Source organism: Protomyctophum bolini (assembly GCF_963924005.1).
Source record: "Protomyctophum bolini genome assembly, chromosome: 8".
NCBI classification, from domain to species: domain Eukaryota; kingdom Metazoa; phylum Chordata; class Actinopteri; order Myctophiformes; family Myctophidae; genus Protomyctophum; species Protomyctophum bolini.
In genome coordinates, this window is record NC_137869.1 from 12,621,164 (window position 1) to 12,682,111 (window position 60,948).

Consider the following 60,948-nt stretch of genomic DNA (forward strand, 5'->3'; position numbering starts at 1 on the left):
CCCACCCGATTAAAAAACCGACTTCGGAATTTCGATAGTGCGTGTCGTTCGGCCGTAACCGTCGTCCGAAGTCAGTAGGAGGGGCCTATATCCCGAAAAACGCCATAAATCACGAACGGGATGTCCAATCCATCCCGAATTCGAATCGCGTGTCCGGGGTGGTTCGTTCGACCGAGTTCCGAAAGCAATTCCGTTTTCATCCACAGGGGGCGCCGCAAACGCGATAAATGTAACCGTCTGTCGGGAAAACATGAATTTCGGGGGTCGAATCCCCTCCGAATGACTTACACGCGACCTGAGACGTGACTCGAAACCGTAGCAGGCCGGCGAAATCAGCGGGAGGGGTATATATGTGAGCCGCCGCGGCAACCACACTCTGCAATTTTTTAAAATTGCGACCTTTCTAGTTTAACTGTGTTATGGGTCCATTTGGTTCCATTTGTACACTCTCAGATTAACACTCAGGATTTTACTGTGGCTTACATAGAGTTTCAAAGATGTTTTTTTTATACCAGAGGAGCAGGATTTGTGGCTCTGCCCTAACACCATCATGGAGCTGAGCTCTCTTTACAAACCGACCAGGTCTTGCACGTTATTTCCAAGCATTTTTTGTCTTTAAGTGGAGGGTGCTAAACTGAACTTATAACAGTACAGTAATAATAATAATAATAATAATAATATACGATTTATACAGCGCTTTTCTGGGTACCCAAAGTCGCTTTACAGAACAGAAGTACAGACATTTTTATTAGAAAACTAGTTAAAAGGTTAAAAACTAGAAATCAAAATAAAAAAGGACAAACAAGAAGGGTGTGTGGGCCAGGGGGGGTTATGTAGGGAAAGCCAGTTTGAAAAGGTGGGTTTTGACTTTTGAGTGTGCTTTTGAACATTTCGAAGGTGGGGGCAGTACAGTACAGTACAGTACCACTCACTTCAGACGGGTCTGATTTTTTATATATATAAATATTACTACTGTTTTGAGCCTTCAAGCTTATGTTTACATTGTATAGCTGAAAAAGCTAATTGCACAGCTGTATTGTTGTATACATATTTTTATTTGTTTACCGTTACTATTTTGTTAGAGGGCATAAGACAGACAGACTCTGAAGATTTTAAACGGTTTCCAAAGCACGCCCGTGAATTTGGCGCCCGCGGGCAAAGGCTGGGTTTCCCAAACCCAGCCAAAGCCCACTGGCTACAATCCTGTTTAGGGCCCCTTGGAGGCCAGACTCGGCACTGCTTATTTAGGCTACATTTAGTAGTATAGGGGAGTAAAAAATTAGAAAAGACGGGGCAGCAATAGAAAGAACAACACTTCTATGAGGAGGGTTAGGGGAGAGAACCGTTTAGTCTACTAGACACGTGTCTTTACAAGCGCTGTCACCTTGTTTATGAGGGTACAAAGAAATGTCACACGCTGCTTGTCTGTGCTGCTCTGATCACTCAATTACTTATAGCCGCTGAGCCAGTCACCCAAAACTGGACAGGACATCATGCCATACTTTTTATTTGTGTTTTTGAGGGGCGCTAGCCCCTCCACATAGTTTTGCAATGAAACACTCCTTGGCCTAAAAACGGCCATAGCCATCATCACAAATGTGATGAGGTCAGCACATTTTGGGCACATTTGGGCAAGTGGCTATGGCCGAATTTAGGCCAAGGAGTGTTTTTCGTGCAAAACTAATGCTTGGAATGCATTCAGAATCATGAAAATGCCCTAGTTTGACATGTCACATGCTACTTAAAGCATGATGAAAATACAAAAATGGCCATAACATTTTTTCACAATGTTTCCGGCAGAGCAGGCAGAAAAAACACAAATAAAAAGTATGGCATGACATCACAGGTTAAACTCTATTCCTTGAGGTTTTGGACCTGTGGCCCTCCGACTATTAAGTTAAAAAACACAAACGAAAACTAAAAGAAATGTTGCATTGGCCTTATTCCTTGTTCTTCTTTACAACTTTTAAACAAAAAAAACAACCTTGGATTTCAACTCATTGATATGCAACCTGTATGTTCATTGGTGGCAAAACAAATAATCGTTGAGAAGGTGACAAAGGTTCAAACTTAAGTTTGATAACAAACTTTAAAAAAATATTGTAGATAGATATGCTATTTTATATTCTTACCATTAAACCTAATTGAAGACATTCACTACCTCTGGTTAGCTACTGTACATCAGGATACCTGGTTTTGTAGTGTAGATTTTGTGATCTTGATGTCTTCTTTTATCTAGAGCTTGTAGATCTGCTGTGTTTTATACTAATAATTTCAGTTGTTTATAATAGAGTACCTATGACTGTATATATATAAGCCAGGGATATAATAATAATAATAATACAACTTTTTTAAACAAAGTTACAAAGTGCTTTTAACAGTCAGACATCAATAACAACAGAATACATCACAGGTGCAAAAGAAAAAACAGTAGAAAATGCAAAATAACAAACAGATAAAAATCAGGGAGATGCAATGGCTATTCTATAAAAATGAGTCTTTAGGAGGGTTTTAAAATATGTTAGAGACTGGGTTAGCCTCAGTTCCTCTGGTAGGCTATTCCAGAACCTTGGGGCCTTAACCACAAAAGCCTGATTCCCTTTAGTGACCATTTTAGCCTTATGATCACCTTCAGTAGACCCTGACCCGATGACCTTAAGGTACGTGGCGGCACATACAATTCTACCATGTTGCATAAGTATTAAGTAGCTAGGTGCTAGACCATATTAGATCCGTATACGACCGTACCCACCAATAACCATGCCATTTCAATAGAAATCTATTCTTACGGTTTTAAAGTGTCACCATGTTACTTTGATAATGATTTCTGTCTTCCATTAATTTTACAGGTTGCATATTGAGGAGGATTTTAAGGCACAACCTAAATACATGCAAATTAACTACATTTCAGTCAGACAACTCACGAATAGATATAACCAATATTTATTATAAAATGAGAATAGAAGTGTGCATATGATATTTGACTATATGCGTTCGGCTCTGCTGCATTTTCTTCCTGCTCGGCATGATTAAGCACCATCATAAATCATTAAGAGCAGGGAGATAGATATACAATAAAAACATCATGGGGAACATAAATAACAGAGCCCACCGTTGTTGCTGGGGTGGTGGTGGTGGTTGCGAACGCAGTGAGCACTTACTATGAGACCTAGTAGACCATGTCTGTCTGTCTGTGTGTGTGTGTGTGTGTGTGTGTGTCTGTCCCGCTATACGTCCAAATATGGAGTGTGTTGCATCAGCAATCACTCAGCTCCATATATGGGCACAAAAGGGGCCAGGTCCACATATACAGTAACAGCGGGACAGACACACAGACAGACATGATCTGCAGGGTCTCAGCTGCGTTCGCTTCCCGCGTCTTACTGGTATATCTGACTGAACTAACTCCACAAGCTACGTATCATTTACTTTTTGTTTTGTACAAGCAGGTGTTTGGAAGGAAAAGTTGGACAGATGCTAATCCATCTCTTCGTCTATCCTGGGGTAAAATTTGGAGAATGGATGAACTCTTGTAAATAAGTGTCTTAGAAGAAACTGGTTTGGTTGACGGTACTCAATATTATGAACCACATACTGTATAACTATAGCATCAGTAAACTCTGAACAATAACTAGAGTAGTAGTAGTAAAGTCCCAGATGGATGACAGATTCCGAGACAGAGTAGATTAAAATACTTTTTTATTGAAAACTACGGAACAACAGGTTATATAAACGCATTGCGCACATTAACCGGACAGGTGGGGCAGCAGGGTAAGCACCATAGATTTTGCATTTGTACATATTCAGAGTAGCTACGGAGGCAGGGGATTTCGGGCTCCTCACCATGGCGCATGAGACCTTAGACTCTCGTAGATTGAAAATGTCAGAATTGATAAATACATCTACGAGAGTCTAAATCTTAGGCTACTGTAGCCTAAGTTAGTTATTCTTCCGACCCGAATTTTACAAGTGTAGTACCAGTAAGACGCGCAAACGCGGGAAGCGAACGCAGCTGAGACCCTGCAGATCATGTCTGTCTGTCTGTGTGTCTGTCCCGCTGTTACTGTATATGTGGACCTGGCCCCTTTTGTGCCCATATATGGAGCTGAGTGGACCTGGCCCCTTTTGTGCCCATATATGGAGCTGAGTGATTGCTGATGCAACACACTCCATATTTGGATAGCGGGACAGACAGACACACAGACACACACACAGACAGACAGACATGATCTGCTAGGTCTCATAGTAAGTGCTCACTGCGTTCGCAAATAGGCTGTTACACGTGCCTGCATGCTGCACACACTATTCATTCACATAACGATGTCATTATGTTCTCCTACACGAACGGTCTCGGTCTTCGCAGCAGGTACTGTCATCATGAAAACTTGGAGTCGCCGACTCGACACCGGGCACTGCACTTATATCGTGATGTCAGAAGTGATGTCAGTGGTATCCCCTTTTATGCCCAAAGGAGTTCTTTGTCCCGGCATGCCCAAATATGGAGTCTATGCAGATGTCAGAAGTCAGTAGGACGAACCATAGGTATGCCCAAATATGGAGTCTGGTCCGGCAGAGGCCTTGTGATGTCAGGCCGGACCTTTTGTGGCGGTTCTGGACAACCGTGGGTTCGACCGACTCAACACAGGCACTGCACTTCCTGTGGGGGTGTGGAACGCGTGTGTCAAATGGATTACAGACGTACAGATGTACACACAGAGGTGCACTTTGTGCATTTATGTTAGATTTAGTTTACAGAACATCAGCCTACACTTTTGATCAAAAATGGCATGGCGGAAAAATATTATATGAAGTGAAATGATGCAACAATGTGAAGTGAAATGGGAGACAAAACATTTTTCATGCTGAGCACCCCCAAATAAATAAGTAAATAATTTACATGGGAATGTGGATAAGGACCCCAGCCCGAACTCAGGTACATGTCTGACAATTTAACCCTTAGAAGGGGGAATTACAGTAGGTACAGTGCCAGAGATCAGTGACATCTTAATTCAATTGTCTGTGCCAATTCTTTCATTATCCTAACAACAAACAAGCACCAATAAGGACCTTTAGGGGAACTTAATTTTGAGAACATAAGCCATAATTATGCCATAGTGCTCTAAACTGCCACCTCGATTCGAACCAGCATGGGCCTCCCACATGGGAAATCAAACATCAGATGTTTGATTCTAAAGGGAACCCAACCTCCCCCTAACCTGACGCTGCCAGATCCAAAAAGCTTGCTACACAAATTTGTTTCACAGCTTATTTGGATCTGGGATCGCGGAAGCAAATTCGATGACGGGGCTGTTCCTTTTTTTCAAGATAGATGGTAGATGATTGGATGGGAGCGTCTGTCTATCACCGTGTGGGCGTGCAAACACAACCAATCATATCGACGTGTCTATATACCGTCACATCCGCATCCCGCCTTTAGCTCACGCTGATTGGTTCGGTACGAAGCAGATCTGACTCAGGGCTCAACTCCGTCAGAGATCCCAGATGAGTGTTGTGTTGGGGAATATGTTTCCGCAATACCGCCCTCATCTGGCAGCGTCAGGTTAACCTCCCCCCACTGGGAAACACAATGCCAGGTGAGATGCCGATGCAATCACCTGGATTCTAACCTGGCCTGGGTCTCTTGCATGGGAAACCAAACATTTACTGCTCCTCCAAAGGGAAATAGCAAAACTGTTGAGACAATTGATGCTCCATTTCAGTTTGCAAATAATTTTCTAATAATGGGAATGAGTAGTGAATGATTCATAGGGCTCGATCTAGACAAACAAAACAACTATGCTGATACAGAGCCTAAACTTAACGTGACTCTGCCACTAAGCGATGGTGAATTCAATTTCATCCATCTCTTCCTCTTCGTCAGCAGCAGTCTCATCCAGGTGTTCCAATGCCCTCTGTGCCCGCTCCCTCTCGCTGGCCTGAATGTAGTTATCTTCGATGAAGCCATCATCATCTTCTTCCTCATTCATATGATCGCCAGAGTGGGGGTTCATTCCATGCCCCTCATGCATGGGAAATTCCACGTCCAAGCCTAGAATTAGCAGTAAAACATATACTGTATTCAACCAGTGCAATGTTCCAATGTTATTCGGAAAAGGGGGAGAGATTTGAGGGGATTTTTATCTCTCTTATTAAATTACCAACTGGATACAGCAAGGAACTCCTGTAAATCTTTTACTGTGACATAATTTCCCAAAGGTATAAAGCAGAAAGGCAAGGCTAATGTTATGATATTGATATTGATATTGAGAGCTGCCCACTGACAGTGAATAATGAACTGGCTTTGTGAAATCACATGATGTTTGTAAATTCACAACCAAATTAACTTTTAATTAAGGTAGTGTTATCACTCCACAACCAGAAAATCCACCTCCCAGAAAGCTATCCATTTTAAAGACACAGTTGGCTTTTCCATCTTTGTTTTTTTTTCTGGCTGTGGGAGGCAAATGTTCATAATGTAATGCAGACAGAGCCACCTTCCTTATTAAAGGTGAAATTAAGTGGCACTCTTATTTCCCTTTTAACTTGATGTGTTGAATTTTAGTTGGTTTTGTCTTTACCAAGCACATTCCATAATGTGATAACAAGCACTCAATAAATATGAAATATAAAAAAATAAATGCGTTAGAAAAGGGCCAAACCTGAGCGGTCACACTGGCTAACAGTGTCTTCTTCCCGCAGCCGCGTGTGTCTGTAGAGCGCTAGGTAGCGCCGCACCACCTGACATTTAGCCAAGAGTGCAATGAGAATAGAGATGGAGATGGCTGTAGCCAGAACCGCCACCAGGAACTCCCAGTTGTGAGAGTTGGGTTTGCCTACCTGGCCATCTATCGTGTCTGTATGAGAGGGGGTATGCAGAAAATCACGCCTTTCAATAATCAAGCAGTTTTGAATGATGATGTTCATTAACTTTGAGCCTAATTTATACTTTGTCATGTGACTGTGTTAGCGACATGATTGTACAACGAGCTTTAAACCCTCGTTTAAACCACATAGTTTGCTGCGTTAGGTAGACCAACTATATTATCTGTTTTTATTGTGGATTTCAGCAGCAAAGTAATTCTATTCTTAATTTCTTACCATTTTGGGTAGTTCCTGGGAAAGCTGTTGTAAGTGAAGTATTTGATGTTAGAGCCATCTGGATTTGTTCTTGTTTGGAGAGATTGAGAGAATTGTCTCTCTTAGAGGGTGACTTTTTGTGTGGCTTGCTTCTTTATTAAGGAAGTCTTGTCTTTAACTCTTTTGCCTGCATGTAAGACACAAAGTCAATACAGGTGTAGTCCTGCAGCCTGTTGTAGAGATACATGCTCTGACATAAGATGGTTCATTACTAAAACAGGATGGAAAAGGACCCTTCCGCTCAGTGGTTCAATAATGTAATGTAATGTTCAGATCAGGTTCCTGTTAAACTGTCCTGATCATGCCAAATGTGGATGGGGTTAAATATAAATGCTGCAGAGCTGGCCTCTCCCCAGGTGGGGGAGGTAGTTGCCTGAGAGATTGATGATGACCACACAGGGTCACCAGAACTCCACTAGGTGGCGAGGTTGAGTGATGTCTTCCCAGGCCAGTTCAATGACAGGTCAAGGGTGATGGTGGCATTATTGTTGTTTTGAGAACTAAATGGTGCCCCGGCCTAGAGAGAGAGAGAGAGAGAGAGAGAGAGAGAGAGAGAGAGAAATAAAGCAGCTACGTTTTGTGACAAAGTACTGCTATCTGCATCTTTCCATAATAATAATGAAATGCCAGAGTGTGCCAGTAAATGCATATTTCATAAATGAGAATGGGGGTACATCAAGGCAAGCTGTGGGGACATAACTGTGAAAATCTTGACAGACAGTGAAACAGCAGATGCTGTGGAGAACTTGGAGAAGTACCATCAACAACAGGAAAAGTGTGCCACAAACAGGATGTTCCTATTCAGTATGTAAGCCTCATTGACAATCAACAAAGGCAAAATGAGTGTGTGTGCGACTGTGCGTGGGCGGGTGCACGCGTGCAAATGTGTATGCATGTTTGTTAGTTCCAATTAGTTCATGGTCATCATTGTAGTTACCAATCATTGTAGTACCAATACTGCTTCAACTGCTTGACAGTTGTGGATCATATGGTTTGCAATTGTAACATCTAGTATCTTTTAACTTTGTCTCCAGGTAACTGTCAAACTGAATACAACACCATCATAAAATCATAATTGATATAGTGTTGAACCTCAATAAACTATGGGTACAATGAGTTTACATACATTGGCATAGACCCAATACGTGTGGAAGTTTATTGGTGAGTATGAGAACATTTTCTTACAGGAAAATGTGTGTATTGCTAATGGTGGTTCAAAGCATTGTTACAGGCAAAGCTCTAAAATGTTCCATGTAATGTTCCAAGTAATTAGCCTAATGGGACATAAAATGTTCAACTGCCTTAAGATCTGGTGACTGACGGTAATAATCTACGGTATCTATCTATTCAACCCTGTTTCTAGACTAGTTTTCTACTTCATAATCAGAGGTGGGGAAAAGTTCTGTGTCATTCACACTGATTATATTATCCCATGTGTCATGATTCTTAATGAAAGTGGGTAAAATAGTCCACATTGCATTGGTGTATGAATGTGTGTGTGAATGGGTGAATGTAATGTACAATCTATGTAAAGCGCCTTGGATAAAGGCGCTATATAAATGCACCATTTACCAGTGTTCCGTTCACCTCCACCATCATTTGATGAATTGAACAAGGTGGAACCTCTTGTAAACAAGTGTAATGCTTTATTGCAGGGATACTCAAATAGATTTACCTGTGGGCCACATTACAAAAATGGCAAGGGGCCAGGGGCCAGTAGATAAAATTACGACATTAATGATACTTGATAACTTCTCTCTTTCAATTGCTTTATTTTCGCAAAATGTATCAAAGTACAAAATGTAAATAAATAAATGTGTTACATTTTCTTGCATAAACACAAAGAGCTGTTTCCATAACTGCACAAATTATTGCACATAACATGAGTAGCTGTTATAATAACATAATAACATAACATGAGTAGCTCTTTGCCTGCCTGCCTGCCTGCCTGCCTGCCTGTCTGTCTGTCTGTCTGTCCATGAGTAGTTATTGTCTGTCAATGAGTAGCTGTCTTACTGTCTGCCTGTCTATGAGTAGCTGTCTGCCTGCCTGTCTATGAGTAGCTGTCTGTCTGTCTGCCTGCCTGCCTGTCCAATTGTCCATGAGTAGCTGTCTGTCTGCCTGTCCATGAGTAGCTGTATGTCTGCCTGTCTATGAGTAGCTGTCTGCCTGCCTGCCTAATTGTCCATGAGTAGCTGTCTGTCTGCCTGTCTATGAGTAGCTGTCTGCCTTCCTGCCTGTCCAATTGTCCATGAGTAGCTGTCTGTCTGTCTATGAGTAGCTGTCTGCCTGCCTGCCCAATTGTCTATGAGTAGCTGTCTGTCTGTCTATGAGTAGCTGTCTGCCTTCCTGCCTGTCCAATTGTCCATGAGTAGCTGTCTGTCTGTCTATGAGTAGCTGTCTGCCTTCCTGCCTGTCCAATTGTCCATGAGTAGCTGTCTGCCTGCCTGTCCAATTCTCCATGAGTAGCTGTCTGTCTGCCTGTCTATGAGTAGCTGTCTGACTGCCTGCCTGTCCAATTCTCCATGAGTAGCTGTCTGTCTGTCTGCCTGTCTGTGAGTAGCTGTCTGCCTGCCTGCCAGCCAGCAAGTTGGTTAACAGAAAATAAATTGTTATGGCTGAGTAAAATAAAATACAATAAACACAATTTGCCTGAAAATAGATTACCCAGCTATGACCTTTTTCATGAAAAAAAATGAGTAGTGATATGGCTGACTGAGTAAAATAAAACAATCTACCTGAAAATAGATAGCTATAAGTGAAGAGCAATTTCCGCAATTTCCGCAATTACCATTTCCGCAATTTCCGCAATTTCCATTTCCGCAATTTCCATTTCCGCAATTTCCGCAATTTCCATTTCCACCATTTCCGCAATTACCATTTCCGCAATTTCCGCAATTTCCATTTCCGCATTTCCGCAATTTCCGCAATTTCCAATTCCACCATTTCCGCAATTTCCGCAATTTCCATTTCCGCAATTTCCATTTCCATTTCCAACTATTAATGGCAGCTGGGTTTCATCATTCAAATAAAATAGAATTCTGTCCGTTTAGCTATAAAATTATGTCAGGGAATAGGGATACACAGTATATGTCTTTCATTTGCATTGCATCTCCCCCCCCCCCCCCAAGCTTTTATTTTCGTTTGAGTAATAGTACAACTCTAATAGTATTACTTATAATAATGTAATTAAAGATAACTTCATTCAGATTTATTTATTTTTATTTCATTTTCCAGATTTTTTTTTCTTCTTTTTTTTTAGATTTTTCATTGGTGGGCCAGTCATAATGGTCCCCTGATGTGGCCCGCGGGCCTGAGGTTGAGTATCACTGCTTTATTGGGTCGTCCACTCACAGTGAGTTGTGCTTGAAATGTACAGTAATTCTGTAAACTGTTAATGACTGTGTTTCCCAAATGACATTATACGTATAGTGAGTATGCGTGTGGTTCTTCACCCCCTTTCACTGTGAACATAGATATTCCGTGCATAGATGTGCCACACAATGGTAGGCCTGAGGCCTGACCGATCAATAAAAGAATGCTGAATTAACTAGCTTGTGGGTTAATAAATATAGCCTATACAAGGAGGTTAATTGTACCAATACAAGCTAGTTAATTCAGCATTATTTTATTGATCAGTCAGGCTGGTATGGTAGGCCTGAGGCCTACTATACCGTGGCACATCTATGCACGGAATATCTGTGTTCACAGTGAAAGGGGGTGTTGTTGAGAAGAACTGCATGCATACTCCCTACGCATAATGTCATTTGGGAAACCCAGCCATTAAATACTTCAATCAATCTGTTCTCTCCCCTCCAGGTAGGATTGCATCCAGCTCACTGATGTCCTATCAAAACCATTTGCTTTTAGCTTATTAACCAGTATGAAGTGGTTCACGGTGTCGATAGCCTTTTGGAGGTCCGGCATGATCATGCCGCAATATTTGCCAGCATCCACCTTGTGTTTGATGTGGTCCCTCAAATAGAGGAGGCATGTGTCAGTGGAGAGGGATGTTCTGAATCCAGATTGGAATTCGTACATTCGTTTTTTAGTGGCAAGATACTTTTCAACCTGTTCATAGACTATTTTTTTCCATCCCTTTCGGATGGAGCTAAGGATATCTAGAAGGACTGACACTCCTTAAAGTATGACTTGACACAAATGCAAATATTTCAGAGTTCTTTGTGGTGGGCAGAAAGGTAATCCTGGTGTATAATTTTGCATGCTTGCCCTTTCACAACAAGTAAGCTTACTCATACTCATAGTATTTGCATTATGGCCGAGATGATGCCACCCGACAAGTTTTTCCTGTATCTGTTCATGCATTATAACAACATGCACAATCTAGGTTTATCTGTGTGTTTCTCTCCCTCACTCTCCCCAGGCTGCCTGCCTCTTATTTGGGGCTCTGAGGTGATTTTTCAGGGAGTCAGTTCAGGCTGGCCAGCCATTAGACCTCTTCCCCTTCGTCTCCTTGTGCTATTTAGCACCCTGGTGTTGGCTGTAAACACACTGGTAAGACTGCCTTTATCTCTTCCTGTCCCGTCCTCACAGCCAAAACACAACAACAACTCATAGTGAGAGAACCCTGTGTGTGTGTGTGTGTGTGTGTGTGTGTGTGTGTAGTGAGAGAACCCTGTGTGTGTGTGTGTGTGTGTGTGTGTGTGTGTGTGTGTGTGTGTGTGTGTGTGTGTGTGTGTGTGTGTGTGTGTGTGTGTGTGTGTGTGTGTGCGTGCGTGCGTGCGACTGCGTGCGTATAGGTATGAGTTAAACATTTAAGTATGGTATCTTTTGGGTTGTCTTGATCCCATTCTTTGACCAGACATATTAACCACAAGCAATTCTCTGGCTAGAGATTAAACCGTGCCAGATGAGCCGTTTTGTTTTTGTTACTGTGAGTGCCATTTTACATCAAAGCAATTTCCTTATACCTCATTAAAACAATACTGATCCAGTTCTCTATTAATTTTGTTTATGTACTGTACATTACTTAAATTGATGAATAGAACAATAAAAGGATAGGATACAATATGATATAATTATTTCAGCAAGCAAATTCAAACTAGAAGGCAACGGTGGTATTCTGTAGGTGCACTAAAGTCTCTCTGTCTCTCTCTCTCTCGCTCTAGTTATACATAGGCCTACAAACCTGTCCTTCATCTGACCCAGGCCTCATGGACCCACAGAGTAGTGAAGAAACCACACTCCTTCCCTTCCCAAGTTATGTGTGTTTGTCATGCTATATGAGATTCATGGTGGGATGCGCTGTACTATTGTTAGTCAAGGCTATGGGAATGCTCAGATTCTGCACTAAGTTGATAACAGGAGGGAGTGATGTTATTAATGTGAGAGACGATTTACGAGCAGCAAGCTCAAAGAGGCCATATGGGGTTAAGGGGGAACGTTTAAATGACTCTTTTTTTCTCCTTCTTCTTCTTTTGCAAGATAAGCATTATTCTAAATATTCATTAACTTTCTCTTAAAATCTAACTGAAGTGAAGCCAAAACAACAACTTGAGTGTACTTGTGTAAAGTGCTTAAGTTTTTATTTGCTTTTCCGAAAGGGAACAATGGCGGTGTCAACATAGCAGCCAAAGAAGCAGAGTAAATGAAGAGCAAACAGCCAAGAACAACACGTAGTGCAGCATCATAAATGATAAAAGCTAGCTTGCTTACTTATTTACTTACTTATTCTTTTGACAAATGACTGGATGGCCTGAGAGTGAACAATGAATATCAGTTGTGGCTGTGGGGTTAATAAAAGTGAGTTGCCATTTAATGTGAGGTCACACTGGCACACTGTATTTTGTGTCAAAACAGCAGGCACCACATATCAACATGTGGGATGTTTGAGTTTCATTTTCGACTGCATAAACAGCATGCAACAGTTAACTGCTGCTCTGCCCTGTTAGAAATTGTTTGGAAAATGTCAGTCTCTTCAGCCATTAGAAGGCATAGGCAATGGCATGGCTAACACCCAACTGGTACTAGATACATGCATTTTACCAGTTAACATCTACATTAGCCTACTTAATTTATCATTACATCAGTGTGCAGTCTGTAGCAGCCACTGTATTGCCACCAATGCACAACCGATGGGTATGGAGGCACATGGTATTATGATTAACAGTGTATACAGTGCTCAGCTATTCATTATTTATATGTTCCACTCTTAGTTTAACTACTGTCACTGAAACCTCACATCCAGATGTACTTTATATACACGTACAGTATATCTAAAGTGAAAGACACGTGTATGAGGTACACTAATATCAGGCCTACAATTAGAGAGCCAACTTTATTTGATTCATATGAAGTCAAATTAGTAAATAGCCTACACACAACATACAGTAGGGCAATACAAATACTGATTGTAGGAATTTGTGCTGCCCCTTTTTCTGTCTTACCTGATCACCTGTTGCTGTAGATTCCTCAAACTCAGCAAGTTCCTACATTAGTTTTGCCTTATTTGTCTATAAATGGCACTAACATGTTGTGCAAAGGTTGAATGAGGTGTGCTCTTGCTCTGCACTCGCTTCCCAGAAGGACAAGTTAATGACTAACTTTGTAACTAAGGTGTGCTCCCTCCCGCCTACTTTCTTCTCTATCCAATGGCAGGCCAGATCTGATCCAAAGCAACGCTGTCACTCATAACTTGCCAAACAAGGGAGGGGTTGTGGTTGCTTGGCAATGCTATGGCTTGTAGTGTAGCCTGCAAGTAATGTTTAGACTCTACTATTTCTCCATTATGGAGAACGGGTTAAAATGACCCAGTGGGTAAGTTCCCTTTATCTACAAAACTGCGTTATCATGTGACCAAATCTTTACCTGGCTGTGAAGTTGGGAAGCACATGGAGAAAGTAGAAAACATTCTTTTACACATCGCTCAAAGTAAGATTTCTACAGTTTTTAAAAAGGTATTAATTTCGAAAAGGAAAAGTTTCTAAATAACAAACTGTATTTAATTGGTTTTATATTGTTTAACCACTAAGAAAATAAATAAGACTATTTGCAAAAGGGGAATGTATTACATTATTTTTGATAAGTGAATTCATTATTTGTTCATGTTTAAACTTTAAATTTTTAAATATGACATGGGTCAACTTACCCCTTCACTTACAGTATGCCCTATAACCTGCATGCATGCATTTGTGTGTGCGACCACGTGCACGTCATGTCCCTGCATCTGTGTGTTTACTTGTACAGTATGTACATACTGTAAGACAGAGACTTTTTGAGTCCCTGCCAATTGGGATTCCCTCTGGACATGGCTTTCTTTGTTAATCTAAATTGAGATAATCTACCAGACCACCTTGAAATGAGAAAGGAAAACAGACAAGATAGAGTGTGTGGAGATGAACTGTTGTGTGGTTAAGATGTCCAACCCTGAGGGAAACAGAAAAGTGTCCGCTGGCCCTGAAAGGAAAAGAATGGTGACCCTGAAAACAATAGCGCCACTTCCTGACTCCTCAGAGTGGTCTGCATCTTCATATCTCTCTCTCTCTCTCTCTCTCTCTCTCTCTCTCTCTCTGCTCTGCCATGTGTACCAGGATGTCCCAGCTGCATGTCTTGAGGCAGATGGACACGGATTAGGACAGCACTGGGACAGTAATGTGACAACTCAGCAGCACTTGAAGGATACAGGAGGTGCTTTACCTTCCCCCATGCATGCCACAGACTCTGCATTTTACCACAAGGGAAGCAATATGGAGTGGACAGTTGTGTTGTGTCCACACTGTCCAGTCAGTTTGGGCCACACTGGATCAGCAGCAAGTTTTAACCACTGTGTATGAAAATAACTGAGCAGATGAAATAGAATGATCATGACATGGGTGTTGTCTGCATTGTTCTCTTTGCTTTATTCTCTTAGATAGCTGTACATGTAATAAAGTATGCAATATTACATTTTACATTCTTTAAACCATTAAAATAATAATAATAATAATAGAATGCCACAAGTGGTGCCATGACAGATTGTATAGGATTGGACCTTGAAGGAGGGTTCCCTAATGCCAGGGGAGGTTTGCTGTTTGTTTAGCCAGGGGAAAGACGAGGGTTAGAGGTCAGGGTCTGCCTGCAGACCAGATGGGAAGATCTCCCTTTATTCTTTTAAGAGGGGGGGAAATAACAACACGTGCTGTGAGTAGTGTGTACTGTACCTAACAATGGACAGGAGGCTTTCTGAGGAAAAGCTGTGAAACAAACAAGGCTGCTACACTGCTACAGTGTCAGGCTCTCTGTTTGGCACCATGGGAATTGCTCTTCATTCCAGATACAATCCAAAAGCATATTTAAAATTGTTGTCTTCTTTTCTATGGCCTCTCACAAACTAAGCAACTATTAGAACATGTGCATTGGGTAATTAATTATGCACGAACCATGATATCCATGTACAAAAGTCTAAAAGCGCTGGTACAGTAGCAGTCCCTAGAGGCTGTGCTGCTCCTTACACCCAACCAGACCTATGCCATCAAACTTCACAGTTGTTTAATCACATGAGCTGAACATGTAATCTTTGTCTTTCATACGATCTTGCAATAGTTAGAAAATCAATCCCTTGCTTCTTCTTTCATGTCAAGTTCAAATGAAAAGACATCAATATTATTAACTAATTTAGCTCTGACTCAATTTCCATTGTGCTGGTCTTTATCGGGCTTCTTGTGCCTTGGCATTAAAGTCCAAACATCACAATTGGTAGGCCTACACATGATTTTTATAGTAACTAGACCTGTACGTGCCCGTTGGCCACCTGTCTACTTGAGAGAGCGATGCAACTTGCCTGTGTGTGAGAGTGCAAACGCCAAACTGACTGTGAAAGGTGACTTGCAGGTGTGGGGTTGCCATGGCAATCAATTGGCTGAGGCAGAGGCTGGAAATTGCACAGGTGAAGGGATTTAGGCTGATTAGGCCCCCTGGCAGAGCCTGACCAGAGCCTTTTGTGGTGGTTCTGGAGAACCGTGGGTCCGACCGACTCGAGTCCGTGGGGCAAACGGTTGTCGAGTTACGTGCATTACAACCATACACACACACACACGCACGCAGTGAGGCATTTATAGTAGGACTAGACCTATACGTGCCCGTCGGCCTCCGGCCTACTTGAGAACGATGCAACTTGGGAACCTAATAATACCTGTTGTCAACTTGTCACAGCACCCGTTTTAACTATCTGTGTCCCACATGGAGATCTCTGTATATGCCTGTGTGTGAAGAGGGCAAACTGACTGACTGTGACTGTGGTTAAATAGGCTAATCAATTGTCAGGTGTGGGGTTGCCATGGCAATCAATTGGCTGAGGCAGAGGCTGGAAATTGCACAGGTTAGGGGATTTAGGCTGATTAGGCCCACTGGCAGAGCCTGACCAGAGCCTTTTGTGGTAGTTCTGGAGATTTGGCGTCCTTCCTGATACTATCCCCCTGCCTAAATATAAATCTGACCTTGTCGCTTTTGTGACGCTTCTGGCAAGACGTCTTATTCTCATGCATTGGAAAAAAACATACCCCCCTTCACATTCCCGTTGGATATCTGACATACTGCATTTTTTTTAAATTGGAAAAAATTAAATATACATTGCGTGGCTCAATCTCCAAATTCAGTAAAACATGGCAGCCTTTTCTGTCTCATGTTGACCGCCTCACTTGTGCCCCCGATTGAACCTGTAAAGGAGCAACTTGGACACTCAGGCATGAAGGGAGCATGAGTTAAGTCCGTTGCTCTCCCCAGGTTGGCGGAGGGTGTGTAGAGCCCAGGATCACAGTAGATGATTGGCACAGGGGTGAAAAATGGGTTACAAAATCGTGGGATAAAAAATATATTAAAAAAAAAAAAAAAAAAAAAGAACCTGATTGAACCGGATTAACTGTCGCCTGACTTGCCAACCTGTCTTGTCTGGATGATGTTTGTGACCGAGATCTGCTTTGTATATTGACTAAATTGGAGTGCCTTTTCTGTCTCATGTTGACCGCCTTACACTTGTGCCCCCGATTGAACCTGTATAACTGGCGCCTGACTGGCCAACCTGTCTTGTCTGGATGATGTTTGTGACCATGATCTATGTATATTGACCATATTGGAGTTTTATTTTTATTTTTTATATATTGTTTTTATTGTTTTGTTGTGCTTTGAATGTTCTTTGGTTGTCTTGATTTGGAGTTTGTGTTTTGTCATTGTGTGTGTTTTAGTTTCTTTTTGTATTTGTCACTGTTTTTATTTCTGAATTTACTTCTATTTGTAAAAAACAAAAATGAATAAACAGAACATTAAAAAGAAAAAAGAAAAAAATAGACGATACGCTATTGGTATAACAGGTTCAAAGCAGGACGAGGTAGGGGAGGGTTCTTTACAAATAAATCCATTATTTGTTTAGTTCAAAAACGTTCAGGCTTTGTCTAGGTTGAAATCAAAACAACTTCCTCTATGAGTAAAAATGATATATTCAAGCAATATGGTAATCAGTCATTTCTATCCCTTTACTGTTTGGGTTGGACTTTATGACTGTGTGTGAACTAACTGGCTATAACAATAGACTGAGTGAATAACTCATTGAAGCAAAGTCGTCCCACTGAAATAACAGCGTGCCTTCCGTAGAGGTGGCTTGCTTTAGGACCAAGGCACTCAGAATGTGAATGGTTTTTATGTCACTTCCCTCTGCATGGTCAGGTTTCATCTCATGGTGACTGACTGAGACATAGAAAGTCATATTACTGCATTTTTTTATAGGTCCATCTGCATTTTTTCTTGCATTCGTATATTGTTTACACAACATTTTGAGTATAGGTTACATTTTTGAATGACAACTCGTGTCTGAAATATCACATGAATTTGGGTTAACCCATTTTGGACGGGAACCCATTTTGGTGTATTGAAAAATAGCAGATCTACAAGCGCATAGCGCGCCACTCGGTGGCGCGCTATGAGCTTGTAGGTCTGCTATTTTTGAAAAATCGAAGAGCGACTGACATAGAAGACATTTTTAGAATCTGATCTCAGGTCAGAATGAAAACTGTCAGGATGTAGAAGACATTTTTGAATCTGATCTCAGGTCAGAATGGGTTTGAAGTATTTATTTACAGTACATTTCAAGCACAACTCAATACCAAAAACTGTTAACTGTGAGTGGACGACCCAATAAGGCGCTACAGCTGACAGCTGACAGCTATCCCGTAACCCCGGAGGGTCGTTGGGGCACTACACTTGCACTACACTTGTTTACAAAAGGGTCCACCTTGTTCAATTCATCATAACATTTACTGTAGAGACATGACACTTCTATACACTTATATATATAGAAAAAAAACAGGAAATCATCATCATAAAGGGAAAAAGGGGTGGGTGGGGGATTCAGATTTTACGGGGGCCAGTTTCGAATTGCAGCCATCCGTAGGTGCCCTTTGAGAGTGGTTTTAAAGGAGTCAAAGGATTTATTGAGCGTTGTTACTGTATAGGGCGTTCCACATTTTGGTGCCTTGGTGGCATAGGAGCGAAACTTAGTTTGTGCCAAATCTGGGTGGCACATGGTTTATTGAGCTCCCTCTGGTGTTGTGGGTGTGGACCCATGCAGTTATTATTATGTATGTGTCCCTTTTATGCCCATATATGGAGTTCTTTGTCAGGCCTGCCCAAATATGGAGTCTATGCAGTGATGTCAGAAGTGATGTCAGCTGTGTCCCCGTTTATGCCCATATATGGAGTTCTTTGTCAGGCATACCCAAATATGGAGTCTTTTCTGTCGGTTCTGGACAACCGTGGTTCCTGTGGGGGTGTGGAACACGTGTGTCGAATTTGAAGTTGGTGGGGCGGTGGGGGTCTCAAATTACGTGGATTACAGACGTACGTACACTAGACTTGGTGCATTTATAGATAGATGATATGTCTGATGATGATGTATTGACCTACATTATGTCACAGGGGTCTAAGAAGTTTATATGGAATAACATTTTTGTCCGTAATAAAACTTTTGTCCAGAATAAAGTCAGGCAATTAGTCTGTTTGCCTCTGGCAACCACACTAATGCAGGTGAAATGTTTGTTCAGTGGAGCACATCTCTCCACTAGGACAGGTGGAGCTCCATTTGGACAAGACTGATGTCATCATGATGACATTGTTACTTGGACCAACATATAAGTGGTGGTGTGAGCAATGTCATTTCATTATGTTACAGAACAACACTTGAGTACTTGAGATTTACTGGCCTTCTCTTGTGTGTAAAATGTTGAGGTGGACTGTGAATCCGGACGGACCAAGAGGAATTTATGAAACAGTGACGGTCGGACACAAGGTGTACGCGATTGGAGGGTATATCGATGTCAATGTGAAAGTCAGTGACCATGTTGAAGTTCACGTCTACGACACAGTTTCTTTGCACTGGAGGAAGTTTCCTCCGATGACACCTGGAAGAGAACATCACCATGAGGTTCCCGCCATGCGCCTCGGCCACACAGTTGTACTGATTGAAGATTTTGTCTACCTCTGGGGAGGGTGTATCGAACCTATTAGTACACGTCTCTGCAACGACAACGTGCTCTATGCATTTGATGTCAACACCCACAGATGGTTCAAACCACAGGTTTCTGGGCCTGTTCCAAAGGGGAGGGGCAACCACACAGGCTGTGTCTTGGGGAAGGTAATGTTTATTCATGGCGGATGCAACAAGAGTGCAACCACTAATAGCACGTACAAGTTGGACACCAGCACAATGGTCTGGTCTTTAATTAACACCAGAGGAACTCCACCTCCTCATTCATATTGTCACTCTTCCACCATCATCGGGACAAAGATGTTTGTACTTGGGGGCATCAGTAGTTGGGATGCCCCCAAGTACACCATCAACAACACCATCAGAGTGTTTGACACAGAGACCAACCACTGGCTGAACACACCTTCTACACAGCCTCTTCCAGAAGAACGTTGTTGTCATTCAGCCGTTGCCTACAATGGAGAGCTTTACATATATGGTGGCTGGAAACTGGGCCAGTGGTTCGATGATCTGTGGAAATTCAATCCAGAGTCCTTGTCCTGGATGAAGATTGAGCCCAAGGGGAAAAGACCGTCTCTGACTGATATGTGCTGTTGCATGGTGGGAGATCGTATCATCCTCTTTGGAGATAACATGTATGTCTTACACTTCAGTCCTAGCCTCAAGACATTATGTAAGCTAGCAGTTATTCAGTACGGTCTGGAGCAGTCCGACCTCCCACACAACATCAGGTGGGAACTGACAGCCATGACTACCAACAGCAACAACTGGAACTTGAAACATTATTGTAGCCTACTGTAGTGTCCAAGCCCTATGCTTGAACACTGTGGTTGGCTGACGGCAAGGAGGATGTTGTGTCACCACGCCCTGTGGTGACATCATCAAATTAGTCTACAACACTACTACTAGACATCATATGGCTCTTACACCAGCCCCTTAATTGCTAATGGCAGAAGACAGTGCAATTATTAAAAATCTATTTACAAAGAGCCATGGAAAACAAAACACCAAACAAAATCAAAATACAAAAAATACATTTTAAATAGATCATTAAAATCATTTCATCAGTATCTTACTGCATGGCTTCATAAAAAAGTAATACTTTAGTTCGGGTCTTTTTGTGGTCCATTCGGTACAAAACAAATGACAAAATTCCTTTGTTGCCAGCCCTTGTATGGCCACAAGATACAAGTTGATGATGTAGCAGCCTAATGCAAAAGGTTCTGGCAGTTTGGCATCTCCACCAATCCCCATTCCTTCCTCTTTGGTTGTATTTGTGAGGAGTGTGCCCAATGCGGGCCTGTCCAAATTCTGGCTTCATGCCCTATGCACATGCAACCAAAAACAGGCCTCTCCCCTATGGAAAGGACATCTTCGGGGTGCCCCTTTCCCCCAGTCATAGACATTGCTCCGCTCCATGCCCACTGCCCACATAACACAAACAGGATGATGTAGTGATTGTTGTGTAGGAGAGATAACATTGTTCTGAATAAAAACTTTCTGTGGTGTGGATCCGTTTGTGTCGGCGTTGCGCCGCTAAACATACCACACATTGATGTTTGGTCAGTGTTGAAGATGTGGTTCTGCCGGGCGCGGTCCAATCCGGCCCAGATGATCTGTTGTGCTGCTGCTGCTGAATTCCCCCGGTAAGCGCCCCTATGGCTCCGACCGGGTGGCAATCGCCAATCGATCACCTCCAATGACAGCAGGAGCAGCTTTCAGAAGATCGCTGTGCTGATGTCCCCCGGTAAGAACCCCTATCGTTCTGTGCGGGTTGTAACGATCATCTGATCTTCAAACAGCAGAACACCCTTGCAGAAGATCACATTCGCTGCACACAGCTGCTGTCGTGTCCATCGTACAGTGTCCACACTCCACTCCAAGTTCTCCCACACAAACACCAACACATGCCACGTCGCCACGGCCTGTGCGTGTCCAACTGTCCAAACGAGCCCCGGTTAGATTTGCTTTCCAATAAAACGAAATCTTCAGTGTCTTATTGTAGTGTCCAAGCCCTATGCTTGAACACTGTGGTTGGCTGACGGCAAGGAGGATGTTCAGACGTGTGCCCAAATAAACTGAAAGTCCAAACTTTACCATTGAGGTCACAAACTGAGATATTTATTAGCTGATCTGTCACCTCAGCATACAATAAATACTACATAAATAAACTGTTCAGGATACATATACAGCTCAAAGAAACACAGTTGAAAAACATTGTGCCTCTGCCAATCAGCAACACCTGCTGCTTGATTGGGGCCCATTAAATACCCAAGCAACCTGGGTCTAGCCCACGCCCTGTGGTGACATCATCAAATGAGTCTACAACACTACTACTAGACATCATATGGCTCTTACACCTACTATAAAAACTAAAAAGGTCTATTTTCCCTTCATCTTCTCCTTTTTAGTGTAATAGTATTAGTTTACTATAATTTGATTAATACACGACAATCAACAGTATCAAAGCAAACGGCATAAACAATAAGTTTGCCTTTTCTACAAAAATAAAACTTACAAGTTAGTTACAAGGCTGCATTCTGTCGCGCGTGTCAAACTGTCATTCACTTGTAGCCTATTATTTATTTCTCAATCTCACCATGGAGTAACCTCTCGTCTCGGAGGACAGTCGAGACGGGCATTGTAGACCAATCACAGGCAGGCGGGGCGTTACCATGCCTCAGCCATGCCTATGCACGGACACAAGCGGAATTCACGCTGTGGAAACATGTCCTGGGGAGTTTATTCTATAGGTGTATATCAAATGTGAATGTTGAGCAAACAGACCATCAGACAGGAGCCGAGCCCCTCTACCCCCCCGCCGTACCACACAAGCTCTTTCCTGTATGTGCGTGGGGGCCCGTGGGGCGATTCCTTCCCCGCACTCCCTTTACTTCCTTTACACACACATATCAGCCTCCAGCAGCAGCACCTCTTCCTGAACATGGCTCCAAGTTCTCTGGCAGTAACAGACAAGTAAACAGAACTCATCCATCTCTCTCTGCGATCTCTATAACTCTCAGTTTTTCACTGGCCCGCTGTATCAATATAATTCCCAAGGTACTGCTCTGTCAAATACTGCTTCCGGGGCTTCTCTGTGATCAACTCTGCGCTCACACATGCTCAAAATCTCTGTTGCAGCAGTTCACGTTTTTTCCTTTCAGCGCGGCTCCCAGGGTGTTATTCAACTTCCTTAAACCCCTTGTAATATTCCAGAGACTCGTTGGCTGGACTAAGCACCACTCCCTTTCCTTGATATTCATATTGATATTCCAAAGGGAGAGATATTCTATTCCTGTAATCATGATTTTCTGCCTGAACATAATAATAACACAATGGGAAAGCCAGCTGTTCTGTCTGTGGCCTCAGAAGTGCCCAAATATCAATGTTTCTCTTGACTAATAATTTACTATCAAATAATTGCCACCTCTGTTAGACAAGATTCTGATAAAGTTCTAAAATTCAAACCCATTTGCGTTAGAAGACCTGGTTACCTTGGCTTACACAGACAGTACAGCCATGAGGAGTAGTATAGAAGAGGTCTGGAGGACAAGTTGATAGGAAAGTTTAATGATGATGAAGATACCTGGGTGTAAGTATAGTAGAAATGCTCATAATTATCATCTATTAAACTCCAACCCTCCCCAGGCCTCTTCTTTTCGTCATTAACAGAATCATGCTTGTGACCAAAATGATAAAGCTAACCTATGGGTAACATTTGTGTCATAGAATAGGACAAAGTAATACAAAGCAAAACCTTCACAAATGTGTTTTTCTAATCATACTGCATGCAATCCTGTATCATGCTGGGGAATCACAGCATTTAGAAACATGGAGTACCATTATGGTTTACACTTAATTCCTTACAAGGACTATCATAATATCATTAGTGGGTTTTGTAGGTGTGAGTGTGCAAGTGTGGCGAGGGGGTCACAATGTGCAGTAAAGTAGGCTACCTGTTTACTACAACTGAACCAGCAGACATCAACATCCATCACCGCTCTGGGGGAGTGTTGTGTCAACGTCCGGGTTCATCATGATGGGGGCCTGGCGGTGGACTCATGGACCCCCATCCTCTCCCCCGGTGCCCCACCTTTACCCTGGACAACAGCTGTGGGACGACCCGTCTTTCACTGTCACCCCGATTTAATACTTTGACGTACACTGTGTTGTGCACCGAAAATAATAATAATAATAATCTACAAGCTCACAATGCATTCGCAGACGCAACATGTTGTGTTCTTGTAGATCTGCTATTTTCAGATTGCGACACCATCGTATGACAGTGCATACTTTTCCAGTGAGGGACAGTCAGATGGACAGACTGTAGGGAGGTCGGGTCGGTTGCTCTGATGTCCACTGAGTTTTCACACACTCAATGCTGGATAATGATACATGCATACTGTAGCCTACATAAAGCAAAAACTAAAGAGAGGTTTTGTAAAAATCGAGTCGAAAGATAGTCTCTGGAAATTTGCATATAGAGTATACTATGGATTCCATTGTGCTGTAGCAGTCATTCAGGTATTTTTTTCAGCCCAGGATCTATGTGTAACATTAATTCAGAGAGACAATAGCTCATTAAAATATAATCGTGAAACTCCCCTGACACAGACATGGACCGGCACCCATTTTCTGTTTCAAATAACATAGAAATGTTGTATTATTGCCATATAAAACTTGATGAAATTCAATGCGATTTCTGCGTTATAATGTTGGCTGCTGTACAGTTTATTGTAAATTTATGACAGATTATTCACTGTTGACATATTGTTGAATCTATTCAAATATTTCAGCAAATAGCAATACAATAGCATGGAAACCAGCTGGGGACAGTAAATTACACTTCCATGAAAATATATATTTTGGGGAATACTTCCAAATGTAATGACTAGAGGTTTGCGCACATTCGGCGTGCTCACATCATGCACCTGTAACCCAGCAAGCCTTGCACTGCGTCGACGCGAGTTTCACGTGATCGGCCGTAGGCCAATCGGAAGAAGGAAACACAGGAGTTCCTGTTCCTGTGTGTTTTTAAAAGATCAAAGTCAAAGATCAAAGTCGTACGATATGTCACACACGTTACCGCAGTGAAATTTGTTCTCCACATTTGACCCATCTCTTGGAGCGGTGAGCCGCAGCCAAGGAGCGGTGAGCTGCAGCTATGCCGCGCTTGGGAATCATTTGATTAGTTGAGGCTGTTTTCTCAGAACGTATAGGCGCCATCCGCGGTGAGTGAACAGAGCGCGGACGTTCTGGGATCATTTCTGTTGTTATGCTGTGTCGAGGTTACAATATTAATTAATAATATTACAATAAAAACGCTTCTGAATGATTCTCTGAAGAGAAATAGAGCAGTTCATGGATCATGGATCTATATTGGGATCTCACTTGTGAATTTGTTTGCAGTTCAGAGACTTTAATAGTGCCCTCAATCGATCAGTTTCTATACTTGTATTAATCTAATTTATCTTGAGAAATTAATATGTTAATCGTCTTAATAAGATAAACTGCAATAAATACTGTAGGTCTGCAATACATCTGAGCCTATGAGCTCTTGGCCTGGGCCCCTGGGCCCTGTAGAAGCGAAAAAGGTTTGGTAATCGACAGAATCTGGTCTGGTGATGTTCTTCAGGGAGGACCTAAAGCGGTTTTTCATGTGGATCTCGAAAGTTAATTGATGGTCAGACCTTACAACAAAATCTATGACTACAGTTGAGAGGAGAAAATACTGATCAGAGAAGGGGATGTAGGTTATACGACCCATGGCACGGGGTACCAACTGAGATCCTGAATATGCTGTTGCTATTGTGTGTAAGTGTGCTGTAAATCTTGTTGAAAGCTTGTGCTTTTGGTTGCAAGTCAGTGTGCCCAGGGTCCCAATGTCTCACAATCCACCTATGCTGGTCAACAAAATTAAAACACCTTGAAGATCCTAACAGGAGCCCTCGTACAAGGTTTCTTCGACTGCATGCACCTCTTGGTACCACAGCACCTCAAAGGCCCTTAAAACAAGATAAACTGATCAGGCTACTACTGCATGGGCCTCTCCTCCCGAACGCACCTCACCCCTGCTCACTTTGACAGGCTGGAATGGCTTAGGGATGACGACAGAGTACAGCATCTTTCAATGGGTCTTGTAAGATTCGATATACCACCAAGATACCCATGTACCTGTCTAAATACTTCCTTAATGTCAACGAAGTCCACACCCACAACACCAGAGGGAGTTCAACAAACTATGTGCAACCCAGATTCGGCACAAACAAGGGACTAAATAAATTTCGCTCCTATGCCACAAAAATGTGGAATGCCCTACCAACAGTCATTAAGACATGTGAATCCCTTGACTCCTTCAAAACCGCTCTCAAAGGGCACCTACGGACGGCTGCAATTCGAAACGGCCCCCCCGTAATATCTGAATCGCCCACCCACCCCTTTGCCCCTCAATGTATGTTTTTTTCCCCCTTTATACCTCCTTTATGATGATTTCCTGTTTTTGGCTATATAGAAGTGTATATTTGTACAGTACTGTACGTCTCTAAATGTTATGATGAATTGAAAACGGTGGACCCTCTTGTAAACAAGTGTAATGCTTTATGGTGTCGTCCCGTTACACACCGGCATTCCAAAGCCCGCTATTCAGACACACCGCCATTCCGACGTGCTCATTACTAACTCCGTCCCTATCCCTAAGCGCACACGGAAGCCACGTAGTCGGAATGGCGGTGCGTCGGAATGCCACTCTGTTCCCGTGTCATCCACTCACAGTTAACAGTTTTTGTATTGAGTTGTGCTTGAAATGTACTGTAATTCTGTTTTATAAATAAATAAATACTTCAATCAATCAATCAATCAATCAATGCATAAGCAGTAATCCATAGGACCCTGTGTACTCTGTGTATCACTCAACGTGTTGTCAGTTTCACACTGCCATACACACATCCTGTTCACCCTGCCCGCCACTACTACAGCTAACACATCTGTTCACAACATTCCAATACCGTGTGTGTCAACTCATCCGTCCAAAGTGTTTCTCTCCTTAAGATTACTTTTATTGAAGTTCTGCTTTATGGGGTAGTATCAGTAGAAAGTGACAGGAAAGCTGGGGGAAGAAGAGGACGTCAAATGGCAAAGGCCAAGAGACAAAGCCAAACATCCTGCTGGATTCTGATCCCAGTATATAGGCTTCATCTTCATCTGACCCAGGAGGGAATTAGACCTTGGTTTATTCTCATTCATAAAGTTGTTACATCGTGTACTTTCAAAGTAGACCTACCTTCATTCTTCTCCATTCACAGCCTCTTTGCATAAGGAATAACAGTGCTGCTTAAGAGTCTGTTTCCTCTTTGCTTAGTTGTCATAGTGAAATGTAAGTATAGTACTAATATTGACTCAAGGGTACTACTGTTCTTAGAAGATTTCTTAGAAGAATACAATGTGAGAACTGTGTGCCCAAGTTAAATTATTTACTTCAGTCCCTCCCTATCAATATCCCTAGAAAGTACTTTGTACAGTTTGATAGAATTTGTACGAAGTTTTTATGGAATGGGAAACGGGCTCGGATGCGACTAGCCAGACTTCAGCTCCCGGTAGAAAAAGGAGGGCTGGGACTTCCCAATTTATTATTCTATCACTACGCCTTTGGTACAAGACACCTGGCTCATTGGGTTCTCCCCCCTGAGAGAGCACCGCCCTGGTATCAGATCGAACAATTGGCTCTTTCCCCTCTCCCTCCTCTTATCGGTTTATCCACAAAAAAGTCTCCCAAGGCTCAAGCGCACCCTGTCATGTCCCATTTACAAGAAACATGGAAAACTATTTGTCGAATTTTCAAAACAAACCCATACCTCAGCTCAGAATCAAGTATTTGGCGGAATCCTAAATTGCATATTAATAAAGCTCCATTTGTATGGAAGGGATGGGTGAATAAGGGAATTCTTACTTTGGGCCACTTATACAAAGAAGAGACTTTAAAATCATTTGATGACCTTCCCAGATCTACATTCTGGCAATACTTGCAATTAAGGCACTTACTATGTGGAATATTTGGTTCACCCAGAACTCCACCTCAGCATTCTGAGGTGTTGCATGGCATCACCATAGTGTTTGGTACAGGTCACGAGGCCTCATTTTATTATTCTAACATCTTCATTGAAAACGCCAGGGTACCTGGCGTGTCAAAAACTGTGTGGGAGAGGGATTTGAATATTGATATTGAAGAGGAGGAGTGGGATGAAATCTGCAGAAATACCAGAATCAAATTGATTCAATTTAAAATTCTCAACCGCTTCTATTGGACACGATTGCACAGACTGGGTCTTAAGGACACAGCTGAGTGCTGGAAGTGCAAAGATCCATCTTCAGTGGGCACCCTGGTTCACGCTTTGTGGGACTGTCCTGTAATTGAGAGTTAGTGGAAACAAATTCATAATTGTATCTTAGAAATGACAACGGTTGATTTTCCCTTCTGCCCTAGCCTTTACATACTGGGTGACCCAAAGCAGGTTGCTCACTGTGTAGGTTTCATCCTCACGGCTATCATGATTGGTAGACAGGTGCTGATGAGGGGTTGGAAAGCGCCAGGGAGTCCCTCGTTTCATGACTGGTTTGAGGAGTTAGGCAAGGTTGCAGCATACGAAGAAATGGCATATAGGAGGTCCGACAGACAAATATATACGGAAATGGGGAGGATACATAATGCATATTGCTGTCAATCCCATTGTGGTGTGAGCGCAACGTCTGGTTTTCTCTCTTTTTTTCCGTGATTGATATTACCCAGGTGTAATGGCATTTCTCTTTCCCTTTTTTATTATTAATTTGTTTTATTATTATTTTATTGTATTGTATTGTATTGTATTGTATTGTCTGTATTGTTTTATCTTTTCTGTAAAGATTTCGTTGTGTAATGTATTTATTATTTTCTTGTCTATTTTTTTTCCGTTTGTTGTCTTAATTGTTTGAAACTAAATTGAAAAAGCAATAAAATTTTGAATCATAAAAAAAGAATACAATGTGGGTCAAATTGGTTACATGTAAAACAAACAATCAGAAATAAATTTACAGATGTTGCCAAATAAAGATGGGTGAGACCAGTTTCCGTAGGTAATAAGGCACAATGATACTATTAAGGCAACTCCATGGGGGCACGGTCCGATGACCGCCTTATTCCACTGACCTGTGTGGGAAACATGCGGTGGAGATGATAAGTGCTTGGACTTGTCAGCCTGTCACCATGTAGTGTTGGAAAGCTCCTTGTTTTTGAAACACTCAGTTGACAGATAAGCTATATGAGAGCGTAAACATTGGATTAATAAGGGAAAATTTGCACAGTTTGTACGTGTTTATCTATATGGAAATCTGATGTGCTTTTCTCTGGCAAGGTTCAAAATAATACCAATGCAGTTAATTGTCATACTGTATACAGCATAATCTGTTTCTAGTAATCTCTCCCACACATTCACAGTTTTCACTGTAAAAACGGTATAAGCATGTAAAATTGCAAGCTGGCATTCACACACACACACACACACACACACACACACACACACACACACACACACACACACACACACACACACACACACACACACACACACACACACACACACACACACACACACACACACACACACACACACACACACACACACACACACACACACACACACACACGATGTGGTGTTTCCTTATCAGACAACACGGCGGAGGAAGTAGCGGTGGGTCGGGGGTGTGTGAGTGGGTTGGGGGTCTCTAGGGGGCTGAGTGAGAGGTGTGAGCGGCACCCTTACTCAGACTCCCAGGGACCGGGTCCAGAGGGATCAGTGCGTGTGGAGTCCTGCCAGCTCAACACACAATGAGCGGAAATGGGAATTTAATACAAACTTTCTCACAAAGTCTCAAACACCTCCCGCCTCCCTTTGCCTTCCCACTCCCAGACACAACCCGACTACCAGCTCTGCCACTAAAACCACAACTATAAGTGAGTGACACTAACCACTGTGTGTGTCTGGGAGTATGCCCTGTACAGCCTTCATTAGGAAGATAAATAGGTTATTAATTTATTTTAAATGCCATAAAACCCATAGAACGTTGCAATGTGAAGCCGTGAGCTGAGGCAGATGCTGCGGCACACAAACTGATTATAGATGTTCATAAACAAGAGCTTGAGGAATCTGGCAATTATGACTGAGTCATTCTTGTTTGTATTTCATTTGGTTGCTACCTATCAATCATTACCTGGGAATCCCCTCAAGTACACCTGGTGGTCCCACCGGACCCCACATTGAGAAAGAGTGCCTTAATAGTATCATTGTGCCTTATTACCTACGGAAACTGGTCTCACCCATCTTTATTTGGCAACATCTGTAAATTTATTTCTGATTGTTTGACATATAGTGCCACTGACTGGCCCATTTAGACATTATTGTGTTTTTTTGGCCGAACCAGAGAGCTGTGTCTTTTGTCCTCGAGTGTCATCCAAAAGCAAGCACAATAATCAGCAGCCATCACTCTCACAACAAACAAGGTTTGTAGTAATTACTACGAGACAACAAAGGCTTCTGGACACAATGGCTTATGTCTGCGGAGTGCAGAGCCAGGTCTCCACCCTGCATATCCCCCCTGAGACAACTTCTTATGTGTGTGCGCACACACACACACACACACACACACACACACACACACACACACACACACACACACACACACACACACACACACACACACACACACACACACACACACACACACACACACACACACACACACACACACACACACACACACACACACACACACACACACACACACACACACACACACACACCACTTGGGGAATGAACAAGTAGGCTACTAAAGTTTTGAACTTCTTGTGGGTTGCATATTTGAGATAAATATAAAAATAACTACAACATGTAACGAACCCTAATAAACAGGGCTGCAGATTCTTCTCATTGTTCAAAATTGAACCTATGGCTATTGGCTACAGAATGGATGATCAGCCCTGCTCCACAAAGGACAAACAGAAGGGTGTAGAGAGAAGGGATCAGACAAATAGTGTGCGCTACTGAAACAACATAGAACAGATTCTTCTTGGATGTGATGTCAAAAGAGAAAACATCAAATGATGGTTCAACACAGATGCTTCAATCTCTGCAACAACACTCATTCAAAGTTAGTTATTGAAACTCTGAACGAACACTCAGAACTTGGTAGGTATGCAGAGAAGGATTCTTTAGTGTGCGTTTGTGTCTGGGACAAAGACTGATGGACAGAAAGGAGAGAGAAATGTCTACATTAACACTACATTAACACATTGTATGCATGTGTGTGCACATGCCAGGCTGTCTGTGTGCGCACGCTTGCATGCGCAATGGAAATAAGGCCCTCTCAAGGTGATCTGCTCTTTGCTGTGGTCAAGGGGACCCTAAAGACCTTAGCCAGCTAGGCGCCAAGGCCCTTTGTTTGCTCTCAATGCAGACTAAACAATTCTAACCTGCAATCATTAGGATTCTTTAGCTTTTTAACCTGAGTTTGCCAAGCCAACGGTGCACAGCATTAACTCATTATGGTTTTCAATCTGGGATTTGTTGAGGCCATTGCACAGGTCATGGAATGATACGATACAGTTTCACCTATTGAGAATAAAACTTGTAGCCTAGAGCAATCCCTGTTGCTCCTGCAATCGAAAACAGGAAATCTCAAACAATAAGAACTTGAGTCAACATCAAGTCAATTGTCCGAGGCTGCAAGGAAATGTATAAGAAAACATAAAATCGGCCATAACAAAGCCGACCCGTCTGCACTGAGAAAATGAGCAAAAGGGTGAGCTGGATTATTGTTCTAAATCAAGCTAAATGTTTCCAAGTAAAATAATGTGTATGACCAAAGGAATATGGCTGAAATGACAGAAGAGACACAACAAGCATATAGCATATTGTTCATCGTTTCCTGAAGCTGACTGACTGGACAGCGAGAGTATAGGGTCAACTGACCATAAACTCTGCATGGATTGTAACCAACTCATTGAAGTGAAGAAACAAAGCTGTTGCATTTGGCAAAACATGATACCAGCTGTTACATTTGGTGTTCTAACTCATCAAAGATAAGAAGCCAAGAGCAGCAGTAAACGCCAGTGTCAGACATGGAGTCTAGGCTACTTGATGCATGCACAGTGGATACAGTACAAACATAACAGTGGCCTACACATTGGATTTAATTGACTAATCAACACAGACTAAGCAGTTTTTCTTTATTTGAATGGCTTGACACTAATCATTGTGCTGCATTAAATACACCACATCAAAGAAAGAAAACCAATAATAAAGACAGATAGATATTATAGAAAATAACTTTAAAAGTGTAGGCCTATAGGCTAGATACTTTTATTGGTTGGTTGGATTGACTGATTGATTGATTGATTGAATACTGTATTAACAGTTTGCAAAAACAGCACAGAAGATAAATATAAATACAATGCTAAAAGGATTGAACCCAAGAAAGCACTATAGCCGCCATGCTTGTTTCCATTGGGGTTCTGAGTATTCAATTCATAGAAACATGTATTTATTGACAGACAATTAAACAATAGCCTATATGTAAAAACATCATATTATAAACGATCACTAATTAAAAAATAATAACGTTATATTAGTTCAGACATGGAGTTTGTGCTTGAAATGTAGGCTACTGTAATTCTGCAAACTGTTAATAAATATTTCAATCAATTGACTCAGAGTCAAACTCATATAGCCTGCAGTCAATTTAGCTAATAATATGACACTTTTGGCACCAGTGCGCTGTGCGCACAGCGCAGCTCTGTTTCCTTGTGACGCTCTTCCTTCCTTTCCCACCCAGAGAGACCCATGAGTTTACCACACGAGTTCAACTCTCAGATTTGACTGAGTGATGACGGGAAACTAACGGGAATATTACAGTCTCACTCTCCACCGAAGACACTTTGAAGGGAGTTTTGAATTTATTCAATCTACCTTTATGTCTAAAGGATGCGTCAGGCTATGAACGCGCGCGGCTCCGTGGCACGCAGAGTCACCTCGCGGGATATAAATTATATCATATCAACCTGTAACTGAAGAAGCGGGCTGGCAGCTGCTGACGTTTAGTGACACGTTCTTCCCTAAAGAGGATTACAAATACCATGGGGATCTTGTGTTTGTATTTATTCTGCTGTATTTGTTTGACAGGTAAGGGTACGGTTTTCCTCATTAGGCTGTTTTGCTAAAGATCGCTGTAGGCCTAAATATATAGTAGACTTAATTTACGATAAAAAAAAGAATAATCTTGTATTAAATAATATAAGTGATTTAATTTGTTATTATTATTATTTTGCTAAAGTCTACAAACTTCAGCTTGAGTTTTGGAATGTGACTATGAAGTCTGTGAACCCTTGGGGAGAACAGGAGCTCATCCCTGTTTCCTGTCATTGTTCTGTGGATATGGACCTCAGTTAACAGGGAGGGGGGATGTTGAACTTTTCTTTGCTATTTAACTCTCATAATTTTTCTGTAAAGTTCTGTGTGCATGTGAAGTAATGCTTTCACGCTCACGCATAAGGGAAATTTAATCATTCAATCTATACCAAAATATGATTCTGTAAAGAGGTCATTGAGTTCATTGTTAATAACCAGCACACATATTCTACATAATAACATACTGTGTGGAGAACTTTTCTTCTGTTTGTTAAACCTCAACATAGACACATTCAGGCGTTCAAAAAAGCTTGTGTTAATGGCATGCATATGGAGGTGTTGATGTCATATTACATTAGATTTACATCATCAATCCGCTGAAACTCTTTTCACCCATCACCTGTGTGAGCCAAGTTTATAGTTGTGATTGTGCAACAACACTAGATTGTGCAACAACACTAGCTTTTGGATTGAGACTGGCATTACAGACATTGAAGGCCCCTGCAGTGAATATTTCAATACAATATCATGCTGTAACAAGTGATATGATCTCAAAACATCTTAGGACCTCATTTATAAATTCACTTACAATTATCATTAAAATTCCTTGTTATTTTAATGCGTGTATATAAATCATACTAGGAGCCAGGACTGCAGGATAGACAAAACGGCCAGAGAATTATATATTTAACCATGTGTGACACAGAAATTGTTCCATATTTGGCTTAAAAGGCTATTCCTTTGTCGTGTGGGTCTAAAAACAGTTTTGGTTCATGTGTGTACAGTATACAATAGTTTAACTTATTATGACAAAGTCGCAACGTTTCAAGATAGTAGTATGAGGTTTCAACCGTTTCATAAATTATGGATCTGGATTGAAAGCTGGTTCTATGGTTCATTTGGAGTAAAGAAGTCTAATGTCAAGAGTGCATGTATGATTTCATGAGCCTAGAGGCCCATGTGACATCCATCCAGTTTGTTTCCAGGTGTGATAAACGAATAACCCATGCCACGAATGTAGTCAAACTGCTGAAATAACAACAGGGTAGCAAGCTGTATATCCTGACCGATTATCTCAAATGTTATCCTACAGATGCTGTGACGGACTTGACCATGATCTCAACAGCAGAAGCGACCAGCACTAATCATTTTAAAATCTCCTGCATCACCGGGGAGCGCAATCCAGCCCATATTGACCTGGACATCAAGAGAGACAACAAAATCCTCCTTTTTCCTAGGAAACCAAGTTTCAAGGTGCAGAGGCCCAGGACCAAAGAGGTGGTGGCTCAAGAATTCAGTGACCTGGAGAACATTGGGATCTATTACTGTGAAGCCAGTCAGGACACAGACCCTCTTGACAAAGTCACAATGATTAACAACTTTGGCAGAGGTACAGTACTACTGACATCATCACCATTATTTAAACTCCTAGTACAATAGAGGGTATGCATGCCATGACATCATCATCCTATACCCGGAAGTTATGCAGGAACATTTAGTACTGGCAAAAAACATCTTTCTGGCCTCGACAGCCCATACAATCAAACAGAAAAGTCCTATCGGATAGCAATAAACAACTCAATTTGCCATTGGATTTGCCACTCACTTTGCACTCTACTGAGGGCATGCCATAATGGTGATGATGATGATGATGCAAGAATAGAATCAGTGAGCTATACTTGTATTATGTGTTGTATTCAGTTGTCCTGTATACCTTGTCCTGAATGTGTACCTGTGTTCCTTGCAGCGAGTTTTGTCCCTACCCACCTCACCATGACTGTGAATAAAGGTGAGACAGTTCACCTCAGTATGCAGCTCCTCAGCACCCAGAAGAGAGATGTGACCTGGAAGTACAATGGTGAGTCAGCTTGATATGGCCTGCAATAGGGCTGAAATGTGTGGATGTGAGTCACCTTGATATGGCCTGCAATAGGGCTGAAATGTGTGGATGTGAGTCAGCTTGATATGGCCTGCAATAGGGCTGAAATGTGTGGATGTGAGTCAGCTTGATATGGCCTGCAATAGGGCTGAAATGTGTGGATGTGACGAAGAGCTGAGCTTCTGCTGCTTTACCACTCTTCTGCAAGCAGACATTATAGCGATAATATCGGTATAATGCTAAGTCATACATATTATGTATGATTGTCTCAGAAGGAGGAGAGGACACTGGAGCAGCATGGACATTTTAAGCCTTTTTATTAGGTGCTAGTACAAGAAAACGACTAACGTTTCGACCTATGCGGTCTTCCTCAGAGTCAGGCAGCATTTACCATTTAGGGTCTTTAAATCTTTAAATACAGGGTAGGTGAGGGCTGGGCTTTCAATGAGCCACAATTGAGTTTTTTATTTATTTGTTTGTATGTTTGTTTATTTATTATTCATTCAGGAGTAGCTTTATAATTGTAAGTCGGTGGAACAAAAATACATCTAATAGATCATTATTAGGATTTGGATATTGGAGGCTAGGGCAGCCAGACTGAGTGCTGCCTGTGACAATGTTTCAGTGTTGACTGATGTTCCTAATAGCCATCGTTAGGTAGAGGTGAATTTAATAAAAGTTTATTTTTGTAATAAACTGAAGCAAGCTGTAAGGCTAGTTCTTCATTGGCGCTGGTTGGATAAAGAAAATGACTTTTCTGTGATCCTGGTGGGAACACAGAGATTGGAAATCACAACTAGGAACCAGAATCCAAATTGGAGTGGCATGTAGCCTGAATATAAGCTGCACCAGCTAAATGTAGGGAAAAAACGAATGTGTACATATACAAGCTGCACTGGACTATAAGCCGCATAGAGGCCATAGCCGGCCATAGCCGGCCATAGAGGTAGATTTAGAAGGTCCCCTAGTGGCCGTTAGCTGTAAAAATCCATAGCCGCACTGTTGTATAGAGCACCGAAGTCTGACGTCACTTTCAGTAGAGGGCGTCAGTCCCCAGGTTCATGTATTTGTTTAGTTTCATTGAAATCCCCATTGAAGCGATTTTAGATCGCCTCATATAACAACTGTGTTTGAAAAATAAACATGTCACCCCGGCCGCTTCACTCATATGGATATGAGAATCAACTGACTGAGAGAAAACGCTAATGTTACTGCTGCTGAATTAGTTAGATTTTCGCTAGAAGCAGACTGTATCATATTATGAGTGACTGACTGTTGCAAACGATACAGAGACACCTCCCTAACAATAACGCCGAGACAGCTTGTTTATTTTTGGACCACAACGCTTATAGTAGACGATATTAAGATCACCCCATGTTATTCTCCATAGAGAAATTACTTCCGCGAACCAGGGGAATCGTCGGGATGAGCGAGTTACGTCAGGACTTCGGTGCTCTATAGGCCGCAGGGTTGGAAAAAGTAGCTGCTTATAGTCCGGAAATTACACCCTGCCTTTCTCATCCTATATTGGCACTGCAGTTCCTTAACAAATTAACTGCTCGTGATGGAACGTTCCGCCAATGAGAATCCAACCGGAAACCTCTATTGGCGGAACGTTCTGTCAGATAAGTTTTATTATTGATATCAAACCGGATCGCTGAGTTCTGAATTTTTTTGGCTTGGGCCTTTCCTTCTTCAGCGATCCTAGGCTGGTTTCGTGCATCTGCAGTGCTGTTCACTTCTTGTATACAGCCGGACTAAAAAGCTGAATAACTCTAAATCTACGGAGCTCTCCATGGTTTTGAAAAAATGTGCAATGTTCTGAGGTTTTTGCTGATTATCCGGTGATCCCGATTGGAACATTGGCACTTTCTAGAGCAAGGATGGCTTTATTTTAGCTCGCTAGCATTGACGCTAATTATTTAGCATCTAAGATGGCCGGTAGATACACGCCGGACGTGTATCCAGTGTGCAACACACTAAAACGGAGTAATACAAAAATGACATAATAGTAATCAGTGCTCTAGGACTCTCGAAGAACCTCACAACTCGAACCTCACACAAGAAGTGTGAGGTTACCTTGTATTTTATAATGGTTGCGAGGCGTGCAGGTGAGACACGACGCACAGTGGAGTGTCTCCAACCCTCTCAGACATTATAAAATACAAGGTACCCTCGGACATCGCGTGGCTTATTGCTTTTCTAAAACGGTTCAAACATAGCAATATTAACATAATAAAACTGCCTAATTCACAAAAGTAGTCACACTTAGCGCCCACCAGAGAGAGCCACTTCCTTGTTTACTCAGCCAGTCCAGCCAGGCACGACAAACTTTGGCGAAAAACACAGAGAAAAACAACTTATGTGTTAGGTCAGTCTCATCATAGCCTCAGAAAACCCAGACGCTTTTATTTCCAGGGAGAAAAAAAAGTCTGGGACTGAGTCCACTTAAATTCGGCATAGAGTAGCGCAAACGTCGATCACTCTCTACTGATTTCTGATCGTCTGCAACTTTGTTAAATTGACACACACGTACACACACACTCCTCTCTCTCTCTCTCTGTCGCTCTAATTAATTAGTCTCATGTCGCGCAGCTGCGTCTAGATTCTCCCGGCGGATCCTGCCGGGAGCTGCCTATGCCATAGAAAGCATATACTGTAGGTGGACCCCAGGCTAGTCTCATCATGGTACCCAACATATTCGATAGAAATTCATAATGTCTTGTATCCAGATTTAGACGTCTGTGAGCATCACGTCAAAAACGGTAGCATAGCAACTTAGCAAACAGCTGTTCTCAGTGACGACTCACTGAATAGGAGGTGCTTGCTGTCTTTACAAGGCCGCCCAGTGCCACCCATTCACAGTCCTATGAGCGCTGTCGGTGCATAGACGCCTGCACGGCCAGGGTTTGTAAAGAAATCAAGCACTCCCCTTCCCTAGTTTAGCTATACGCACCTGGGATTGATATAAACTGATTTAAGGTGTAGATTATCGTGAGATTTAGCATGTGGTCTAATCAGAAACGCATAAGTGGTTTAGATAGATAGATATGTCATTTTGTTGATATACCAATAAATAAATAACGCTTCTCAATTATTCGATTAATCAAAAATATCATGGATAGTCGCTGCCCCAGTGCATAGCAGGATTAAACATCTCATACATACATGCTCTTGGGCCCTGACAACCCTTGGCCACCCATGTCATCTCATGTGTCCTGTGTGCAGGAAACTACTTCTACATGACTCACTGGAACGACGTGAACAACAGCACTGCGGTGCTCACTGTGGAGGATGCAGCGTACGCCAACCAGGGCATCTACAGTGCCAGCTATGTGGGAGACAGTCCATTGCAGGGCGCCTGGATGAGGCTCATTGTCCGAGGTATGTGGGAGACAGTCCCTTAAGGCTCATACATAGTCTGGATTTACGGTGGTTCGGTGACCACCGAACTACAACATGACATCACAAGCCGCGGTGAAGAGCAAACCACCACCACCGCTCCAGCACTTCTCAGTTTTTACTCACCACCGCTCAATGTTATTTCAGCTCCGGTGGTCAGCTCACCACCGGAACGGTGGTCACCTCATCACCGAAAATCCAGACTATGAATAGGCCTTTACAGGGCGCCTGGATGAGGCTCATTGTCCCAAGGTATTTTTAGGTCACAGGGAAACAGACCCACACATACGTATGGCCTCAAGTACTCAAGTACAATTTCAAGGTACAGACACATGCACGCACGCAAGCACACACACACACACACACACACACACACACACACACACACACACACACACACACACACACACACACACACACACACACACACACACACACACACACACACACACACACACACACCACTCACACACAATCTGTTGTACATAGAATATACTGTATAGTTGTTTACACAAAAGGTGGCAGCTACTGGGAAAATAAATGCTGTTGGTCTATACAATATACTGCACCAAGATTATTATGCACATTTGACGATGCTCTATTTTATTCTCTTTTTGCACCCTTTCTTTTCTTTGAACCTTTTTACGATTTTTTATATTATGATGTTATGATCTATGCTGCTGCATTGTCCAAAGGAAGCCAAACCAAACTGAGTTTTACTCTTACAGTATGCACCTGTACACAAGAAGTAACAACAAAATGCAACCTTGAACCTTGGTGTGTATTCTTTGCAGACTGCCCCAGTAAGAAATGGGGTCCTTACTGTGACAAGGATTGTCCCGAGTGTCTGAACGGGGGTGTCTGTCATGACACAGATGGAGACTGCATCTGTCCACCAGGGTTCATGGGAACGCGCTGTGAAACAGGTTAGGAAGTGTGTGTGTGTGTGTGTGTGTGTGTGTGTGTGTGTGTGTGTGTGTGTGTGTGTGTGTGTGTGTATGCGCGTAGTTATTACAGTCATGTCAGCAATGCAATCAGTGCAGTCAATTTCATGAGCAGCACAGAGTGGTGGATTAACATGTCTGAGATAAACAGTGACAGGCTGTGTATGTTTGCATCTGTAGTCACATTTGTCGGAATGAAACCATGCATTTTCAATCATTTATGCGATACAGTTTGCACTATAAATCTCGCTTTCTCCGACTTCACACAGCCTGCAGAGAGGGAATGTTTGGTCGTAACTGCCAGGAGTCATGTGGCTCACAGCTGGAATGTAGGGGGCTTCAATTCTGCTTCCCAGACCCCTATGGCTGCTCTTGTGCCAGTGGCTGGTTTGGGAGTCGCTGTGAAAAAGGTTAGATCTTCTCTTCCTGTATACAAGTACCGCGTACCTGCATATCTCAATATGGAATTAATTAGAGGACTATGCTTTCATGGACAAATACACCAATTTCTTTCTAAATACTCATCCATCGTTCATTTCAACAACTATTGTTCTATTAATCTCTCTGTACGTTTTTGTCAGGCTGTCATAATGACCTGTATGGGCCGGACTGCAGACTGAGCTGCCAATGTAAGAACGGAGGAGTGTGTAATCGCTTCAGTGGCTGCCATTGTCCTACAGGATGGAGGGGTCAACACTGTGAGAAGTCAGGTAGCCTACAGATCACGTTATTTATCGCCCCTCTTGTCATCTTCATCTGCCCTCTGATGTCTTCCATTTGTTTAACCACTTAAACCTGATATACAGTACTTAGTTTACCGGAGTCCCCCAGGGGTCTAGTATTACTAGGCCTACCTTTTTCACTCTTCGAAGGTTCAACCCAGAAACGGGTTCATGTGGGTAATATTCTGTCCCAACCATCTTCCCATGTTTCAGACCGTGCACCCCAGATCCTAGACATGGCGAGTAGTTTGGAGTGGAACTTGAACTCCAGCCCACGGATCTTGTGCTCGGCCACAGGCAACCCCCTTCCCAGCCACACCAGCATCGAGCTGCGTAAGCTGGACAGCACTGTGCTCAAGGTAGGTGGAGGTAAATGTGTTTTTGGTGAGTTTACATATGTTTTGAGGAAGTCAACAGCACAGTGTGCTGAGCGGATAAGACTTGCGCTGTAGCATCGTAGTAGTATGGATCTTGGTGACATGACAATGTTTGTTATTATTCTATTCTTTCGTGTTGATATTAGAATGAAAAATGTATAAATATTTCCAGTCCAAGCATCAATCACAGGAACAAATGACATTTGTGTGAGGACATTGTTCTTTAGTCTCTCTGTGATTAGTTTTGTCTAAATACAGAGACAATGATTCAATTCAAATTATTTCAAGTTTATTATAATGCCAAATCACAACAAGTTGTCTAGAGCGTTGTCCCTCACGCTCTGAGCAAGCACTTTTTTCAACAGTGGCCAGGGAAAAGTCCCCTTTAGCAGGATGAAACCTGAGGCAAAACCAGGTTCTAGTGTGGGTGGCCATCTGCCTCGACTGTGTAATTGATTCTGAACATGCCTGTTTAACAAAAGATGGGAACAGCCTGCTCAGTAAAAGAAGTCGAACATAAGTCTGAGTTATATGTCCCAAATTCTTCAAGTCTGTTTTCAATTGGGCACTTGGGTGGCGCAGGAGTAAAGTTCCTGCCCACCACCGCGGAGACTCCACTGCGGTGCCCCCGGCTTGGCCAGGTGTCCATAAGAACATAATTGGCCATGTCTATATGTCGAAGCTGGACGGGGAGAGTGAGCTCTATCTCTGCAGTCTGCACTAACTCCTACAGGTCAGTTAGGGTGCCTATCTGTTCAGTGAGGTGTGGAACTAGGAGAAATGGCGTGTACCTCTGCACGCATCACGTTCGCCTGCATTATGCATAATTTGCGGCGTCAAACTCCTCTCTGTCAGGTGAAAAGAAATGTGTTTCTTAGGATCCACATGGGAATGACATGATGGATTACTATTTTGGGGAATTTGGGAAAGGTTTCAGCCCCGATCAGAGGCACATTGACATCCATTATGAAATTAAAGTTAACGTAAGTATTTGTAGTATAAAACATACAGTAGGCCTATGTGACACAAATAGTGGAGATACTTCTGTGGTCTACTGGCACAAGAATGATCTGTTTGCGACATTAGCTCCAGACACAGAGAGACATGCATTCTTTATAGACAGCAAGACTCATGCAGATCCACATCGTAAAAAAGTCAGTTTTCAATCATTGTTATTCATTATCATGTATTAAGGATGATAATTTGAACTATCTTTGACATTTGTTTGGCATTCTGTCATAGAATCATCGTGGCGTTAACCATGTAATATGTTCTGTGCATTATGTGTACTTTTATCAGGCTTCTCGCACTACTATGGATTCCAATAAGAGCACAGCTCAGTTTGAGATCCCCCGTCTCAATGCTGAGCATGGAGGGCTTTGGGAGTGCAGGGTCTCAACCAATGGAGGCCAAGACTCCCGCAAATTCAACCTCACTGTCAAAGGTGTGTGTGTGTGTGTGTGTGTGTGTGTGTGTGTGTGTAAAGTAAAAGCCCCTTGAAATTGTACTTGAGTAAATTTACTGAGTTACATTCCACCACTGGTTTGGGGATGTGGATTGTACAAGTGTGCACAAGGCCATACGTATGTGTGTGTTTCCCTGTGGGTACACTCAGGATTTTGTAGCATATGAGCTTAAATAAACCTTATTTAATATGCCATGGGCTGCTTGTGTGGTACAGCCGCAGCGACACAAAAACAAGAGTGATTTGAATTTGCAGCACTCTATCTGATAAGACTTGAGGGCTTTACACACCGGGAACATGACAAATAAGCGATCCAAATATGCGCCTGTGAATATTTGACATCAAACTATTCATACTGTATAGCAGATTCATACAGGTTGATGTTTTTATATGCGGTGAAAATCAACCTCCTGTTGATGTACACTACGCATGGCACAAGCAACACTTCTGGCACAGAAAACAAACAAAAAAACAGTCCCGTTGTTTAAGGACCTCTTTAGTCACTGCCAAAATCCCAAACCCCCACCCTCCCCCTCCCCCTCATGTCCTGCATTCTCCATTTATCCTTTGTGCGGCAGGATTTCCTAGCAGCTCCTCTTGGGGGGCAAAAAACAAAGCAGGAAAGTATGAAGCAGAAAAACATACGAAAAGCCCATTATGAAATGACAAGTCAATTATGTTTCCCCCTGCGCTGCTCCAGAACCCCCAGTGCCCACCACTCCTCCCAAGCTACTGGAGAAGAGGAGTAAACAGCTGGTGGTGATGCCAGTGGACTCCTATCGAGGAGACGGTCCTATCATCTCCACCAAGCTCCTCTATAAGCCTATGGAGAATGGAGACTCCTGGTCCTCTATCATAGGTGAGTAGGACACCGTTTACCACTTAAACCCTATAACTTCTCTATTGTGGGAATGTCATAATAGGTGAACATTTGGTGAAACATTTTCAGCGAGGAGATTTGGTGTGGAGGCTAAAAAGTAGGGGACCAAACATAGACCCCTGGTTGACTCCGGTCAACCAAGTATATAGGGTTTAAAATAATTGGTTAAATGCAAATTGCACAGCAGCAAGTTTTGTATAAGAACCAGTCCTGTTATTTCCTAAATTATCAGCAATTAATTTAGGAAATTATTATTGTTGTTTTATCCATTATAATATCATGAATAAATTAATTAATAAATATTTCCACATAGTTCTGTATATAAATAGTCTGCAAAGAACCTTTCTTGCTTGGTACTAATACTAATCAAAAGCTCACCCTTTCATGGCAGTCTACAGCGATAGAGAGCCCATCACACTCATGAATCTGAAGCCATCAACACGCTACCATGTCCGCGTTCAGTTGAGCCGTCCAGGGGAGGGGGGAGAGGGGGCCCCAGGCCCAGAAGCCATCATGGACACAGACTGTCCCGGTAAGAATGAACTATGTATAGAGCGAGCATTTATAATGAATTGCATTTTTATAGCCCTTTTCCAAGTGCTCAAAGCGCTTTACAATACAGTTACCAGTCTCAGCTGTCCAGCCAGATTACCATTCCACATATTGGCATATTCACACTTCACAGAAACATTGCCCGTCGTCTCGTCGTCTCTCCTCCTGGGTTAGTGTTCATAACAGATGTGTTGACAACCCACAGGCTGGAGAGGATATTGAGAAGAAAGCTAGGGGATTTATTTGTGGTCAGAGCAGGTTGGGTTGGATCAAAATTAAAGACATGAATATATTCCGTTGGGCAAACATGACAATTCCACTACGTGGTCTTAGTCACGTCAGTCAGTTAGGAATCATACAGCCAGTGGGTTGTATGTGGTGGTGATTGCGTTGCAAAGGGACAGGGTGGGGGAGAAAAAGCAAAATTGAAATTGAAACTGACAGGAATCTGGGTGATTGTGAAACAGCTCACACTGCATGTGTTTGATTAGTTTGCCCAAAGCAAGATTGTTGTGGGCAGGAATATGTGGTTCACTGTCGTGAAATAATTTCTGATGAACAAAAATCATCAGAACTTTATTTTGGTCACAACACAAGAGTTTGAAGGAACAATGGCTTCTAGTCTTTCATTAGTTGGCACATAAGATGAGAGAATAAGACAAATTGTTCCACACAATTCTGTATTCTGTACAAATGGACTCTTCAATTTGTCAATTTGTACACTCTCAGAGTTAGGAATTTAATAGTAGGATTGGGATCCCAGAAATAGAAAATTGTATCAAATGGGGGTCTATGGCTTCATGCTTATCACAGTGGGGGACAGGGGTCTTTGAAATTAAGATGTTTGAGAATTTCTGTGATAAGGAAATAAAAAGGGAGCTGTGCTATAGATCTCATCTGCTGACTGTTCTGTGTTGACGCAGAGCCACATGTTCGACCTGAGATTGACATCAGCTCCTGGGAAGGGCGCAATGCAACCGTGCGCTGGCGATTACCTGGCAACAATGGTGTGGGTGCGGGCACAGCCACTGGCTTTTTAGTGCAACTTTTTGGTATTTCGCCCTCCGGAGAGAAATTAAGGGAGGAGACAACCCTGCTCAATGTGCTATCCACCAAGTTCCACAACCTGGACTACCAGAGAGACTACACTGTGGTGGTACGCCTCATCAACTGTGGCAGCCAGGGCCCCGCCTCCAAGCCATACCACTTCCGCATCAACAGCCAGGGTAACTAAGAGACACTCTTATTGGATAAAAAGATAGTCAGAGATCAACACAAGACAATGATCCTGCAGTTGTCTATAGACCGATTCCGTAGCGGGTCTCATGGTCGCAGCCTACGTATTTCCTGTTCCTGTACACATCTGCGGTTTCCCTGCACCAAGCTTCTACTACAGTGAATGTAAAAGTGACTGATGTTAGTCTGCCTCAAACGTTACTCTTTTTTACTAACATTACAAAGATGCCCAGAACATCGGGATGAACCATGTGTAGTTTATAGCTGCTCCAACAGTAGTGGCAACAAAAAAAACAAAAAACGGAATGTCAAAATATCTACAGTGGTGGCTGAGACCAGAGCCATTGAGTAATGGTTGAGACAAAGCAGTGAAAGATACATAACGTCAGTCTTACCCAATACCCAGTAGTAGAAGCACCACTAGTAGAAGCGTGGTGCGGGGAAACCGCAGATGTGTCGTCTCCGGCCTACAGGAAATACGTAGGCTGTGACCATGAGACCCGCTACGGAGTCAGTCAATAGAGGCCCCCTATATTTCAGGAAACCACTAGTTTCCCCATTTTGGGATTGTCATAAAAGGCAGGGACATAGCAATTTGTTTATTTCTTTCCAGACAATGGTGTAATGTAGCGCATGTAGCGCAGCATGCAGTGCACGCACACACATGCACACACACACACACACACACACACACACACACACACACACAACAAAGACAGTATTCTATTTCACCAACAGTGTGTGTTGGATTTTACAGTTACTTGTATTGGAAATTAATTTAATTATTTAATTAATGTATCCAACCGAGCAATAGTTTATTGTGTGTGTGTGTATGTGTGTGTGTGTGTGTGTGTGTGTGTGTGTACATAGAGAAAAGAGAAAGGGTGAGTGTGAATTAAGTAAGAGGTTAGCATTTTCTACATTAACAGGCATGTGGCTGTTGGACAGCAAAATCTAATTTAAGGAAGGAACTTAGTAACTTAATTCCATTTTGTTTTTGTTTTGTTTTGTTTTAGTTTTCTGTATCGCCTCCCACAGTGACAACCACATGCATATTTGCATAATGAATGGTATATGTACTGTCAGTAAGGCTTTGTGACCATGTGAACTCAGAATGGTTGGTTTGCAGATCGATACTGTAGTTAAAGAATTATCATTTTTCAACTGTAATATCTGCCTGTCTTCTAGGCCCATCGTCTCCGCGCAATGTCCAGGCCGAGACCTTATCTGTGGCAGCGGTAAAGGTGAAGTGGCAGGTCCCTGAGGACCCCAACGGTGGCATCGTCAAATATGTGATAGAATACCAGCCAGTGGGCCAGGGAACCCCCCACCACTGGGTGGACACAGACGACGGGAACAAGACCAGTAAGGACGTCACTGCGCTCAACGGGAGCACACTCTACCAGTTCCGTGTGCGCGCATTCTCCAAAGTCCCCGGAGAGTGGAGCAAGTTTGTTAAAGCTACGACCCATGGAGATGGTTAGTAGGGGGTTTTTGAGTTTCCTCATCCTGCATTTTCTAAATCCTGTCATAGGCCTACCAACAGCAGAGTTTTAGGAAGCACGTAAAAAGAAGCACTATCTGAGAAGATAATGTTATAGTAAAATAGATTATTTATAAAATACTAGATACTAGAGACTACAATTTAAACAGAGTTAAAAAAAATACTTGAACGAGAGGGAATCATCTGAAGAAAGCGAGGACTATACAGAGACATTGGAGTTGGAGGGGGGATGACGGGGAACGGGGGGGGAGGGAAATGCACTTATGTCCTTGTCTATATCAAAGAGAAATGCTTTCTATAGCGCGTCGCAGTCTCGCCGCCTTTCATGACGACGCCAGGCCCAGGAAATGAATCCCAATGCATTTTTCCCATTGACATTTCAAAAAGTATTTATTTAAAGACCTTTTAAGCGTCAGCCAACTCGAGTCGTGACAAATCATGACAACAAACAATATTTTGGACTAAACAAATAATTACAAAGAAGAAAAACAACAAAAACAGTGTTGTAACCTGCCGTTCTTTTCTACTTTCTAATTCTTTGTTTGGCCCAAAACATGTGTTTATTGTCATGATTTGTCACGACAAGAGTTGGCTTTGTCCGCGGCGTAAACGTCTTTAAATAAATACTTTCTGAAAAGTCTGAGGAAAATGAACAGGGATTTACGGGGGCGGGACTGCGACGCTCTATACTGTACTGCTTTTTCCAAATAAAATAAATATTAAAAAAAGAAAAGAAAGAGAGAGAATCAATAAACGGCTATCCAATCCACCCAGACAGCTAAGGGCACTTAGCCTGACAGCGTGTCGCGGGTTCTACTCCTAATCCAGACCTTTTCTGTGTGTACATTTCCTGTCAGTCTACTGTCATCTATCAATAAAGCCCCCCCTCCCATCTATTCAAAATAGCAGCATAATACAGGAGCCAGTATGAGATCTTGGACATACATTTTATGATTACAATCTCTTGTCAAATTCAAAGCAAGGCACAGATTCACTTCTGCTTCCTGTTTTGATGTGGGTAGATGCTAGAAAGAACAGTGTGACAATGGCAACTACAGTCAACATTTTGATATTAGGCTAAAGACTCAATGTCTACTTGAATCAATTCCTCCCCCGTGATTCATTGTTTGGTCACAGAGTTCCACACGCAGGCCTGCTCCACAGGCGCACCACGCTGTATTGACCAATGCACTGCTTTGGTGCCTGCATCTGTATCTTTAGTGACAGGAGGCATCCTTGTGATCACCCATTTAGATAATATTAGTCTTGTTCCTGCATGGACTTTAGGCTGGCCTTGACCATGGCACCCCCCCCCCCACACACACACACACACACACACACACACACACACACAGGGAAGGAGACTTCCTCTAAATAATCACTCATCCATATCCCACATCCTGTTTATCGCCACTTCCTTGAGATTATATTTTGTGCCTTGCTTTCTTGCTTTCTCACACGATCTTTCGCTTACCTCCCTACCCTATGTCTCTATGTCCCTTTATTCCACTCTATTCTATCACTCACCATCCCAATTCCATCCTCTCTGTCACAATCTACTGTAGGCCTCCAGAGTTTCACCCCGACCACCCAGGGTGTGGGTAAAGGGCCCAGTGGGGAGGATTACCAGCTGCTGGTGGCAGTGGTGGGCTCAGTGACCGTAACCTGCATGACAATCCTGCTAGCTCTCCTGGGCCTCTTCTGCATACGAAAGACCCTGCTCAATCGCCGGAGGACATTCACCTACCAGTCTGGATCGGTGAGAGCCTTCAGTGTTTGTACTGGCCATTTTTGGAAAGATCAGATGGCCACATTTTATTTGGGGACAAATCTCCCACCGGATCAAAAACTGTTAGGAGAAGGCGCACTCTACTCAGGGGGAGTCTTGAAGAGTAGTCGCAATAGCTGGGTGCAGATTCTTGAAGATACATAGACAACACAAAGCAGCAGTCTATCTAGAGAAACGGACGCGTTTCGGCACGTTAGTCACATTTTATTTGTAACATAACCACTTAAACCCTATACTTAGTTGAACTGAGTCACCCAGGGGTCTATACTAGGTCCCCTCCTTTTCTCCCTATACATCAAGTAGCTTTGCCGAAAACGGAGTGTTTAATTTTGCGGAATGTTCTCAATTCTGGCCATTGATATGTCCAGAATTGATAAGAGAATGCGAGTACTAGTCAAATTTAAAGTATTGTAATTACTACTGATTGCACGGTTCAGAATAGTTCTTTCCAAGCATGACAAGAATCAGCACCACTCATTGGCATTTCAGCCTTCCTCAGCACAGTCTACACTGAGGATGGGAGAAGCACATTTGCATTCTGTCCATGCCTACAGCCTATCTAAATAAAAGATACCAGGCAGGGAAGGCTTCCCAAACCATTACATGCAGAGGACCCCCAAATAGCCAAAGCCTCTGGTTGCGGCTACCTTGTTGTAAAATGGAAAAAATATATGACAAAATAATAACAAAAAGCCGATCTACATGCCCCCTGGGCAGCTGGGCCTTGGCACCAAAGTGGGTCACTGCCACGGCCCCCGCTTTGAAAACGTATGCCCTAGGGACTTTTCTGTGATTCTTTTTTTTTTACCAGGGTATAATCACTTTTTCTGTGTATGAATACGTTTTTTGCAGACAACTAAAGTACCGGTATGTGTTCTATCCCCAGGGCGAAGAGACCATCCTGCAGTTTAACTCAGGGACCCTGACACTAACACGGAGACCAAAGCCCACCCCAGAACCCCTCACCTACCCCATCCTGGAGTGGGACGACATTAAATTTGAGGATGTCATTGGAGAAGGAAACTTTGGCCAGGTGATTTTACAGTATTTATGCATTTTCATATTTGTGTTAGGGACATACTCAGTCATTCATGTCGGCGGTCGAATGTTGTACACAACCAGGCTAACGGCAGCTTTATGTACAGGTAATTAAAGCCATGATCAAGAAGGATGGTAACAAGATGAGTGCTGCCATCAAGATGCTGAAAGGTGATTTGCATACACGTAAACAAACACTTATCACACTAACATAAGCTCCAGTATAAACATGAAAGACATCCACCCACACCCAAATAAAACAGGTGATATTTTAATTTCAAAGGAAAAAAGTTATGCTGCTTTGCTATTCTTAACTCTGTGTGTGTGTGTGTGTGTGTGTGTGTGTGTGTGTGTGTGTGTGTGTGTGTGTGTGTGTGTGTGTGTGTGTGTGTGCAGAGTTTGCCTCAGAGAATGATCATCGAGACTTTGCAGGGGAGCTGGAGGTGCTGTGTAAACTAGGCCACCATCCCAACATCATCAACCTTATTGGGGCCTGTGAGAACAGAGGTGAGAGGGTGACACCTAGTGGACTCTATGTACACAAGCATGCATTTGTCTGACAACTTGTGGTGGTCTTTAAGCCAGTGTACTGCATATGGGCAATATTGTTTATAGTTGTTTTTTTAGTCCGTTGATAGACATATATGCATTCATATTAGAGTTGAAAGACTATTACCACTACATAACATTCTCATTTTTGCTGTTAATAGTTTGCCACTGCTCCTAATAGAGCAATGTAGAGGATTAATTTCAGTTGTGTGCAAAAAGGACAAAAATACCACTACTACAAAAGCTGGACATAATACTCATAATAATAATAGTCATTGAGCCATGAGTCATGGTGACATGAGCATGACAACGTGGTTATATGATAAGTCAAGATATTTACTCATAGACTGTACATTATGTACAGTCTATGAGTATTCAGAACCCCAGTGCCGATGCAAAGTAATAGAAAGTATAGTGTCAGAATATAAGTAGATTAATTATTGTTTTCGTTTTTATTCTAGTGTGGTTCTTACTTACTCTCACCCAGTACCTCTCGTGTTGCCTACATCTGATGCTTTTTATGCAGAATAATTGAATTGTCCACGTTTGTTCATGTTACTGTAGTATTGATAACATATGAGAGAGGAAGTTTCACATGGAAAGTCCATTAGTGAGGAAATTGCTAAACCAAATCAGCCCTGAGAAATTACACACCAGGCGAATTCAATGCATCCGGCTGTCTGTCTCAACTCCCACATAGAAATTGACGTGCTGTGTGCTGCTCTTGACCTCTTAAATTAACTGAGGTTCGATTCTGCGGTTTATGTTGAACTCTTCATGCAATAATGAATATAAAGCATAAACTTGAATAAGTGTGCCACCATGCTCTGGGTTCTTGTGCTGCATGGTCCTTATTAATGCATCCACTTCTAAAGCTAGAATCCTTTAAAATAAATTCTTACCTCAGCTATGAAAACAAATCACACTTTACAAAATAAGTTCAGAATTAGTTGTTAAGACTCCCCTTGGCTTAGACCTTTTTATTGTTGTCGTTTTTGGAACTCTTGTTTAAAAAGGTAGTTGGGCTCAACTTCCAAATATTTGACATGTTATGAATAAGCATTTAAACTCATCTAACTTTGAGTAGCTACTCTCTCCACTCTACCCTGGAGCAATTTCCATAGCCCCATGCCACAAGCTCTGTTAACTCTGAACCATTCTCTCATTTACAGAACAGCCTTTATACTTTTTCAACTCCAAGATTCAGCACCAATTAAAGTTGACTGAAAATAGATGATCTTTAAGCTCACAACACGGCCGTTTTTGCTAAGTATATCGGTAAATCAGCCTTTAAGTATGTCTATAATCATTATCTCCCCGTTTTCATTTTTGTCTTTCTGTAGGTTACCTCTACATAGCCATCGAATATGCTCCTTATGGCAACCTTTTAGACTTTCTGAGGAAGAGTCGTGTGTTGGAGACGGACCCGGCCTTTGCCAAGGAACATGGAACAGCCTCTACTCTCACCTCCCAGCAGCTGCTGCAGTTTGCTGTGGACGTAGCCACAGGGATGCATTACCTTAGTGACAAACAGGTACAGTAGGAACAGAAGGACAGCGTAGCTGTTTGAGGTGTTGGTTGTTTGTCGGTTGGTTTTGTTTTTGTTCTATTATTATTTTTCAATTCCTTGGGTCATTATTACGTAACTTCCCAAGTTCCCATATAGGCCCCTGTCTGTTTGGAGGTAATCTCTCAGGAACAGATACCGAGCTATTGAATCTGTCGGCAGGGGCATTCAGAGTGTACATTTGATTGTTGTTAGTGGGAAATGGGAATTAAAACATTCCCATTTTTTTGCTTTGGAGGTAGTCCAACACTTTCTTTTTTTATACATAGTTTTTCATTGGGGACAGTTAAGCAGCACATCTAACAAGAAAATCTTTGTCACATAGTCACAATTTTTTTTCTTTTTTTAAAACATCACAAAGCATCACAGAAACACAAACATAACACCCCCCAACACATTCAATAGGTTGCATTAAATATCAATATAGTGAAAATAGCAGTTAATATAACAGTTGGGATGAAGTCCCAGAAAGTATCCAGAAATACAGTACAAACGCTCAAGTAAAGTACAGATTCCGAAAAACGGTGGTTTATTTATACTTGCACTGTGGTAGTTGCCCTTTCATGTGGCCTTAGTTTCTGCATTCTATATTAAGCGGGTGTTTTTGTGTTCAAACCTTTTTATAAGGCGAGTTAGGATCTGTTTATGTGAATGACTCATGCATGAAGTGTAATATTTTTCCATCTTCTCCCCCTACCCTCCTCTCTTCAGTTCATCCACAGGGACCTGGCAGCCAGGAATGTTCTCGTAGGAGACAACCTTGTGGCAAAGATAGCAGACTTCGGTCTGTCCCGTGGAGAGGAGGTTTATGTTAAGAAGACCATGGTGAGTGTTACCAACGCGTTAGACTGTATAAACGTACTGGAGTTTTACTGCCTTCAGAGGGCACTAGCTGTTCACAAGATGTGTGGTATTTATTTGAGGGTTTATCTGTAGAGATTGAAGTGCAGCATACTGGTAGATGCATGACCTCATGGCTATCACTGGCCATTGTAAACATGGGCTTATAACTTGTTCAAAGTTAGGCTAATTGCTCACGCTTGGAAATGGGGGAAATAAATAATGTGCATAAATACACATGCAAAAGCCCTTTGATTCATTGTATTAAAGTTACTTTAGAAAGTAAGTGTCTTGAATACATACATACAAGGACATCAAATATTCTTCGATAGCATTTTAGGTTTGGGGGTGCTCAATGTAAGCCATGGAGATACCATGGAATACTCTGAATCTGACCTTTAACAGCCTTCAACATGAATCAAATTGAAGATGTACTGTACATTATCTGAGTTAAATTAACTGAGGACTTTACTGTGTATATTTAGTTTTTGTTTCTCCAGCAGTGTATTAAAAAAAAGATAATGATAATTAATAAGATAATTAATAATAAGATATTGTATGATTTTTTTGCCTCACAAGGGGAGGCTTCCTGTGCGCTGGATGGCCATTGAGTCCCTGAACTACAGTGTGTATACAACCAAGAGTGACGTGTGAGTATTACCACTAACGCCTAGCTCTCATCTAAGACAGAATAACAGCGAGTGTGAGGCAGACACATGTGGGGCCTGCTAGCGTCAGAGCCAAGAGTTCGTACAAATTATGATCAAAACCAACTGGGCATGCAGGTCATGTGTTTCAAATGTAGTCCTACACCTGCCATGTTGGGGACCAAACAGGTGTTGTGTAGGACCACAATTGAAACTTTGAATAGGTGTGGTGAAAACAGGTGAACCTTCTGTAGGTGAAAAAAATGAGGGGGGCAAGGATAGAGCACTGTGGGACCCCGGCCATCGAACTACAGTACATAGGGCTTAAGTGATTAAGGAAAGTGATTAAAGGGACACTTCACCCTTTTTGCAAAAAAAAATATGTTAATGACGTTTAGAAGCTTTAGGTCACTTTCCTGGGGGTATTTATGTGTGTAATATGTGGTTTTAGATATTTTAGATTGTAGCAGTGAGCCTGTTGTCTCTGATGTCATGGACACTGGTCTCACTACCTTCCTGGACTACAATTCCCATAATTCTTTGGTGCACTGCTCCTCCTTGTGGATAGGGGGGAGAGCTGTCTTACTGAGACAACATGTAGTCCAGGAAGGAAGTGAGCCCAGTGTCCATGACATCAGAGACAACAGGCTCACTGCTACAATCCAAAATATCTAAAACCACATATTACACACATAAATACCCCCAGGAAAGTGTTCTAAAGCTTCTAAACGTCATTAACATATATTTTTTAGCAAAAAGGGTGAAGTGTCCCTTTAAGGAAAAACCAAAAGTGATGAGTTATTAGAGCAGGTGCGCTTCCTCCTCTTCTCCTTAGTTTTGGTGCTCAGCTACAGTCAGTACCAAGTATAAAAACCAGCAAAGAAATAGTAATAAAGAATATAATTATTTACTGCATTATGATGGTGATCACTTTCTGATTTATACAACAAAGTATGACTGTGTTCGGGCCAGCATAGATTATGCTATGATCCGTGACTGAAACACGTTGTTTATTTTTACTTTATTTATTATAGTACTTTATTTAGTACTGAAAAAGTGAAATTGGGGAACAACATCTTAGACTATAAACTGAGCTGCAACACTAAAACACTGAGTCCTGTGTCCCAAGCGGTTTGAAAACACCACACAAGAACTATTTCCTCTCATTTCCTGTTCGCTGTTCTCCAACCCTCTTAGTATTGTTAACTCAGCCCCCCCCCCACACGCGTCATTTTTCGATAACAAAAGCGACATAGTGCCTGTCCACTGCTCAAGAAAACAACAAATCATACCCCCCCCATCCCCCTGTCAACTGACAAAACTAGGGGCTGCGGAGCTGATAAGCACAACCAGGAAACCCAGTGTACAACTTAGCAGAGTTAGACGTTGGCCTGTCAATCAGAACCTATTAAATACACAGCATTGAATACTAAGTAGTAAGTACACGTTAGGACAACTAACGGAAGGAGGGTAAAGACTTTAGAGAAGTAAACACACTATAGAGAGAGAGAGAGGGAAGAGAGAGAGAGAGAGAGAGAGAGAGAGGTATAATGTAGTTGATTAAAATCAATTTGTATGGTAGAGTACATGTTAATACACTATATTGTAACTAGCACTGCAGTGGTTGGAGGTGTTTTCCCTACTCTTCCAAATTTAGACCCTACTATACTGGTTGACAAAGTAGCCTAAAGCCTAAAGTGCATTATCACTCCCAGCTTATAGCTGTGGGGTAGAAATTTGGTCTGCAAATCATCGATTGCATGCATTACAATTTATTACATTATGCTTTATTTGCATAATGTTACATTATTGCTTTATTATGTTACGTGCCTTTATCAGTTGCTACATCACCTCGTGATGTCCGATATAGTTGAACCTTAACACTTATGTTTCACATGGATTCTCTGGCAAATCAGTTGACAATGGAAGAAAGAAAAAAATAACTGTTACTGTTACTTAATAACTGTAAATTACTTTGAAGAGGTTCCTCTTAAAGCGTAAGACTGTGCGTTTACTTTATTGCCTCAGTGTCAGCTTGGAGGCCTTCAATATCAATAAAGCCTGATACACAATATCTGTTTTACAATCGTAACATCTGTTGCCATAGTATAAATCAGGGTTAAGGCCTTTTAGTGGCATGTCTCTCAATCTAACACTTTTCTCTATCTTCCGTTCTGTTCTCTCAGGTGGTCTTTTGGAGTTCTTCTGTGGGAGATTGTAAGCTTAGGTAAGCTGGCAACACTGCAGGCCAAATACGATCTACGTATTACCACTGGAGACAAATTTACACAAAAAAGGCTTTAATTCTGTGAACTATTATACTGTATTTGACAAACAATTCTCATAGGATTCTTGATCTTGAGATACATCACGATAGGCTAGTTAGATTCCCTCAAATGGCTGTTTCATCTGGACTTTAATATTACACATTGTTTTATAATATTTTCAGGGTGAGATGGATTGGAGACTATAATTGGCTAAATAGCCTTTGAGGTCTGTGCTCCTTTAGATGGGAAACAGTATTTATCTACTTAGAATTTGAAATAATAAAATGATAACCGACGTCTCACACCAAAGCCTCTTAGTTTCCACCATAGTTTTGGAAACATCCTTTCATGAAAGACCCCATTTACAAACTAGTACTTTAAAGATGAGTTAATGCATGATTCCTTAGGTGAAATGTCTTTCCTCTGTGTGGGTTTAGCAACATATACAACTGACAGGTCATACTATATCACTTAATTTGATTCACCAGCTAAGAGCTATTATTTATGCATTGCATGCATAGACAAAAGAAAAAGCAGACGCGTCCTACATTATGCATTATCAATAACAATAACTATGTGAATGCTACCAATGATGTTGGTGGGGAAGTTATTCATCACTATCATTGTAGTATAACTAGAATTTCGCCGGCCTTCGGCCGGCGAATCCTAGTTACATTGCAGCGCAATATGGGAAGAAGGAAATTGCGGGAGTTGACAGAATTATTATAATAACAGAAAGTGTTTTTTATTTCTCATAAATACGCAAACATGGTGAAACAACTACAGTCACAGAGAGCAGTGCCAAGGTAGCTGCTGCCTGCTAACGATGCAAACAACAGCCTTGCCTGTCGTGTGTGTGACTGTGTGTGTGTGTGTGTGTGTGTGTGTGGGGGGGGGGGATAGCACTAATTTTCGACATTTTACTGTGTCATAAATATTTACATCTGTAGCCTATATTGTGATTACATTTGACCGTACATTTGACTCTTGTGTTATATTCGTGTGAAATATTCAGTAAAGTATTGTGGTGAAATATTCACCCCAAGTTGATAAGATATGCAGAGAATATAATACCAAGAACCCCCAGTTTGAAATGCATTAGGCCACAGACCCCCATTTGCTACCATTTGCTCTCTGGGAAAATCAGGGTCCATTTGGTTCCATTTGTATGCTCTTGGAGTATGATGACTGTGCTAACAGTATTATCATAAAATATGTCTCAGTTTGAAGATTAAAAAAAACATATTTCATATGTGTGAGCTTGTAAAGTAGAACGTTCAACCTAGAGACAGTGTTGCCAAGTCTGATCATTATAAGCTACTTTGGCTATTGGTAGTCCTTGACATGGAAATGTTTGAGTTCCACTGCTCTGAAACAACATTAGACAACAAAGTTTGACAGTCAACACGATAATAGATTATTTTAAGACTAATTTCCGGACCATTTCTGATTTACCTACTTTGAACTGGCCTCTTAACATTTGTATAGACCTGGTTGCTTGTTTCACTCTCACATCCACGGTATGTGGCAACCCTGGTTTTTTTAAAAGATCGGCCGATTCCGATCCCGATCCCGATCTTTTGTAATATTTTTTTTAATTTAATTGTATTTATTTATTTTTATTTTTTATTTTACTTATAAAAAAAACCTGGCAACCCGCGCCCGCGGTCATTTTCCGCTAGCCTGAGCGGAGCTCCCTAGCCTGCTGGAGGGGCTCCCATCATCCCATGCACCCTCGAGAGAAAAAAAAAAGGAAAATAAATGCAGCCTTGAGCCTACCAAATATGTTGTGGTCTTGTGGAGCTGCTTGATCACCTCCTCCCCCTCTTTTCCCCAAAAAGCCAATCCCAATAAATCCAAAAGTAGTGTGATTCTGTGTGCCTCAGCCTAATTACTAACGGAGAAACTATCAGTCTTATCCGAAATATGTCAATCTTTGTCAACTCAACACGTGTTGACAACGCATTGTAAACAGAAACTGTGTGTCACACCAAAAGTGGTGACTTATAGAATTCTGTAGCATTCACATGTAACAACACACGTTGTGTGTCTGAGTGAGGGGGCCTTCGATTGAACAAAGGGGGCTTCTGACTGTGTCGCTTACTCGCCTCCCCTCTGTCAGAGGAGGAAGCGACGCGCAGCCGTCGGGAACCCCCCCCAAACCGACTGCCCCCCCGCCCTCCCGAAAACCGTGAATTGCATAGGCTCATCTTACTGGCTGGCTGCAACATGCACATTTCTAAGAAAGTTGTGTCAGGCCAGGGCACACTACTTGTCTAACAATTTGGATTATAGTTAGCACTTAGCTCCCTTTGCTAACTACTGGACTGGAGATGATGAGCTCTGTCCCTTTCTCTCCGTCTCCCTCCCTCGCTGGGGTGAAGACGTGCGTGCTCTTTCTCGCTCTCTGTCTCTTTTCTCTCTCTCTCCCCCCTCCCTCCCTGGTGTGTGTGTGTGTGTGGGGGGGGGGGGGGTATTCGTTGCGCTGCCAGTGCTATACTTCTCCATTAAGCGGTGCAGAACCGAGAAAGTGACACATTATATTTGGATGTAAACGGCGCAGATTTTTGCTTTGGAGATCGGTTTCGCGGATCGGTGGATTTTGCACGGCCGATCCGATCCGATCGACTCGGCCATATAAATAAAAAGCAAGATGGCTGCCGATTGCGAGCTGAGAGACGGAGAAAATAGTGACGTGTGAGCCGGGGGCGGGCCTCTGACAACAGCATGAACACAGGGCAGTGTTGCCAGGTTTGCGAATTGTAAGCGAGTTGTAGTGTGTGTAAATAGCGTGGTTGTGGCCTTGTTTCTGCCCCTGTTGGGGCAACAGAACATGTCGACCAGTTTCTGTCAACCGCTTTTGGTCAGGTGACCAACTCCACAAATGTTAAATTAGATGCATGTATAATGATGATGATATTGATCATATTGATTATATGATGATAACTTTGACAGGCTAAGGCTAACCTTTGCTAATTGGGTCCTAATATTGTCCCTCTCCTCTAAGGCGGTACGCCGTATTGTGGGATGACCTGTGCTGAGCTTTATGAGAAACTGCCCCAAGGCTACAGGATGGAGCAGCCTAGAAACTGTGATGACGAGATGTAAGTAGATAGAGGGATGGATGGTGGATGGATGGATGGATGGATGGACGGTCGGACGGACGGACGGACGGACGGACGGACGGACGGACGGACGAGATAGATAGATGGATGGACAGACAGACAAACAGACAAAGATAGGTGGAGAGATCGGTGGATGGCTGTGAAAGCATACATCATCCTACATTATTTATTTTTTGCTAATGTGTATAGAAAATGTCAGAAGCATTCTGATGTATTTGTCTACCTACTGTATGTACATACCAATACAGCTATGAGTTGATGAGGCAGTGCTGGAGGGATCGACCCTATGAGAGACCCCCTTTCTCCCAGATCTCTGTTCAGCTCAACAGAATGCAGGAGGCCAGGAAGGTAAGACTACAACACACATTACTGACAGTGGTGGAATAAATATTCTTATTATTTTTACTTAATTAAAAGTAGCAATGACCAGTTCAGTGCCTTGTGGTTAGAGTGTCCGCCCTGAGATTGGGAGGTCGGGGTTCGATTCCCCAGCCGGGTCATACCAAAGACTATAAAAATGGGATCAATGCCTCTCTGCTTAACACTCAGTATCAAGGGTTGGATTGTCCCTGCGACATACTACTAGCATCATATCTGGGGGGCGTACGTGTACATCATGGCTGGGACATGTACGTGTACATCATGGCTGGGATATGTACGTGTACATCAAGCCGCTAAACTCTACACAGAAGCAGGAGATGCCCTATGGTAGCAATACTACAACAATATAAAAATACTTTGTTACAAGTAAAAGGCCTGTATTCAAAATGTTACTCGAGTAAAAGTACAAAAGTACTGGCATCAAACTGACGTGAGAGAGATGGGGTGATGACATGGGGGAGATGGGAGTGGTGACACGCAGGAAAGGTCGTCGGGATCGGCATTCGAACACACAACACGCCATCAGGCGATTACCAGCCTAGGTGCCCAGATGTACCAAACTTACTTGAGTAAATGTCCTTAATGTCTTTCCACCACAGCATACTGATGTGGCAAACTGCCTTTTATACAGGAGTATTGCATCAGTGGGTTGACGTGCCTTCCTTATGCTGTAGGTACTCAATAACATGAGCATAGCATTTGATAAATCCCCTCCTGTCACTACCTGCCTTAAACTGTGCGATAATAAGCTGAAATGCCCTAAAAGAAGCAGCTGGATTTTTCATCCAGTAATTGATACTTCAGAACAGTCCTGTAAATGACAAATGTCCTCACAAGCCAGAATATATTATACAAAACACTTCTGGCCAAGATTGCTATTCCTAATTCATTTGGATTTCTTTCTAGGCTTATGTGAACATGGCGCTCTTCGAGAACTTCACGTACGCCGGTATAGACGCCACAGCTGAGGAGGCCTGACTACCAGCCCCCCCAGACCCTAGCACGCCATGTAGCTCACAGAGGAGGCTCCAAGCCGGGGCACCTCGTTATTGTCACCTGCCGACTGCGCCGCGTAGAGAGCGGAGGAGCAGGCACTCTACCAAGGCCACTTGGCTATAGAGAGAGGACTGTGAAAGGACACTGTGAGAGGGTATTGAAGGGGCAGGGTGGAGTATGGAGAGATGGACTATCTCTGTACTTGATGTTACACAGATGTGACAAAAGCAACAGAGGGAATGGGAAGTGGCCAACAGAACTGCGCTACATGGCTTGCAGCAACACCACAGGGTCTGTGGGGTGTCAATGCTGGACTTTAATCTCCATCGTCCTAAATGGATGACGTTTGTGAATAACTAAGGAAGGATACATTCAGTATAACATTACTGCACACTCAAGAGTCAAGACACAAAGCAGTGAAGATTGAACAGACTGAATATATACAAAATGTAGCACTTAAAAAAAGCTTTCACTGCCATGTGATGTGAATGTAACTATTGTATATATTGACTCTTGACTTTTTAACAGAGTGCACATATTGTAAAAGTATCAAACCCTCTTCTCCAAATGTATCAATATGCTACCTAGACTTACACAAAGGTAACCATTGGAGATACCAATTTGTATATGCTTGTTGCACTCTTCAGCCCCAACATTGTTTAGAGAATGCTGCAGCACTTAAGATATACAATTGTTTCATGGTTACCTCTGTAGTTTACCTTTAACATAATGCAACCTGTATCTCATTGTATGACATCAACTATATGACAATGTACAGTATGTTGGCTAAGAGTTTCTCTTAAATAAAGTGTCTGGGTGGTGACTAGATTTGTTGTAAAGACAGAGGCAATAAGTTATAATGAAGGTGGAGCTTTTGAAAGTTTTTGAAATGCAGAGGACACAGTGAGAAACAGACAGAGGAAATGTGAACCCATGGCTCAGTGTGTTCAGCACTGGGCTGAGTAGAGTTTGTAGGTTAAGGGAAAATGTTGAAATATTTAAGATACATTTCTTAAACATTTTCTGACATACAGAGAGTGCAGATCTGGTGGGTATGGACTTTTATCCTTGCATATGCTGTCTTCATTGCTTTCTCAGTATAATGTCACATAATACCGACCATGATATGTCATATTCCATCCTAATTGGCTAACATTGGCTTTCAAAGTTTGCAGGATTGGCCAGTTTTGAACAAAAAGCCTCAAATCATGAACGCAGCGTGCAATTTACGTGAAATCTTTCAGACTTTCCTACTAGGCTGAGGAATAAATCCCATGCACCTTTTCACATTGGCCTGTTATAGCGCCACCAACAGGTGAATTTTTGCAAAACCCATTTTGAAACAAAATAATGCCAGCCCTTTTTACATTGGCCTATTATAACAACCTGAGCTGCCCTGGTAGAGACCTGTGCCCAGAGGGGCACTTTATCTAGTTATTCCTCAAAATATGAAGTCACTGGTGTCTTTGAGATTGACAGGTGTCACAAACTCACAATATCACGGGGGTCCCATTGACCGACCAACATCATTCAAAAATATCAAGCCAACGGTTCCGTTACTAGCGGACCGTTAGAGACTGCCCCATAATCTCAGTTCCCAGAAGTTCTTGCCAGCTCTGGCATACAAACGAGAGGGGCGAGAAACAGCTGCTACAAGACACTTCATCCCAACACATTCCCAAATAGAAACTATTCAAACGACTATAAAACAAAAGTAGGCTAAGTGAGCTGAGTTGGGATGCGCAGAGA

General features: G+C 42.3%; 2 protein-coding genes across 3 annotated transcripts; one reads left to right on the forward strand and one right to left on the reverse strand.

Moving 5' to 3' along the window:
• Window positions 1–4,273: 4,273 nt before the first annotated feature.
• On the reverse strand, window positions 4,274–13,680 carry cUnh1orf210 (chromosome Un C1orf210 homolog). 2 transcript variants are annotated; one of them, XM_080770095.1, is made up of 6 exons: window positions 13,545–13,680; window positions 12,826–12,883; window positions 7,099–7,654; window positions 6,660–6,854; window positions 5,567–6,049; window positions 4,274–5,205 (listed from the first exon to the last, which is right to left on the reverse strand). In XM_080770095.1, the coding sequence occupies exons 3-5, from the start codon at window positions 7,154–7,156 to the stop codon at window positions 5,835–5,837; spliced, it is 468 nt and encodes a 155-aa protein (XP_080626221.1). In that variant the 5' UTR covers window positions 7,157–7,654; window positions 12,826–12,883; window positions 13,545–13,680; the 3' UTR covers window positions 4,274–5,205; window positions 5,567–5,834. The 2 variants fall into 2 exon arrangements, with proteins under 2 accessions (XP_080626221.1, XP_080626222.1); XM_080770096.1 differs by lacking the exon at window positions 12,826–12,883 and having other exon boundaries at window positions 13,545–13,673.
• An 18,843-nt stretch (window positions 13,681–32,523) lies between these two features.
• Window positions 32,524–60,027, forward strand: tie1 (tyrosine kinase with immunoglobulin-like and EGF-like domains 1). Its single transcript, XM_080771345.1, has 24 exons — window positions 32,524–32,814; window positions 34,133–34,429; window positions 34,787–34,897; window positions 38,147–38,302; window positions 39,115–39,246; window positions 39,534–39,674; window positions 39,846–39,974; window positions 40,200–40,345; window positions 41,663–41,807; window positions 42,529–42,687; window positions 43,100–43,240; window positions 44,184–44,486; window positions 45,685–45,975; window positions 47,566–47,759; window positions 48,676–48,822; window positions 48,935–48,998; window positions 49,224–49,334; window positions 50,720–50,910; window positions 51,655–51,768; window positions 52,363–52,433; window positions 54,617–54,657; window positions 57,705–57,801; window positions 58,071–58,170; window positions 59,110–60,027. The coding sequence occupies exons 1-24, from the start codon at window positions 32,769–32,771 to the stop codon at window positions 59,179–59,181; spliced, it is 3,399 nt and encodes a 1,132-aa protein (XP_080627471.1). The 5' UTR covers window positions 32,524–32,768; the 3' UTR covers window positions 59,182–60,027.
• Window positions 60,028–60,948: the final 921 nt, after the last annotated feature.

Coding starts and splice junctions, on each gene's coding strand:
- cUnh1orf210 (XM_080770095.1), bottom strand. CDS start 7,156: ATGGCTCTAACATCAAATACTTCACTTACAACAGCTTTCCCAGGAACT. Junction 6,855..7,098: donor CCCAGGAACTACCCAAAATG/GTAAGAAATTAA, acceptor CCTCTCATACAG/ACACGATAGATGGCCAGGTA. Junction 6,050..6,659: donor TAGCCAGTGTGACCGCTCAG/GTTTGGCCCTTT, acceptor TGCTAATTCTAG/GCTTGGACGTGGAATTTCCC.
- tie1 (XM_080771345.1), top strand. CDS start 32,769: ATGGGGATCTTGTGTTTGTATTTATTCTGCTGTATTTGTTTGACAG. Junction 41,808..42,528: donor ATTCAACCTCACTGTCAAAG/GTGTGTGTGTGT, acceptor GCGCTGCTCCAG/AACCCCCAGTGCCCACCACT. Junction 54,658..57,704: donor GTGGGAGATTGTAAGCTTAG/GTAAGCTGGCAA, acceptor CTCTCCTCTAAG/GCGGTACGCCGTATTGTGGG.